Source organism: Pelecanus crispus, chromosome 4 (genome assembly GCF_030463565.1).
Source record: "Pelecanus crispus isolate bPelCri1 chromosome 4, bPelCri1.pri, whole genome shotgun sequence".
Classification (NCBI taxonomy): Eukaryota; Metazoa; Chordata; class Aves; order Pelecaniformes; family Pelecanidae; genus Pelecanus; species Pelecanus crispus.
In genome coordinates this window covers 80,449,971-80,521,155 of record NC_134646.1, presented here as the reverse complement: position 1 = coordinate 80,521,155, position 71,185 = coordinate 80,449,971, and the positions used below count along the sequence as shown (strand labels likewise).

Here is a 71,185-nt window from a genome sequence, read left to right as displayed (position 1 = left end):
GTCTGCTCCATGGCAGTAATTTTGGGTATGACCACGCATTTCAGCAGAGAGGCCCAGCAGCTGGTTGGCCATGGAAGCCACATCCTCCTCCCTGCTCTTGAGGGATTTCCCACAGGCCAGTGTTGGCAGATGTCAGGTTCAACATGTTATGGAGGTGTTTGTGTAGGAGGTCTATTCATTTTGGTGGTAAACTGGAGGTTTCAGCTAAGGTTCACCCACTAACTCAGGTCCTTAACTTCGAACTTCCCTCTGAAGTCAACAGAGAGAGATGATTTGCCCTAGACCTAGAGTTTGAATCGCCTTCACAGGCTGTAAAGAAAACACAGGGCAGTGAGACATGTTATTAAAAATACAGCTGGATAGGATGAATTCAGGTTCCAGTGTTCGAGCACTCTGGGTTGAGATGTGAAATGTTTTGACTCTTGGAAAGCCCCATATCCACCGGCTTTTACCTATTTATCTTCCAAGATTGTCCCATTAATATTACTCAGCCCTGAAGACCTTGGTGTGGCCCAGAATCCCATTTCACAAGGTGTTACACCAACACAGCTTGCTGCCATCCTGCTCCTGAGCGATGATCGTAAGTGCCCTGTGAACCTTGTAAAAGTTTGATTTTGCTGTTATAAATCGCTGATTTCAGCAATGATAAACTGAGTGAAGCTCCAACTCTATGAGCTCTGATGTAGTCCCGATGAGGGTATCTTGTGTTGGACCCAGCTCTCACATCCACCTCCTTCCTCCAATACCCTAGTCTCAGGCTCTAGCTGACTGCAGAAGATCTAACAAATGTAGGAGTGGTTTTTAAAGCAGTTTCCTAACAAGAAGCACGTATCTGCTGCATGGGATGCTGCATGACCGGCGAACTGTGACCCCGCACTGCAGGACCACGATGCACCACCTCAGCTCTGCCCTGGGAGCACCTCCTTCAATTCAAAGCCATTGTAGCCTGCCAGGGAGCTCCCAGGAGAGCCTCGGGAGAGGGTTTTCAAGCGTGGGTGTTGCGGGGATCTTCCCATCAGCAGGTGTGGGGCAAACGGCCAGATGACAACTCAGAGCATAGCAGGGAATGGGGCAAGCCCTTACAAGGGAATGTACAGTATGCTGGGCACACGCAGGCAGCGTCCATCAGCAAGTACAGTAGCAGCCTGGAATAGTTTGGCTGGGTAGCCCTGCATGAGGGAACAGTCCTGAAATAGGTTGATAGTTTTGATGTTATTTTTGTTGCGCTGGAAACCGCAGCCCTGGCATCCTGCGTGGCTGCTGGCTCCCAGGTGGCTGAGCTGGGGTGGGTGCCCCTCTGCATCCCAACAAGGGAGGCAAAGAAGCCGCCTTTCAGCGGGCAGAGGAGGGGTTTTAGAGGGAAATGGTGAAAGATTTGTAAAAATTAGCTTACAGTGCTCCGGAATGGAGCAATATGAGTGTGGCATGGAAAGCCGGTAGCCTATGATGCTGAGGACCAGAGACCAAGGAGAGGGGCCTGTGGAGAGATCACTCCTCCCTTCTTGCACTGCCTCGTCGTGTGGGTGGTGGTCAGAGCTCTGTTGCTGCAACAACCTTTGTCTCAATGGTCCGTGCAATACAATAGATGCTTCTGTCAGAGCCACCTTCTTGAAATCAATCTCAAATTGTAAAATATCTCCCAAAGTGACAGTCCCCAGTCTGGGAACTGAACGATGGTCAACAAAATTCCCGGTTCAGTCAAAGGCTAGTCCAAAAGAAACCCTAGGGTTGTAGCCTTAAATCACTTAGGGCTATGGAGTTTATGAGGTCTGTGGAAACTTTCTGACCTCAGGGATTCATTTTTAGCCAAAATCTGTGCTTTTCATATCTCAGCATGAGGCAAACTTTAGCAAGAAAGTAGTTGAATGCTCAAAAGCAAATTTTGCAGAAAGAAAGGTGTTAAGCCTAAAATTTCGTATAGGAAAGTTGGGAGGAAAGCTGTGCCAAGCTTCACTTATGAAGCTAACTCTGACTTATTGGGTCCTCAAAATAAGTGGCCACTTTTACAATGCGATGATGATTTCCAGATTGTATGTTCCTGCCTGCTTTGAGTGGAGGTAAAACAGGCTAACTTGCTGTCATTGAGTTTCAGGGTGGATCCCTTTTTTCTTACTGCATCTGAAAAAGATGCAAAGCAAGGAAATTGAGGTTGAAATTTAGGGACTTGTGAGTCTTCACATAGCTCCCAAGAGTTATGCTTGAAGACACGGCAGATGTATCTACTGAGGTCCCTGCACCATGACAGAAGAGTGACGCGTGATCATAAAGAGGAGAAATATCTCCAGAAATAGAAGCACATTTAGCTGCATCATGTGCCCCTCCTATGTTTCTTTACTTCTAGGGTACAAAAAGCATGAAGGGATCACCAGCTTTCCTCCTTCTTGAGGCTGCTACTGAGGCAGAGCTGGGGCTCGTTATCCTCTGTGGGAGGATATGGAGGGAGGGATGTTCTTCGGGTACATAGGACATATTCCCATGCAAGAATATTTAAGTGTGTCATGTTCTTGTGGCTCCCTGGTGAGTAAGGGGAGGCTGTTCCTGTGTTGTAACAGGGAGCTGAAAAATGAGTCTTTCAGATGAATACAGAGAGAGGAGGGGGCTGCAGGGAATTCAGAGGTTTCACAAATTCCCATCTGTGAATTCCCCATCCACTGCTCTTAGAGTGAAATGTCATGGCTCATTTATTCTTGTCACTATTGTGTAAGCTGCTGTGAATGCTTTTGAATTAAGCTATACCTTGTTAAAACACCATCACAAGAAGAAAAATTATTCATGGGTTGTCCTGCTCCTCAAAGAGTTGAGTTCCTACCTTCGCAACCAGCATCCAGGTTTCTCTTGCAACTTCTCATCCTCCTTAGGAAGGACAAAACCCCTCCCATGGCCCTTCCAGTGAACTTTCCGCCTGGAAACCCTGAAGCTGTGACTTCATTTAGAGCGTGAAGGGGCCAGCTCTGGATTGTGTCAGGCAGGATGTCCTGGGACTTGAGGTCTTGAGGAGAAGTGATGGATAGAGAAAAAAAAGAAATAAAATGCCATTTTTGTTTCATTTCCCAAAGGCCTCCTTAACACCGTTTCATTTTGAAACAAAAATGTGCGAGAGCCATGTGCTGGAATGGGAAGACGGTCTCAATTCACAAGTGTGGGGTTAGCTCCTGGGCTTGTGCTATGCTCCTTCAGGGCATGCGGTGAGGGGGCAAATGTCTTTGGGCAATGCAGAATAGGGAGGACTTTCAAATGTCCCCTGCCTTCATCTCCCTTGGGAGGAGTGGGAGCACATTCCCGAAGTCTGCAAACCAAGTGCATCTGAGGTGAAAATGTTTTGGAGTAAATATTAAGCTTATAATACATGGGCTATTGCATAGTTGGTTATTGCATGGCTGCAAGACTGCATTTCTCTCCGTTGTTAAAGTGAATTAAATTCACTTGTTTTCCTCTAGATGCACTTGTAGATGTGGTGGAGCCTTTTGTGGTTCTCTGGGAATCAGGAGAGTTACATGAAACAGTTCCTCTCCTGACAGTCCCCCATCCAACATCTCTTAAACCTGATATAATTGCTCACATTTTCAGAGTCTCCAATGGCCAGAAAGATCCTAAAAATACTTGAAGACAGTGGGCCAGAAGAAGAGCTTGTGGGGTTTTGTGTAAGCTGATTCTGTGCCTGTGAGAACAGCCATTGATTTTTATTGGAAAAACACATGCAATGAGTGCTATGCTCACTAACACTGTTCCCAGGATTGAATCTAAATGTAGAGAAGAATTGAGAGCTATATATGAATTGTAAGTTTGGTAGTTAGGCCTTTCACCTACCCATGTGCCCTGGATTGGCTTTCTAGATGTATTTTTTTAAAATGATCAGATTAAAACACCCCTAGTGAACTTTGTTAAATATGAAGTATATAGGGAACATATGATATGGGGTGTGGTAGGAAAGGTTTATTGGCTTTCATTTGGGATGACTGGGATAATATAGCTTGAGTAAAATAGATGTGAAAGATAATGTAGCCTAGAAGTGTTTACAGAATGAATCTGAATCACAGTACCCGAGTTATCTAAACTATACTCAGTTTATCTCAGGGATGTCAGGGAACCTGTCACCATATACATTTATGCATCATACATATTTAGGCACAAGCCTACTTCTGCAATCTTTTAAAAAGTGTTATCTTATAATGGGGGCTGGCTTTTGGCAAAACTCCAGCTGCTAAACCAGAGCTTTCTTACAGTATGAGGAGGAGAAAATTTATATAATGAATATGTTTTTTGGAGCACCTACAATTTCCTTCTAGTAGATGTTATTACTGAGTCTCACGTTGGTATTGAGGCTGGTGGGAAGTGTTCAGAGCTCCTTGGGAAAGCTGGGCTCTCCTCTTTCAGCTACCATAAATCCCCAATTTGTATGCGTGAACAAGGCAGTGAACTGCAGCTGTCTCTGCCCACCTCCTCGCCCACCCTTGGCTTTGCAGCGCATGGGGTGAAAAGGCTCCCTGGGGAGCCCTGCAGCAGGCATGGCATCTAGGGAGACTCCGTCTGTGCAGGCTGGACCTCATAAACCTGTTTAAAGCCCTGAGGATACCCATGTGCTCCTCCTGCCAAGGGGGAAAATCAGACCCCAGGGTGGGGCAGTGATGTTTCAGGGGGTTGCATCCCTTTGGCTGGCACTGTCCAGCCTGCAAGGCTGCATGGGCTGCCAGCACCATGGCCGTGCCCAGGGCTGCTTTCTGTCGGGGCTGCTCTGTGGCTTGTCTTCCTCTCTCAGCGCAAAGGGAAGCAGCTCTCTGTTCCATGTTAGGGCTTTGTTTCACTTCCACCTTTGACTGTGGAGTGCTGATGGCAATCACTGATGGCAGGATATGTTATCTTAGTGGCTTTTGACAGCAGGAAAGGTAAGTCTTACTGTTTTTCTCCATCGGGTCTTCTGGATGGATCAGGCCATTTCCTTACCCCTTTCCATAGGATGAGCAGTCTAGTCCTGCCCCTTCCGTGTCAAAGGGGTGGATTTCAATTTCACCTGCACTTTGAAGCAGACCTGCACTAGCTCTGTGGAGCAGGGACCATGGTTCCTTGTCAGCACGTTTTGCAGTAGAGCCCTGGTGGGCACCAACACAAAACAGGTAACAAAAATGGCCAAACTCATGGAAAAAAGTTATAGGGGGCTTTTTTGTCTTAGCTACATTTCCAAACATGGACTCTTTGATGGGAGATTGGCACAGCTTAGGTCAAATCTAGCATTTATAGCTATATGTCTGTATTTGCCTACATGTCTAGCATAGTGATACCTACACATTCATAAGAACATGGGATGTAGGACTAGGATGGATCACCTGGACACATGCTGAGACCCTTTGTGTTTCAGGCAGCAGTGACATACAGCCACCCCATGTCCACCCCACATCTTCATTAATTTAGTCAGATCCATCTGACAGAAAAGCGCTTTGTGTCTTGTAGTCCTTATTGGAAGGCTGTTCCAGGCGAGAGCTTCTCAGAGGGTTGTCTTCTCTCTAATTTCTCGCCTAATTTATTCCTGGCCTCTTCATGCCCATTTGTTCCTATGCCAACATTGTCTTTTAGCTTCAATAGTTCAACTGCCTCCCTGGTGCTTGCCCTGATGTATTTATAGACAGCAACCGTGTCTCCTCTCAACTTTCATTCTGTGGCCTAAATGAGCTTTTTTAGGAGATGACTACCTAGGGAGCAGAGATGTGTAGACACATCTCAGCTGGCCTGACAGTGGCTGGTGCTCATGGCAGCCCCTGGGTGTCGGGGCAGAGTGGGCTGTGCAGTCCCAATGAAGAGCAGCAGGGCAACCTGGGCAGCCAGTGTCCCTGCTGGCATGTCCTAGGTGGCAGCACACGAGCGCGATGATGCCCGAGATTGAGTCCGTGTGACATTGTGTGGTGCAATCACGCTGCCTTTGTATTACATCCACAAAAGAATGCTGAGAAATTCCTAACAACTGAGGAAGGAGCTGTGCCGATGCTTCAGGAACCACGTACAACCCATTGGTGAGAGAACTCAAAGTCAATTGTTTTACTTTTTCCCTAAGAAGTTTAAGAAGTGATGCAAGCATGAGACCAAACCATGACATTTCCATTCAGAGATGCCTCTTGCTACAATAAGTCACTCAGCTGGAGAGGTGATGCACTCTCTACCTCTGGATGGCTTTTAAAAAAATGTACCGAAGCCTGTTGCACTCTATCCAGCTATCATGGAGCATGTGAATGGAAGAGGCACGAACTGTGGGAGCAAGAGGTTGCTGCCCATCTTTGACTTATTCTGGTGTCTACACACAGGTTTCCTGACAGGGTGTGAAGGGATGGAGAGCACGGCTTTGCCATGGATGTGTTAGGTGACCCTGCAGCAGCTATTTCACCTCTTTTTGCTTTCTTATAATTTCTTTGGCCTGTAACTCCCCCCCGGGACCACACAAACTCAGCGCACAGCCCGTAGCACTGCAGGGGACCCCGCTCTTGGGGTTTTCAGGAGCTTCTCTAGCAATGCCAGCAATCGCTTCCTGCATTGTTTATTGTTCCCCTCCGCCTCTGACCCAACTGCTCACATTGCAGAATTTACAAGGGTTTATGCTATTTCACGGGAAGGAAGTATAGCTGCATTCTAGCTTATATATATGTGATTCTCCTACTCCACCTATGCTTAGGGCTTCTGTGAGATCTGTCATCACTCAGCAGAAAGGAAGGAAACAATGAGTCCTTGCCTGAAAATGATTTTTCTTTTGCAGAAACTTTTGATGAAAACAAAAGTCTTTTTGGGTCTGTCAAAACGGAACTGAAAATGTAATTTGCTTTTCCTGTCCTGATTTGTTTCTGCCACCTGGTTGCCCATCCTGATATCTCCGTTTTGGCTGAAAGCCATTCTCATGGTGTGTTTGTGGAGATGGTTTGGCTGTGCCTCCTGACCCTGGAAACCCCAAGAGAAAACTAGAGGTCCCATAAAGCACTGCGATGCACATTTTAGGTCTGATAGGTTGCTTGTGGTCAAAAAATTTCTGTGACAAAAATGATGTTTTCTGAGGAAAGGTTAAAACAATACTGATGGACATGTGGCCATACATGGACAAGATAATCCACCCTAGTTATGTGCACCCAGACCTTATTGTCCTGTTGTAAGAGTATTGGATGCAACCACTTTGTGTGTGATGTGCTGCTTTGAGCCTTGTTTGTACCCTGACACAAAGGCAATAACTGTACATGCTTTATTTCAGGAGATACTGGAAAGTTAAGGTGAGGTCCTCAGACACAACTCTAAGAAATATCGCAGTGAGGACCAGCTATAGAAAGAGCTTGAATCCAGTGCAGGGTTTTTACTAAGTACTTGCAGAAGATAATTTCCCCTTTTCATCTGTCTCTTTTGTCTCTTCCTTTGATAGCCAGTCCTGATTTCACCACACATTTCTTGACCGAATGAGAAGTCTTCAGTTCTGCCTTTCATGCCCTGACCAGGTTAGCAAACATCTTTCTCATTGACAAATTCTGAGGGATTCCTATTTTTCTCCCCTTTGGCAGCAAACTCCAGAATTATTTCAGTGTGTGGAGGAAGGGCAGGGACTGATGGAGACCAGCACAGCAGAGCCAGACCCCAGTGGTATGGACACTGGTGTAAGGTGAGAGAGATGAGCTCTGCTGCTCGTCATGGTGGCATCAACCTGGGTCTGAGCCACAGCACTTTAACCCATTAGCACCAGCCAGTTAAGGGACACAGACTGAAATAAAATGATCCCATTTTCCAGATGGGGCTCAGCAGGGTCAGGGGCTTGTCACAGGGATGGGGGACAAGATGGTTTGGTCCACTCCAGCAGCCAACAAGGATCTGGGGACGCACATCGGTGTGCGTGACCCTGCGGATGTGAGCTACAAACAGCTACGGTGCTGGGCCCTGCTGCGACGTGCCCACTGCGGTGCTGTGACCCACAGGGTTGTGCGGTGTCACTGCTGGAGCAAAAGCATGTGGCATTGGCTAGAGAAGGGCTGAGCGCCGCATCCTGCTGGAGCTGCATGAGGGTTTCCAGGCAGAAAGCAATTTGTCAAATTGCTGTGCTTACTTTCTCCTGACCTATGCGATTGAGAGCAAATTGCCCAGGCCAAAACAAAAAAAAAACCACCAAAAAAGGAAGGGGGACTGAGGTTGTAGCCTTCTTACTTGCAAGATGGGCTGTAAAACTGCATTTGAGGAGTGACTTGGTCCTTCCCATTGCGGGGCTGCCTGTGCTCACTCAGATTTTCAGTGTCTGCCAGTATGTTCTAGAGGGAGTTGACCATCGCATTTTTGTCAGCTCCCTCCTCAAAGGCAGAACTTGATGTCCTGCTTCTCTTTTTCTCTTACTTGTCTCCCCCCGCCTTCCCTTTCCCCCTGTCTGCATGACAGTCATAAAAATATAATGGAAACAATATGGGAATAGTCCTGGTTAGAGCAGCTTCCTTCTGGATGAGAACTGTGCGCAGAAGCCAGGGAGGCTGCAAGATCCCTTTGGAAAGCCACCGAGGGTAGGTCATGGCATCCATGTTTCCAAAACTGGTGCTGTGCTAGGACCGTACTGGCGGAGTGGGGCCAGTTGGGTACCAGGCACTGGGCATTGCGCTGGCGGGGTAGGAAACCCCGAGATGAGGTTATTATATTTTATTTTTTTGTGTACTGAAAGGCTCTTTGGGGCAAGGCTGTGCAACCATCAGAGGGTGCTAAAAGCATCCTGAATCCTCTCCTCCTTCCATCCCGGCCGTGGGGTTTGCCGGTCCCTGCAGGGCAGGAGCTGCTGTGGATGTGCTTGTTGACTGTAGCCTACCGGCGGCTGTTTGCGGCCAGGAAGGACAATATGCTGATTGCAGAATCCGGTTTAATTACTCACAGCACATGCCATTAAAAGAAATTGGCTTGGCTTTCTCAGGAGCAACACGTCTGAACTGACTCACCTTCATAAAACTTGGCTCACATGCTAATTAGATGGCTTGGCTTAAAAAGATTGAGCCCCTATTCTACTACCAGCTAGCAGGACCCAGTGTTATTTAAAGATCCTAGGTTTCCTTATATAAGAGTTCAATTGTTTCTTCAAGAGAAAAAAAAAAAAAGACCCAAAAAAGAAAAGAAAAAAAGAAAAAACCCAACCCACCCTTTAAACAGAATATAAATTTATACATCATTGAGTTCTTAATTTTCATGGAATTTCTCTCCCCCTCACAGACAGAAGTTGTATATACAGGATTTTAGTATTTCCTCTCCGGCTCCAGCCCCAATTTGAAGGACTGTAAAAGTTTGAACCGATTCCAATAGCGCGTGGTTTGCCTGGTCTCTGCTACGCTGCAGAGTCAAAACAGCCCACACAGTAACAGACATGCAGTAAATCTTGGGAGAAGTGTTTCCTTTCTTCACACACACACACACACACACACAGAGGATTGAAATTCAATTATAGTTTTAAAATAATACTGAAGTTTGGAGGCAGAAGATAAAAAAGCAAGCAATGCTCCTCGCAGCGAGGAACCCGGCATGTTTTGAAGCACTATCAGGTTTCACCGAGCTCGGAGCTGATGATAACGTGTTTAGCATATTCTGCGGTCAGGCTAGTTTGCAAACACGAACTCATTATTAGTGAATAATCATAACAGTTAATTGCTTTTGGAGAGAGATTTAGAGTCCCCTCACACCGCGTTTTTTTGCCTATCCCATGTACTTTTTCACAAATCTCAAGAAGAACAGAATGTAAAACTGCAGATCGCCAAATTAGCCTTTAATAATACTGCAGGACCTGCGTGCAATGCAAATACACAAAATCCTTCATTCTCCTCTGCTTTTTCTCTCTCCTACGTATTATAAACAAAGGAAGAGAGCAGCAGGCTGTGTGCCAAATCTACCCATGTTTTCTTTTTATCTTTCCTTCCATCGTGCTTTTGCCTAATTATATCCCAGTGGCCGTAGGAGAGGGGCTGTATCATCAGATATTTGCAAAACGCTCAGCAGCGGCAGCAACGACTGTCACACCCAAAGCAGTCCGCAGGGCTTTGCTGGCTGAGTGCGAGGCACATTTTAATAATGGAGCGGCATTGGGTCCAGGTTTTGCCAGTGATGCTCGTACTGACCCTGCAGCATGTGTCTGGGCTGAATGCCGTGAGCTGGCATGGATCTGTCCTCCTCTGTGAAGGAGGTTGAGTTATGATTTTGGAGAGGAGAGCAGCCTGTTCTGTGGGAAACGCTGCTGTTTGCCATGCAGGAATGAGCCCAGAGACTGGGTATAAAGCCTTTCACTTCTCTCCAGGGCAAAGAAAAGCTGTGAAAAGGACCCAGCTGAGAGGTAAATGTGCTGGGGAAGAGAGATTGAACTGGGGAAGGGGAGACCAAGGAGAGGTAGCAAGAACAAGGAGGGCAGCAAGAAGGTAAAGCCAAGGAAAGGCAAACACAGCCCGGGAGCCCAAGAGACCCGAGCGGCTGAGACATTTTCCACTCTGAGCTTTGATAGTTAAACTTTGCCTTGGAATTGATTTCATGATTGGGTGGAAAATCCGTGGGGATCACACCCTCACTTGCTCCCCCCGGGCATCAGCGCTTGTATTTCAAGGGGTAGCTCAAGTCCTGCTTTCCCCATGGTAGCACGGAGTGGTTTCTTGATTAGAGGTGTTCAACTGCCCAGCAAACCCCAAAAGCCAGAGGAGCTGGGCTGTGGAGGTCGGAGATTCACCCTCTGCCACAGAGTATTATAAGTGCCTTTGGCTGATGCATTTCTGGAGCATGTGGAGAATTAGCCAGGGGAAGGGAGTGGGTGAGGCATAGAAAGCATTCTCTACCTCGCATGGGAGGTTTGCACCTCTGCTTGAAGTTGCCCAAGTGTCTATGTTATCCACGATTTCAAAGCCTGGTCCTGATTCCCAGAGCCTTTACTACCAGAGTTTGAGTTTGGGCTTGTAGCTTAGCACAGTTCAAGTCTACGTCCCTGTAAATCCAGACAAAGCAGGCTAGAGAGCTGGTGCAAGTCAATGAGATATTAGTGAAATGTGTCCCTGACCAGGGATTTCAACAGTGTACACACTCCGAAGCAGTCCATTGCACACGTCTGTCTCGAGTCACATTGCCTGTGGTTTTTAACTGGTAACCAGCTCAAAGCCCAGGGATCTTTCCAAGTATCCTGGATATGTTTTGTATCATCTTTGGCCCTTTACCTTTCCTCAGCAGCCTCTCTGCTATCCAGTTATGACCTTCACCTGAATCACTTGGTCAACCAAATTTGACGAAGGCAAGGTGATCTCATAGATTGGTTGGTTTTTAATGGATTTGTGCAAACTGATGGGAGGGAGAGGAAGGACCTGGGTTATACCACTGGAAAGATGCTGTGCTGGCAGTGCCAGCAGTGCCACAACCCCTTTGCTGCTGGGCAGCGCGTAGGGCAGCACTGGCTGTGGCACGGGCCTCAGCTTTCCCATCCTGGGATAGTGTGGGCGTGTTGTAGGGGAAAAAATCTTCAGAAAAAAGGGCTTCACTGTGTCTGCCACCCCAATTTATTAATCTGTAAAGTTCAAAATCCATTGTTTCAGTACATCTTAAAATATATCTGTTTGGGGGTGGTTGTTTTGCTTTTTTATGTCCTCTTTTGAATAGTCCTTTGACAGTGCTAGAGAAAGACTCCAAAAGGTGATTTTCTCAAATTGCTGATGCACAACACTAGATGTGGCTCCACTCCAAGACCAGGTTACCTGAATATACTGCTACAGCTGGCTACACTGACACATGACAGTATAAAGCAGCCTGTATTTAATAACCCCTTATTTTGGGTGTTTGGAGCAACATCTTCTCTAACCCCACTGGAGCTGATGCATGGGAGGGATGAGTCTACATCAACACACCTGAACTCTTACTGTTGCACCCAGCTTGCTGTCAGTAGCTTACCCAAAAATTTAGACTGCAAATGCCATAATCATTGGAAAAACACTGACCTGATTTTTTTTCCCCCAGTTCATTTACCTATTCATTAGTGAAAATGCTTTCACAGCTGATGGCTCAATATAGACTGGTTTCCATGCACCCAGCAGATCTGAGAGTCCCAATGGATATGTAATTGTCTGAGCCATTTTGGGTCACCAAACAGACAGGTTATTTCAGTCATTGCACATTAAACTTCTGGGAGCCTCTAAACTGAGGGTTTGCTGTCAAATAAAACTGGTGTGGGATAGGCTTGGGAGCCAGGATTTGGTAGTACTTCATCAGAGCACTTGCAAGTAAGGGCACCAGAGCCATTAGGGGCTTCAGAACAGCCAGGAAGCTGAACAGTGGGGAAAATAAGTCCCTTTGCTAATGAGACAACTGTATTTTTGTTTCCTATTCAGAATGATGTCCATAAGACATTGCCTGGGGCCAGAAGCTCTCAACTACCCAGTGGACAATACCAGTGAGGAGGGCTCTGTTATTCAATGTCCATTTAAAAATACTTTGATGGCTCACGGGGAAGGACAAATTAGCTTAATCTTGCCAGTTTTTAGTGGTTTTGTGGGGTTTTTTTTTTTGTTTGTTTGTTTGGTTTGGTTTTGGTTTGGGGGTTTTTTGGTTTATTTTTTTTGTCCCAGGAGGCTTCAGTGCTCGTCCAAGGGTGGGAGCTGGGCACCCTGGGGAGTGGTTTGGGCAAGTCTCTTACTCCTCAGAGGGACCATGCTGGGTGGCAGCTGGGGGCTTACCTTCTAGAGAGAGTCTTTTGCCTCTTAGACCCCCTCTAAGTGACCTACCCTAACTCAAGTGCAGCATCGCAGACTCTCATTTCGCCTCCTCTTGAGTTAAACTGAAATACAGGCCAGCTGCTGGTGCAATGAGTTTCACTATTACCGATCTTGTCATAAACCACCACCTGAAGGTACAAAATGGCTTTTTTGCCAGAACCATGGGCTGCTGGTCACTAGGCGGGATTTCTTCTAGTTGCTTTCACACAGAGGTCTTCTAGCCTCCAAATAAGCAAACCACCAAAGGTGGCATCTCATACCCACTGAAAACTAGTGGTTTGGAGAAAGACCTTTTTTGGGATGAGAAGCTGGGCTGTGAGAAACAGATTTTTGTTTGTTTGTTTGTGTGCCTTAGTTACAGAACCAAACATTTGTAAAAAATTTAGGTTTTGCTCCAGCCAAGCTTAAAATTTTTAGCTTTCTTTTGATAACCCAAGAAGTTAACATTCTTGTGTCGAGCCAAATGTTCTTTTGGTTTAAAGCAAAATATTTTATTTTCAGGCCTTTGTACAAAAAGCAAAGAATGAAATAGCTGCATGGAAGTGGTAGCTGCCTTATATCCAAAGGCCCATCTCTTTGGGCGTTTACCCACAGTGAAGGAAACTTAGATGCAATTTCCTCCCCCTGGAGGGTCCAGCATCAAAACCCAAACTCTAAGGCAAACAGTCCCACCACAAAGCTATATGATATTCAACAGAGAATGTTCATCAAATCTTCATATGATGAAACCCTAAAAATCCCTTCTGCCACAGAAGGAGAGACTATGGCTTTCTCTGTCTAGCCTGTAGATTAGGTTTCCCAATATTCATGTTTATGTATGAAAAGTTTAATAGTGTCAGTAAGAGAAAATGAAAAATCCCGCCAGAGGTCTATAACAGGGTGACTCAGATGGCACATTGCAGCCTGTATCTAGACTGGGAGTATATTTTGCACAGAGCTCAGCAAACCATGATGCTTCCCACAATTTTGCAGGTGGTTTTGTGTCTCCTACAGGTCACCTTCTCTTGGGAGGCATCTGAAACTGGGTGCTGCCATCCCCAGCAGTAGGAGGTGGTGCATGGTCCCTGGCTGGCCCACAGGACAACATGTTTCTCCTGTGGAGCTGACCTCAATAAGACAACTCACTGGGCTTTGGTAATGCTTAATTTTGTAGCTGTGTCCTGTGGTCTGGTGGTTTGGGGCAGGAAGATGGGAGACGTTCAGATCACCCCAGGAAAAGGAGGAAATTGAAGGGGGGGTCCCTTGTAGTCTAAGTGAATGTACTAACCATGAAGCTATTAGGTAAAAGAAAGGGGTGTTGATGTGTGTAAGGGAGAAACAATCATAACTGCATTTTTGGGTAAATTTACTCTCCACTGAAAATAAATAGTCTGGCCTTCTCTGCTAAGAAGTCACAGTCTCCCATTCAAATCTTTGGGTTCTCTGTTGACAAAATGACCTTTAATTGTATTAAAGACTCTGCAAATCTCTGTTTCGGGGAGAGTGGTAGCCAGAATGGAATGGCTCCTTACGTAAAGCCGAGAGACATGAATAGTTCAAGGCAGCTGCAGGGATTAATGCTTTGCAGGGCGGCTCTTTGTCTTGGGCCATGGAAAGGACTGGTATTTGGCACTCTGTTTTGTTGCATATTTTATGGTCTGGAAGAGGTCTTAACATCTTTTATAATGCAGTCACTCCACAATGGCTCTCTTCAGTGGGGCTGAGAGCTCATTGGTAGGGCTGAATGAAAACCTGTGCTATTTTTCTTTTTGTATGGGTGTATGAGATGGGATGCTCTCCACCAAGGAATTCTTTCCAGGTAGAGGTAAAAGACTTGCTTCCAGGATCTGAGATTTCAAAGGTCATGAGATTTGGGGTGGGGTTGTGAGTTTTGGCAAGATGACACGTTTTCGGTTTGGTTTCTGCTTTCAGAATGGGAACATGCCGATGTAGTGAGCCATTGGCACAGGGCACTGGGGTCTGAGACCATGACCAGTGCTCTGCAGCGCCAGATGTGGGGATACAATGACTATCCTCAGTAGACTGAGGATATGCTTGAGACTATGCTCAAGATATTCAGCAGTAGGATCTCTCACTTGTGGTAAAGCAGATGATCTTGAGCCTTGTAGGACAGTTTGACCTCTGAGGCAAACTGCTATTGTGTGCACTAAACCAGTGTGCTAATTGCTGCATTTTAGGCAAGCAGAGGACATCTTGGTCATACGTCCTACCTGCAGAAACTTGCTACTGTGCCAGTTATTATTCCAAATTTCCTTCACGCTGCTTCTTTCTAGCAGTTTATTCCTTCTTTCTAGCAGTTTATTCCTTCTTTCTAGCATATATTTGCTTTCTACTTCTCTCTTCTGTCTCAACCTTTGCTTCCTAAAAACTTGTAGCATGTCTTGCCACTGCTCTTGTTGAGCTGGAGGGACAAACCAGATGCACAGATTTACAGGCTGTAGGAAATCTGTGGGGATGTGGTCCCATTTTGAAACTTGTGCGGAGGGGAAATGCACATTCTGTGAGATCATCTACCATGGTGTCTGTTGGGAGGAACTAGAGATGCCATGAGCCATGCTCAGCTCACCCCAACGCCGTCTGACAGGAAAAGGAATTCCTGTGTAATAAAAATTAAGATAATTGCCTATGAAGAAATGTTTCATTGTGGAGAGTATTTTCATACACATTAGTGGACACGAGGTCAAATTCAGAGAACATAAGATCAAGACCTGGGAGAAGCGACCTTGTTTTTCTTTAAATTGCCATTTTGTTTTTTTTTTCATAGATGCTGTTGGGTTCTGGGGTAAGTCCCCACTTACTTTTCTGGGGAAAGTTTAAAAGCCCTAAAAACTGTGGGAGCTCTGAGCAAAGGGAATGTCCCTGTTGTCTCCACCTCTTCCACATCTACTGAGGAAGCTATTCCACATATACTGAGGAAGAAAACAGTTTCTTTCTTCTGGCATCTCAAAGTGCAATGCTGAGTAGCTCACCTTGCCCCATCTGAATCCCCAATCAGCAGAACAGCACCTGGGCAGGGCCAGACCTGCTCTTCTCTGGATGTGAAGATACCAAAAAGATGGAGTTTAAAGGAGTCGCAGCATGTTGTGGAGAAGTATCTGGTCTTCACCCTTTATGTGTTCTGATCCTACCTGAACAAACTTCAGGTCAAGTACGATTTTCTTGTTAAAGAGAGGGAAAATTAAGAAAGAGAAAAAGGCAGGACAAATGAGAACTAGTATAGGTGCAGGATTTTGGGGTTTTGTGGCTGGAGTAAGGGCAGTTGGGTGGAGGATGAGGACAGATCTGTGCAGAAGACCCTGTTTTGCTCTTAGTCTTCCACTTCTCTACAAATACATGTAAGCTCAGGACTATTGGGGTTAGATTCATAGTAAAGTTTGCTAGGAGAGGTAGTGGGGGATGGACTAAGGGAGACAAGAAAGTATGAGAAGACACCTTCAAAATATTCAGAATGAGAGATGCTAATGCTGGTGTTGGCCATGGACTTGGAAGACCTTGGCTCTGTCCTGGGGTCAACCTTAAGGCACATATTGACAACTGCAAGGTGCACAGGTTTCAGCTCATACATTTACTTGGCAGTTGTAACAGGCTAGGAGCATGTACACTCAGCTGTCAGCTCAAACGCTAAGCCCATCACTGTGTTCATTTGTGAGTGCCTGCACATCTCCATAGACTCCCAGTGTGGTCTGGCCACATCATTTCTTCACAGTGATTCAGGGAAGCTAAAAGTCTGTATGAGATAAGAGAGCCCTTTGACTGAATCCTTTGAGTGTTAGGGAGCCTGCTCTATCAGTTTGAGATACCACATGAAATACATTAGGTCTCCACCTGGTAAATAATTCCTGTCTTTCCACCAAAGGGATCTAAGAAGGAGATAAACAGGGCACCTTCTGACCATCTCCTCACCTACTTTGGGTCTGCTAAAGGCCAGCAGTGGCATATTAAGAGCAAAGGTTTGCAAGCAAAGATTCCCTGTTTCAGTCTTCAGGAGAAGGGCAGAGATTGTGCGGTCAAACAGCACCTCACGGTTGGGATCCATGTAGGATTAGCAGAATCGCAGGTCTGAGCTTCCAGGTAACATAATGCTGACAAACGGGATTCCCAAACACTTGGACTCATTCAGATTTTGGTCTCTGCTTATTTTATGCAGCAGTCCAAGGGGCCCTCAAAAGAATATGTTTCACCACTCTGTCCTTCCAGAGAGACCTCATGTCAGTTTGATATGGAGGGACCTTGGACCAAAGTGCCATCTGAGCAGCAGTGATTGTCTGTCTGCTCATCTCCTTCAGTTGCACTGTTCAGAGAATGTATTTTTCTCTTTGTCTCCTACTTATTATTATCTCTTCCTGTTTGTCCTTGATTTTATCAGTTGAGAATGTGCCTATGTGTTGTCTACAACACATATTTGAATGATTCCCTTTTGGCCAGCTGGTGCTGCTGGCATTTTGGTGCTGACTGGTGAGAAGAAAGGAGGAGGAATTGAATTCAGGACTCCAAAAACTGAAACCACCTCATTTTTCATCCCCTTTGATTAACTCACTGGTTTATTTGCCTGTAACAATGACAAATGACGCCACCAGCTGATGCTATCACATTTGGCAGAGTCAGTCTACTTTTGAACTCAGCAATTAAAACTCTGCATGGGACAGATTTATGGTAATGTTTCACAAACTCTTGGGGAAAAAATGTCTTTGACAGATACAAGCTAAGTGGGAATCCGAAAGGTTCTTAACAGCAAGAACAAATAATTCCTTTACATCCTATCTATTTATTCTGAGCTACTAATATCCACTAATGCTACTCACTCTCATGATTGTAGGATGTCTGTGTTTTATTCTCATTGGTTTTTTTGTCTGTTTTACTGTCAGTCTAATCCTGTTCTTATTCACACCAGTGTAAATTGCAAGCACTTCCATGGAAATTAACTACGTCAGCTTCACAGTAGTACAGGCTCCAGAGAGGCTTAAAATGCCTCATCCAAGCAGCTGGGGGCAGGTGGTTGCTTGGTGAAGGAGAAATCTCACCTTTCACTTAAAATCTGCTTTTCGCCTTCATGGCTCTTAGGAGAGGCTCTCTGAATGCAGAAGGCTCAAACCAAGAAAGCAAATTAAAACTCCAAATATATTCTTCCGCTCTTCTTATTGTTATCTGGGAGGTGGCTGGGAAGGTGTCTTATAGTTGCTGAGCTTTCAGGTCAGATACTACTGAATGTCAGGGCTTTGCAAGGAAGTGACCTCATGCCACGTTTGTTGTATCCATTAATGCCAACAACAGTTTTGTGCGCAGAGATGCTCTGCATGTGGGATGGACCCAAACCTATTCCTTTCCTGAATCACACATCCGACGTGTTTTACAGCCAGTGGAGAGGAACAGATGCCTCCGACCCCCCTGAAGTACTTGAAATGACACATCAGGGGGCCACGAGTCCCACCTAGTGTCCTGAAGTCCAGTTCGATCCTCATCATGGCTGTTGCAAGTGTGGTCAAACTTTGACCCTGCAAGTCTGTACCTAAATCCTCATGTTCCTGCAAGCCATGGCACATAACCCACGTCCGGGAAGATGGGAGAGGAGGAAATCTCCAGGAGAAGCTCCAGGTGTGGCTCACAGAGGGGGTAGACGGTTCCCATGAGGCACTGCCAGACAGGAGCAAGAAGACCATTGGGACATTTTCTTGCCTACCCAGGCACAGAGGAGTGGGGGGTTGCTGTGTTCAGATCCACTTTGCTGGGAAACAGCTCTAGTAAAAGTAGGAATGTGATCACCTGTGCCAGCGGGTGTGTGGCATGCTGCACATGCAGGAGGATGAGTCAGTAACAACACACCTGGTCCTCCAGAGGACATCCAGGTAGACCTAAAGGGCCTTGCCTTTACCATGAAGTCTAAACTCGTGGGTTACAGGCAAAGCCACCAAAGTGGGTGGCCGTGTGGTAAGTCTGACCTGTACAATGTAATGCACTCGTCCACCCCTCCCCTCCTGCAACGCTGTTAGTAATACATTCTGCACATCTGCTAATGCTCCTTGTCTCTCTCTGCTGCCCATGGTTTTTATTTAAATGTTAATACTGCATGTGCTACCTTTTATCTGGAGATGAAGATAGATTGCTGTGTCAGGCTGGATTTAAATTCATTTTGCTGTTAAAAATTTGTAATTATATTGAAAGGTTGTATGAAGTCCAAGAGCTCTCTGGGCTACTGTGGTTAATTAGCTGCTACAGATATTGTGCATTCAATCAAATCATTCTCACTGCATTAAATTAAGTTATTAAACATTTGAAATAGTTGAGATATTAGCAATGCTTGATCGCTGGAAGGTCACATACTTCATTACTCATCTAGGCCAAGTGCTGTGTGTCGGGCAATTTAAGTGCAAATGGATTTGCAGGTTGAAGAGCACTCTGAGAAGGCATTTGCTAATGGTTGGCAGATTTGCACAGACACTGAGAATGTAGTTAGAGGCTGAGGCTGGGACCTTCATGAAAGCAATGAGTTCCTCATGCAGCAGATCAAGTGAGGTCTGTCCCTGTTTACAGGCTCTACCAAGCAAACAGTGGTCATTAGGCACCTTTTGAAAAGGTCCTGTCTGGCTGTTTGAAGGAAGGGAGAGGATTGCTCCAAATAAATTCAGATGGGAGCAAAGAGATAGCTTTGGACAATGATATGAAGCTGGAATTGGGTAGGCAACTACTACATATAAAAGGAAATAGATGCCTTTGTGCTGCTACTCTGGAAAATGTTGGCTTTTGTCCTTGTCCTTCTTTTCCAAAGGCCTTGTCTCTTACACCATCCTTCATGCCAGGAGGTCCCGGTGGGCCCCATGTACAGTCCTGGCTATTGCCATGTGCTGGATGTGCAATTCATGTTATGCTCCTCACAGCCAGGTCTGCACCATTCTGTGATGTGCTGGGACACCTACATACCAGAAACAACCAGGGGAAGACTCTCTGCCTACACGGGTCAGCTGGACCTGGGGGGTAGCTTGTGGGGTGGGGATGACACTGTGCTGGTGGTGGTGGTGGTGATATATTCCCCAGTTGCAACCTCTCCTTGTTCTCTTAAGCTGCTTTTGTCCTTCTATACCACTAAACGCATCCATGGCAAGGAGCTGCATATGGTCTTCCAAATAACTCCAGTTCCTCTCCCACACGCACTGGCAGTCCGGTTTGTCTCTCCTGTGTTTGGCTCTCTGCTCCCTCCTGTGCATCAGCTGTCCCTGCTGGCAGGCAGCTCATCGCTGGGAGGGAAGAACAGCTTTGGAGATGCTAATGGCCACTTCGCATGCAGTCAAAAACCTTGTGGCCATAGACGAGGAAGACATCTCTTGAAGGTGCATCTGGTGGCACAGACAGGCAGAAGAAAGCCCCCGAGCTGTGGGCCAAGCTCTGTCCAGTTTGTCTGAAAGCATCATGCGATGTGGCTGAGACAACCGGTGAGGTAGCTAACAAACACAGATGCCATCATTTTAGAGATGGGGAAACTGAGGCAGAAGGTTACACAAGGTCACAGACAACAGAAATCTTACCTTTTCCGGAAACAAACCCAAAGCTTTTCCATCACTCAAAGTCCACTTCAGCGCTTTACTGGGGGTATTAAAGACAGCCCTCTGCTCCTCTCTGCAGGGATGATGCTGCAGCACGGGGTCCATATTTCAAAGCAGTGCGACAATCCTCCCTCCTAGCAGCTCCCACCTGCTGCTTCCATGTCCCTGCGTGAGGGAGGCAGCAGTGAACATTCAGTTCTCCAGGAAAACTGCAATGAGCTGAATTGTACCCCTGATTCTTATTCTAGGTGCTCTCCTGAAATCGATATTGCTATCTGCTCCTCTGCAGGAACATGGCATGCTTGTCTTCATTGATCTTTCTTTTGGAAAAATACAGAGCAGAAGAAGTTAGTGTTTCTCTCTCTGCTGGACATGTGCTATCTCCCAGACCCGCAGCCTGCAGCTGGTTTTCTTTGTCAAATTATTTTGGCTTAGCTGCCGTGATAATTACACAGCTGGGCAGTGGGAAATCCCGCCTAGTAGCTGACGCCTGTCTAATCGCTGCTGGTTGTGTTCAGAGACTCTAGGACCTGCTGTAATAACACCACCACTTAATTAGTCTTTTCCTGAGTAACGGCTTTGGAAAGCAAAGGAATTGTAGCTTCCTAGCTCCTTTTAACTATGTGAGTACATGATGGGTGAAAACAGTCTTGATAAAGAACCACGGAGGGAGCTTATGCAGCTGGATGTCAAACCTTGTCCCTGCCTCAGTTTCCCCTTCTTGGGTTTCTCACTGTCTGGTGTTGAAACAATCCAAGTAACACCCACTCCTGGGGCATAAGGACACTACAGTTCAAATTCAGAGTAAATCTATATATTTCCTTCTCTGCCAGGGCTGCCTGGCATGTCAACCACCTCTCTGTCTGTGGAGCTTTCATCACAAGCAGCCCCAGCTTGCCTTCCATGCTAACCGCTCCGCTTAAGGGCCTCTACAACCAGCCTGTGCTGGTATTTTAGCTTGTTTCTAGGTTTTTATTAACGACAGAGTGTCTCTTCTGTATTTGGAGGGTTCAGATGCATGACTTAACAGTGAGCTGAATCACAGTAATTTACTGTGCCTGTGCTTTCACCCTGTTGCAACTGAGAAACCTTTTGCAGAGATTTAAACTTTAAACTTAATTTATTCCCCTCGCCTTGCTTGTCTTGGGCTTAGGGGACAGCACTGTTAACCACGGCTCAGCTGACAGGCAGCAATGCACTATGTCAAGGCTTAAATAAACTTTGCTGAAAATCAGATTAAAAATAGTATGAGGGCCATTATTATCCAAATGCAGAAAAAAACCCAGAAGCAAAACCTCATCTGTTCCTCTTCCTCACCATCGACCCAACCCTCTTAATCCTTCATTAACCCCTTCTCCTCACCTGCCCTGTGAGAACCTACCAGACCCTCCTTCTTATCCCCTACCTGTCCCAAACTCCTGACAGATACCTTCATCCTCATAACCAGCCCCCAACCTGCCTCCTCCTCACCCACCCATTTCTTATTCCTTCCCTTCTCCAACCCACCCCAAATCCATCTCTTCCTGTCATCAGTTCTTGTCTTGGCTGATTCCTTCAAACATCCTGCTCAAAGTCCTCCAAATTGGCATTTTTGTTGCATGGAAATCTCATTTTTACCTAAATTTGAGACTCTTCACCTCTCCTCTCCACCCCAGCATACTCTTCCACTTGTGACTGGCATTGCCCTTCCCATGTTCACCTTCCTCACAGAAGTTCTAGCTCTGGCAGGGTCATCAAATACCTAGTTCAGTGTCTCAACCAAAGAAAACCTCCAAACAGACCTTGAAAGCAGGAAAAGAGGATATTTTCAGGAAAAAAAGCAGCCATAAGATGGCTCTACTTTATTCTAAAGATTCCAAGATCTCTTAGTTTTAACTGGGCAAAGAATGGCTCTTTCAATGGCCATTTAATGGGAGATTGGTTGGAAGACTGAAATTCAAAACCGGGTCCAAATTCACATTCTCAGAACTTCAGGAAGTTGAGATTTGTTATTGTAATTTGGATCCATGTTGTAAAAGTGCAGTCTAAACTCTGGCATTCAGACTCCAGTTCAAATTTCCCTCACTTCTGTGCAGTTTCTGGTTTCAGCATTGGGTCAGATCAAAGTTATCCCTGGAGACAGGGTGCAAACACCTTCTCAGTTCTCAGTTGGGTTCGCTCTTCAGCTCCATCTCTGAGTTCAGTGCTTGGGGTAGAGAAGTATTAAAGTTCTTAATTTTCTTTTTAGTCACTAGTACTGTATTCGTGTTAGAAGTCTGCAATACTTATTTTTTCCTGTATGTTTTTGATGTCCCCTTTTCCTGTGCCAAACCTGGAATATTAATGCAGACTGTATCAGCCATGTACTTTGTGGAACTTATGGTGGACCCAGGGCCAGCAGCTCTAACGAACCTGTGGGTAAATGCTGTTTGGATGCTTTGGAGGACAGGTACCAGCACCTTCATCTCCCAGAACCATGGGCACTAATGTGGTCCATGTGGTCCTAGCACAAGAGCTACTCAATTTAGATTCCAGATACTTGTTTTCCTTTCCTACATTTCTTAATTTCCGCAGAGATAGTTGGTATTTCAGAGAAAAAGCTCAAGCTATTCCCCACTTAGAGTTGTATGTCCCCAGGTGGGTCAGCACGGCTGCTCCACAGCTGTAAACCTTGGTGGCCAAAATGAGACCATGGTCACAGTCCTGAGTCCCGTGGGCAAGAAAAGTGAGGTGGGAAGAGGAGATAAAAGTGAGGGTTTGATAGTCCCGCCAAAAGATTTGCTTACAGAGCTGGATGAAATTGTTCATTCAAAACATTCTTTTTGCCGAAAATGCCTTTTAAAAAAAATTCTGTGGGAAATGTCCAATTTCAACAACAATTTTTGGGTTTTCATTGAGAAAGAAAAAGCTTGAAAAATGTGCAGTTTTTTGGCAAAGGAAATCTAAGGCATTTGGCGAAAACCCAAAACAAAACCAAAACCCAGAAACCCCAAATTGTTTTGGTTTGTGGCCAAAATGTTTCCAGTTTTTGATTGCCAAGAACCAAACATTTTTCAGTTTTTGCTTTTTCAATGAAAACCCCCAAACTTCTGCAGAAAAATGTGAAGATAAGCTTTTGTTTTCACCAATTGTCTTTCATAGGAATAGAAACAATTTCTGGCTTTACCTTTTTCCTCCATGGATGGATGCATGTGTGACCATGGGACTGTGATGGCTCATTTGTGAGCTCCCTTTGTGTGCCAACATGAGCTGCAGTGTTTTCTCTTCCTGGCTTAGCTCCTCCAGCCCTGGCTGCCTGCCCATCTCTGGCTGTCCATGGGCAGGTTTGAGCATCCCCTACAAAATACTTTGGACCTTCAGCTTCCAGAGGTGTCAGTAGCATCTGAGGATGGCAAACACATTGCGGGAGTAGGTGGGCATCACGCAGGATCTGGCCCTCAATAAAGTTACTTTTGTCTTCGTGGGGAAGTCAGGGTTATGCAACACCTCTTGGCTTCCTAATTGTTATTTTCCAGCCTTGTTTCCCACCCACCGTGACTGGGATTACACCTGTCTTAGTGTGCATGTTCTGCATTGCTGTGTTCCAGCTTGGATACACTCCCTTAAAAACAATTATTTCATGTGGCGGGTCTAGTTAACACCCCTCCACAGCTCTCAAGCTGCCTCTGACCCTGCAGATGCTAAGTGTTAGCACTTGTGTTGCTGTAATTCTCATTACCTCAGTGTAGACAAGACCTGTTTGCACCCTGAAAGCTTTAAAATTTTTTAGGGCGATCAGCTGTGGAGGGTTTGATGGTGGTGGTAGTTGGTTTTTTTCTTGCCAATGATGCTGAGTGCCAGTATCTGCCACTTACTTCACTGGAGCTATGTGAGATGGGCACCCGTGGAAGCTCAGCCAACTTTTTGCCCTTTACCACCCCACTGAAGTCATCGCCAAATATAAAGCCAGGCCTTTCTGGATTTTCTTCTCGGTTTCAGATGTGAAGGTGACCAGCTGTTTGAGTGTTGCAGAGATCTCTGGAGAACAGTACGTGTTCGGCTTGGAGATGAAGGGCTAAATTCAGACCATTTGTGTTCTTGGCATGATGCTTGTCCTCATCGGCTCTGTGTTTGCTTTAGAAGTCAGACTAGCTGGCATGTCCCACCCGCCTGCTAACGTGGATTAATTCTGACTCTCTTCAGGCTTCAAGGAAACAGATTGTGGAGGGGTTTTCATCACAAGAGGCATTAAAGAAGCCGGCAAGGTATCTTAACCTGAACCATGTCACTGATGGCTTTCAATCAGGAAGGAGGACAGATGAGATTAACCTCAAAAACCCCTTGACTTCCTTGCGGAGACGGTAAACCACAGTGCCAAGTGAGAGAGGAATGCAGGAAGAGGATCATTTTTATGTGGACATGTAAGGAACTGGACTTAGACCACCAAGCCCATTCCACATTGGCCACTGAACAGTCATCAGAGGGTGTTGACTTTTGACCACTACTGTTTTTGTTAACGGGGAAAATAAAACCATATGTTGCCTAAGTAGATGCACAAAACTTTTCTCCAAATCCCTACAGACAAACTGTCAGCAGCAGAAGTATTTACTTTGGTAATGCAGCTGGGCTTAATCCCAGCCCCATTGTGTTTGTGCATGCCTTTTCACCACTGAGCTCAATAACATGCTGTTTGCGAAGAGGGTGAATGAATGCATGCAGTATGATTTCGGTTATTAGGCCTATCGGTTACAGCCCGAGACAAAAGGCTGGAGACAACAATGGTAGCACTACATAGGCACTGCTCATGCTTCGAGTTAGGCTAAATGGAAATCTTAGTCATCAGTCACGTCAACTAGCCATCAGCTTGAGGTAGGCCAGTGGACTTGGCCCGGTGGTGCGGATCCTCAGCTGTCTTAAATCAGCGTAAATCCAGTGTAGTCCAAGGAGCCACTGCTGAGGATTCTGGCGCCTACTGTCTATTTGTGAGTTTAGTGGTTGCTGAATACTTAATGCACTGGGCTGCAGGCTCCCGCAGATGAGCAATGGATGTGCTCGCAGCCTGCTCCTTCCTGGCTCGGGGGGGCAGCAAACCCTGGGGGGGGTCCCTTGGCTGGGACATCTGCAGGTACCAGCCTTCATCTGAGGGTTGGGGGTCCTGTGTGACTGCTCCTCCTGTCCCTCCTGCTGACCTGGGGAAAGTGGTGTCTCCATGTTGAACAAGCTGGTTGAGACATTGCAAGGACTGAGGGCAAGAGCAGTAGTTGGGTAGAAAGGCTAGTGCATAGGGGTTGGGTGCTCGTGTTAAGTCGGTTTATAATTTGAGGGGTTTCAGGCAGTGAATTGGTGACGGTGACGGTAATGGGGAACGCACAGCTCTGACCTCAGATTAGGTACTCTACGATGCACTCTCCATGGAGGACACATCCAGGAATGAGCTGCCTCCTTGTGTGATAAGCTGACATGCAAGGCGTATGTTGCATTTGTTTCTGCAGGGCTTTGGCTTGTGCATGCTTTTAAAATGGTGGCATTACTGAATTTTTGAAGCTGTCTGTGGCTTGGGTGCAGCTGATATCATAGAATCACAGAATCATAGAATGGTTTGGGTTCGAAGGGACCTTTAAAGATCATCTAGTCCAACCCCCCTGCAGTAAGCAGGGACATCTTCAACTAGATCAGGTTGCTCAGAGCCCCGTCCAACCTGACCTTGAACATTTCCAGGGATGGGGCATCTACCACCTCTCTGGCCAACCTGTGCCAGTGTTTCACCACCCTCATTGTAAAACATTTCTTCCTTATATCTAGCCTAAATCTACCCTCTTTTAGTTTAAAACCATTACCCCTTGTCCTATTGCAACAGGCCCTGCTAAAAAGTCTGTCCCCATCTTTCTTATAAGCTCCCTTTAAGTATTGAAAGGCTGCAATAAGGTCTTCCCACAGCCTTCTCTTCTCCAGGCTGAACAACCCCAACTCTCTCAGCCTGTCCTCGTAGGAGAGGTGCTCCAGCCCTTGGACCATTTTTGTGGCCTCCTCTGGACCCGCTCCAACAGGTCCATGTCCTTCTTGTGCTGAGGGCCCCAGAGCTGGATGCAGTACTGCAGCTGGGGTCTCACCAGAGTAGAGTAGAGGGGCAGAATCCCCTCCCTCGACCTGCTGGCCACGCTTCTTTTGATGCAGCCCAGGATACGGTTGGCTTTCTGGGCTGAGTGCACATTGCTGGCTCATGTCCAGCTTTTTGTCCGCTAACACCCCGAAGTCCTTTTCCACAGGGCTGCTTTCATAGAATCATAGAATCATAGAATCATTTAGGTTGGAAAAGACCTTTAAGATCATCCAGTCCAACCATTAACCTACACTACCAAGTCCACACTAAACCAATCAAGGTTTCACCCCCCAATCTGTATTGACACTGGGGGTTGCCCTGACCCAGGTGTAGGACCTGAATATGGGTCTGAATGCAGTGCCATAGCAAGATCCCCAAATTAAACAAACTTGTCTACGCACTAGTATGGTATGAACCCAGTCCAGAGCAGCAATATGTCTTTGCTTCAGGCTTTGCTGGAATAACAGGCTTCTTTTCTTGGATATATCAATTCTGACATTCCCCCCCTTGAGCAGGAGACAAGGAAGAGAGACCCATCACCCATGGGTGATGATGGGATGGGCACAGAAAAGAAAGGGTGAAAGTTATGTGGAAGGCAAGGAAGAACTGAAAGGTTTGGGGTGAATGGAGGCACAGAGCTGAGCATGTGTGGTGTTGGAAGCTATGTGTAATTTGAGGGAAAGGGGCAGGGAACAGTAAGATAGGTGACCATCTGTGGTCAGCATTTGTGTGAGACACCTGAGATGGGAAAGCTGACAAGAGAACAGATTTGGTGCCTATCTGGTTGGTTTGCATCTCCCCCAGGGCCTGTTTCAAACCCTCAGCATTCATAATCCTCAAACATGGAGTTACTCTGCATCTGAGTTTTGACGTGGCCGAGTCCAGAGCAGAAAGGCAAAGGCAGGCATCCTGGTTGCTGTCACAGCAAACATCTGCAGGCGAGGGTGAGCCCTGCAGCAGTAGGTCCACGCCTGGTCCTGTATTGGGTTTGTGTGGCAAGGTTTTGGTAGTGGGTGGGCTACAGTGGTGGCTTCTGTGAGAAGCTGCTAGAAGCTTCCCCTATGTCTGTCAGAACCAATGCCAGCTGGCTCCAAGTTGGACCTGCTGTTGGCCAAGGCTGAGCCTATCAGCAACAGTGGTAGCACCTTTGGGATAACAGAGTTAAGAAGGGGGGGAAAAAAAACCTGCGCAATTGCAGCCGAAAAGAGGTGTGAGAATATGTGAGAGGAACAGCCCTGCAGCCCCCAGGTCAGTGCAGGAGGGCAGGAGGGGCTCCAGGCACGGAGCAGAGATTCCCCTGCAGCCCTGGTGCAGCCCATGGCGAGGCAGCTGTGCCCTGCACCCATGGGGGCCCCCGGGGAGCAGAGATCCCCCTGCACCCGGGGAGGAGCCCAACCGGAGCAGGGGATGTGCCCCAAGGAGGCTGTGACCCCGCGGGAAGCCCGCGCTGGAGCAGGCTCCTGGCAGGAGCTGTGGCCCCGTGGGGAGAGGAGCCCAGGCTGGAGCGGGTTTGGTGGCAGGGCTGGGGACCCCGCGGGGGACCCACGCTGGAGCAGGCTGCTCCTGAGGGGCTGCACCCGTGGGAGGGACCCACGCTGGAGCAGTTGGTGAAGAGCTGCAGCCCCTGGGAAGGACCCACGCTGGAGAAGTCCATGGAGGACTGTCTGCCGTGGGAGGGACCCCAGGCTGGAGCAGGGGAGGAGTGTGAGGAGTCCTCCCCTGGGGAGGAAGGAGCGGCAGAGACAGCGTGTGATGGACTGACCGCAGCCCCCATTCCCTGTCCCCCTGTGCCGGGGGTGCAGGAAAAATCGGGAGTGAAGTTGAGCCTGGGAAGAAGGGAGGGGTGGGGGGAAGGTGTTTTAAGATTTAGTTTGTATTTCTCATTATTGTACACTGATTTTGATTGGTAATAAAATTAAACTAATTTCCCCAAGTTGTGTCTGTTTTGCCCATGCCGGTAATTGCTGTGTGATCTCTCCCTGTCCTTATCTCAACCCATGAGCTTTTTCATTATATTTCCTCCCCCCTGTCCAGTTGAGAAGGGCAGCGATAGAGCGGCTTTGGTGGGCCCCTGGGGTCCAGCCAGGACCAACCCAGCACAGGTGCTGCCTGTTTCGGTGGCAGCGTGCAGGGCGCAGGTCCTCTCCCAGAGGCAGTGTTGCTGTCAGCGCGCCCCGGTCCCCGTTGCGCTAAGCTGGTGGCAGGGCACGGTGCACGCCCTCATTACAAACTTACTAAAGGGCTGCTTTACAAAGTGAAAAGCTGCTGCAATTTCAGCGTGGGAATTGGGGAAAGGCCACCTGTCCTCACCATCACCAGAAGGGCCACAATATTTCGGTATGGTTAAAACGGAGAGTCCTTTCTCACACAGCTGCAGCTGGAGCTGTGGAAGCAGTTCAGATCCCGTAACAAGCTATTTTGATGCACTCTCCTTGTGCTGGAAGTACCACGTGGAGATGAATTTCTAGCAGAGTTGTGCTTTGGGTCTGAGGAACCCCGACTGCGGTTTGGCTCAATGCAAATTAACACATTCCCAAACTTTGGAAATAAGTAAGGAAAGGTAATTCCGGCCCCCCCCCCCCCACCCCCCCGCCCAAGAGGGCCAAATTTCTCATTGTAAAGCAAATATAAAAAACTTCTTTCTCTCAGGGTAAAGGCTGATAGAGAAAACAGATCTTCCTAGCTAAAAGAAGATCTGGTTCTGCTGAGACTTCCATGAGGATGCAACTTTTTTTTCTAATATACTGTGATAAACTTGAAATGATTGCTGGTAGACGTATGCAACAGAAATTGTTTAGCCCAACATACAAACCCATGCCAATATGGGTGATTTAAAATATCCTTTGTAGAGCTATGTAACAGAGGAAAATACCTGATAAAATTTAGGGATGCTCCCCAAAATGCCCATGTAAAACATGGGACACTTGTTTTAGGGCTGTTTGACACCATTTGCCTCATGATGCTGAAAAGTATTACAGTGCCACCAATTATTTCTGTAACATCAAACCTTTGGGATAAGAAGTAGATGTATTTTGGGGCAGTAGCAGAACAAGACAAGAAGCACAAGGTGGTGCAGAGAAATTCAACCAGAGAGAAAGCCCAGCACCTTTGACATGCTCTGGTATCACACACATTCAACATCGCAAAGCTATGGCTGTGTCAGAGTATTGCCATCAGTAATGTAATCTGATTAAAACGCCAACACTGGGTGTGCCGTGAGCTGCATGCAAGAGAAACCCCTTCTGTCCTGGAGAGGCTGTACGTCAGCTGATGGGAGCAGTGAGGCGAAGGCAGGGCTGGGAGGCTCTGCAAGAAGGAACATTGACGTTGAAGACAATGAGGCAACCATTAAAAATCACCCATGGAAAAACGCTGGTATTTTTTCTGGTTTTCTGGGGAGTGGCAAAATGACTTTTTTGTGGAAGAATGGCAGCTTTCAGCAGAGAAAATGATCCTTTTGATATTTTTCCCCAAAACAATTTTTCCTCTTTTTATTTTTTATTTAGGCTGGAGATTGCTGTTGCCTCTGAATCTTAAGTTTTTATTAGAAATTTCCTATGGGGCAGGAGACTGGGAATTATTCTAAACAACTCTTTTGGTATAAAAATCCTAAACCTCTCAACATTGCTCTCATGCTGCTCCTTCTAGTCATCCAGGAGAGAGTGCCCTGTTCAAGCTTCTCCTCGAGCAAAGCTGCTGCAAGGGAATCCCAATGCTCCTTATCCCCAAATGTTTTCCTGCTGTTGCTCGGCAGTTTGCTGTCCCGCTGCTGTGCCAAAAGAATTGCCTGCAGGTCGTGCTGCAAATGGGGTCTGTGCACTTTTTTTTAATCTCAATTAATTTACTTCCCCCCTTGGCCCCAAGTGTTTTCTTTCACTGACTTGGTTTATAGAAGGTTGCATGGGTCCAAAGGAGGAGGACATTCAGGGACCTCTTTAGCTGGCTTTGCCTCTGGAAAAAATGTCACGTGGAAGATGTTAGGGGAGCATTTTCTGGCCAGCACCATGTGTTATTGAAGCGATCATCTCTTTGAGATCAGTCCCTGGTTGGAACAAGGTCTCCTCTGCTGACCTCAGCTCTGCGTCTTCATGTGCCAATTACCTCCAGGTAATTAAGATCTGAGCAGCACACTACAGGGTAGGTATTGTGTGGCGTGCAGTATTGCTCAGGAAAGGACATGAACACAAGCACTCCCTGAACAGTCATGGGTTAGCTAATGCCATTTTAAAGGCTTCCCACGTCTTCGCTTGGCCCTGGTGCCCTGAGAAGACTGCTGCAGGAGAGAGGGTTGAACCGCAGGAAAATTATAAGTGAGTTTAAATGTTCATGGCCTCCTCAAGCCAGCTACGATGCTATTTAAAGGAATGTATTATTCCCTGCTGTATCTTCTGGCCTGCACAGGGAGCTTTCGTTAGAGCAGCTGGCAGAGAGAGAGAGATAGTGCCTTTGAGAGCTCACGCGGCTTTCCACAACATCTCGGCTTGAAAGAGCCTTTGACTGTGCATCTTGCAGAATGTTTTCTCTGAGATGTCAAAATACTCAACAGTCAAACCAAAGGGGTCTGGAATGTATTACATGCACGTTGGTGCACTGTTACCAACAGAGCTGTAGCCGTGCAGGAGGGGGTGACAGCAGGCGCTCCCCGAAGCTCTGCAAAGGCACGGTGGTCCTCAGGGGATTTCTGAGGTCCTGGGGAGTGCCTCAATCTCTGCTGTGGTGGGGACAAACCTCAAACCCAGGGGGGGTTCTCCCCAAGGGGGGACAAACTTTCAAACCCCATTGGATTTGAAAGCAACCAAGCAACTTTTTGCCACCCCATCTCTCAAAGAAAGGCAGGTCCCTTGGCTTTCTTCTCTTCCAAAGTGTGAGGTCACATACATTAAGCCTCCAAGCAGGGGATGGGAGGGTGCACAGGCAGGGGCAGAGGGTCATGTGTCACAGCACACGGTTACAGCCTCCATGGGGACTGTCTGAGCTGGGAGCCCTGGGAGGTGATGTAGCTTCCAGACCAGATGCGGTCCTGTCTTGCCCCAGAAAATGTGGTTTGTGGATCAGAGGCCAGCTTGCCCTGCTGTGTCTGACCCATGAAGTTGAGGAGCGGGAGGCTGACCATTGTGCAGCCTTGCAAAGGTGTGAGGCAGTGTCATGATTTGGGAGGCAACTGGCAGGAGTTTTGTGTCTCCCATTTTGTGTGTCTCACGCCCAGCCTTGAGGACTCGAAGACTGTTGGAGGGGGATGTGGAACAACAACATCCAAATTTTCCTAAGGAAAATACACCACAAAGCAAACTCTGAGAACACAGGGATGGACAGGCAGGGAAGCAGCTTTTAGTAAAACTCCTGGGCATGTTTCTGGAGCCTGTTGAGAGCTGCTTGAAGGCGCTTTATTTCAAGAAGAGATTTTGGTGTCCATGTTGTCAGAAAACATCTGAGTGTGGCCTTGAGCATGGCCAGAGGGTGTCCTTCAGAGCATGTGGGATCCCATGCTCTTGGCCAGGCTTGGTGGCTTGCTGTGCTGCTGGAGCCCTCCTGGTGCCAGGCTGACAGCTTGGCCGGTGCCAACCATGTCCCCTGGGCAGCCCGGGGAGCAGGTTCCTCCCGAGACGCTCGCTAATGGGAATGCAGGCATAGTGTTTCCATGACTAAGCCTCGCTTGCAGGGGTGCATGTTTGCAGGATGAGGCCATGGAGCGAATTAGTGAGCTCCCAGCCCGTTGTGGATCTGGCGAGGTACACGTGGTGTGGAGCCGGGCAAAAGCACGCTCGAGAGCTTTTAATTTCACGCTTCCTGAGCAAGCACACTTTTCTCCATAAAAGCTGCAAGACTCTTGGTGGTTTTATTTCTGTATTAAATTTAGCATTTCTTTAAAAGTAGAAAAGGCTAAAAATGGGGGAGGGGGTTGTACAGAACTAGGGTAGATTTGCTTGCGGGCTGAGGCAAGGGCTGTCTTTCTAGTTTGCAATTTTGATGTGCACAATATCGTGTGGTCCTGTGCTGTACACCTGAGACTGTTCATGTCGCTGATGATTCAGAAATACACATTGCAAATGTCTTGCTCAGGTTTGGCTGTGGCCCTTTCCTTCTAAGCACGGCGGATAACAGATGAGGTGTGAGGCAGGGGTGTGTTAGGGGTCCCCAAGCAAGGTCAGCGAGGGTTAGCACATCCAAATGGCAGGTCCCCATTCAGGTCTTGATGGCAGTCTCATATCATGTTTACATGGCAGCACTGGAGCTGATATGCTCCCGCAAGGACTAATTAGTCTTGATTTTGGGTGATTCTGATGTGGTCAGACCATTTCCAGGTCTGAGGCCACCTCTGGAATCTGTGCACCATGCTCCATGTGCTGTGCTCCCAGATGCGCAAAGAAAGGCACTTCTCACCCCCTTAGTTAAGTGCAAGGAAAGAAAGATTGCAGTGAATGTAGCAAAACTGTTGGGTTTGCTTCACATAAATGTGAATTTTTTTTCATTTTCCTTTCTTCTAACTCACTCCCTGCTCTATAACTGTAAACACCACCCCAGATCTGCAAATCCTTACCAGATTTCCAGTCCTTACCTGGTTTCTAATCCTCTAAAACCATTTTTCCTCATCTAGTAGATAGCACATGGAAAACTTCGGATTCACGATCACTCTCTCCGCACGGATGTGAGCGCAGTCCAAGCAAATAAATCCTGAGTGCAAGCATTCATACATGAAGAACTTCACACTCAGAAACATGACCACACTAAATTGCTGCCAGAGTTCTAAAGGCAGCTTTTGAAAATATTGGCCCTGCATCTTGTATTTCTGGAGCAAATGGTTTGATTCATTAGGGAAACATCAGCTAACTGCACATAGGACTGCATCCTGGGGATGCAGGTAGGAGAGAGGCTGGGATGAAGACAGCTCTCTGCTTACACATAAACACACCCTGGGCTGATTAGCTACTAGAGGAAAAGGAAATCTTTATGATTTCTGCCTTTATTTTCCATGTCTCTGCAATTACAAAGACTTGACATAGAAGAGTATCTTTCAAGTATATAAAGCATATGCTGCCCAGAAACATTCAGCAACAATGTTTTCGTCTCCTGTAACTAATGCTAGACAAAGGTTCAATTTCCTGACCGTCAGCACCAGGTTTTATTAAGAATGAACATTTTCCCTTTATTTTTCCCCCAATTCCCAAAGTATTATTGATAGATGATTATTACTATTTTATGTGAGGTCATCACAATTAGGTTTGAACTGTAGGCATGCAAACATGCAGTCTGTAACATTCAGGTCAGTGTTGAAGTGCATAGGCAGTATACACCTATAACCTGCACTGAGGTTATGAACTCCATCATGGAGAAGTTAGGAGATTCCAGAATGAAGGTTTTATCTCCCATCTTCACTGAGCTTTCACAAGCCTGTGTCTCATGAAGGTCTCATGACCATTACACAGTATTTTTGTGCAGGATCCTCTCCATTCAGCTTATCGAAGAGGCACCACTCTCGCAAGGAGCACCCACTCAATATTTCATGTCAGCCCCATGGTTGCTCCAACATGTATGCTACCAGTGAGGTGGGGATCATGGCTCTCCCTACATCAGCCTCGGCTGTTCAGGGCCCTGGTCACCCCGCAGTCCTGCTGTCCTCTGTTGGCATCTCAATCAGGGGCTCAAACCTGTCCATGCTTCTTGCCAACTTGTCTCACTTCCAGTCCTTTCAGGCTTCTTCCAAAAAACTTCCCTTGCTTTCCTCCAGACAGCAACCCCAGGAGTGATTTATGGTGTAATTCATGAGTTATATACTATCATAATGCGTATCATGGAAAGGGATAGAGCAATGAGATCTGCTTTGCTGCAAAGATCCCTATACTTAAGCCCACGTTTTACACATGCTTGCGTCGAGGGGATGGGGGCCAGTCTTAGTCATCTCTTTTAGTGCAAGGTGCCAAATGAGAGGGAACATGCTTATGGGGACAGGAACCTAATTTTAGTATCTACCAGTATTTGAAGCTATGTGATCTTTTGCTGCACAAAGCCCATCCCTGACACTAGGTCATGGAGGCACCAAATCGGTTGCTTCTGCTTAATGCTGCAAGAAGTCCCATGAACCTCAGGAAGATCAAGCACATGCATGGATGCCCCCATACCAGACTTGTAATTTCAACACTGATATGAAAGGCCACAGATTTTATAAGTTATTGGTATGTGGTGGGTTAAAACTTTTAAAAGTGTCTTGCGCAAGCTTATTCTATGTGTAACTTAGGGTTAAATTTTATCCTCCCCCCAGCCCTTACCTTTTACTACACATTTTGTTTCAATCAGGATTTGCTTGAATTCACCCAGTTATATCTGAGGGCAGGGTTTGTCCTTCTCTCTGTTGCTAAGTTTAGTTACGCTTAAAGTGAAGAGATGTTGGGATCCTTGAAGGAAAAGGTACAACTAATAACAGTAAAATTAAATTACCAAACATCTATCAGTGACAAAGTGTTGCGGAAAACATTTTGATCTGAACAAAACACTTAGCTCTACACAAAACGAAATATTGTCTGATACCTAGGGCTTTTCATAAGCAAGTGGAAACAAATGTAATTATGATAGGCAGAAAGGAAAAATCAATGTTTTGCTTTGAAAATTAGCCATTTCTGGATTGTTTTTTCTGGCTGAGACAGTCTGACAACATTTTATGAAATATCTTGATCTGCTTGGAATTGTCTGTCTTTCTCTCTCTCTCTCTCTCTCTTTTTTTTTTTAACCAAAAAGATGTATTTCTGGCTAAAAATTTGTACTGTATCCAGAAAGGGAAATTGTTCTGTCAAGGGTATTGTAAAAAGCCCTGTGTTTCATTGGCTTTTAATGGAACCTTAATAGAAGTTGGCAGCATAGATGATGAAGCTGGAAGGCTACAGTGAAATTAAAATAATCAGAAGTTGTTCTGAGGTTCATGACCATGAGAAAGCCCTCAAAGCCCTTAACTATTCACTCAGTCATAAAAATGGCTGATCTCATTTCTTCCCATCACATCCCATCCTTGGGAGAAACGCTTATGACTGCAAGAAGCCCACGGGGGACCGTCCTATTGCTATTGATTTTAGACAGAAGATGTGCAGATACTGCAGTGAGGAGGGTAAGGATCAGCTTCACCAAAAAAAGTGTGTTGAAATCTGGAAAAGTTCTTGAATTTGGGAAGAAGAGAATAAATTTTAATCAATGTCAATGTTTCCAGCCGATTTAGTAAAGCCTGACTACGCATTAAGCTGTAATGGCCTCTGGCAGACTTTTAATCTAGATTCAAGCGTTATAACTTTCTTTTTTAATGGTGAGTATGGCTTCTAAACCCTTTGAAACAGTTGCATTTGAATGAGTTTGTGCTACTTGGAGCTTACATTGCGCCACTAGAGATTCCTCGGATTTTTGCCAGAGTATTGCCAAAACCAGATTTGGAAGAAATGTTCCCCAAGGATAACACTACCTGGACTGGTACTTCTATTGCTCCCCTGCACTGGTTATTTCTCCCCCTAACATACCCACACACTCTTTCTTTTTCCCCATCATTACTGCTATGTGTTCAGACAGCTTTTGGCTTTCAGTCTATTGGTTTGTCTACTGCAGAGCCTTTTAATAATGGCTATTTCCTGGTAGTGAATGCTCAACTTGGTCTAGGGGGACCTGTTTGTAGCATAGTTTTCTGTGATTACCCAAAATTTACACAGCAATTCCAGGCCTATTATATGAGGCATAGTATGTAATTACAGGCATAACATATTAGGTCCTAATAACAGCAAATATATCATTACACAAATCATTCATGTTACTGTGCTGATATTTTTATATGGCGTAAGTGAATACAATTACTGATAATTACAATACACATCTTACAGCTGCAGTATAACTGGTGCCACTGTGACATATAGCCAGGGCAGGGGCAGGAATAAGGAAACTCCCAGTGAAATATGGTAGACTCCATGAAATATTCCATCCAAAAACCAAGGTGGAAACCCACTCTGTATAGTTTTGTGTGCATATGCGTATGGGTATATACATGACAACTGTATTCATCAAAGCAGCCATCTAGGAAGAGGGATCCACACTGTCTTGCTTAGATGGTGGACCTCCTAGTTAGTTATAGGGGAGAGATGGTTTTCCAGGCCCCAGGGCTGCAGAGGGAGGGAATAAGTCCTATAAAAGCAGCAGCAAGCAGAGTTGGGCCAGCGGGTCACCAGGTGAGCTCTGCAAGTGGGTGCGTCTCACCTTCCAGTTTGGAAGAGCTGGGCTTGGCTCAAGATTTGTAATAAAAGTACTTTAAGGCACTTTGAACCTTCCCTGAAAGGTGACCACTGATCCCTGCCAAATGTAGGTAGCTTGTAGGGGAAAATATGTTAGGACTGGCATCCGTCAGGCAGCACTGGGTGTGGTGTGGATTAATGACACAGAAGGGATACAAGGCCAGTCCTGACCTTTGCATGCAGCTTTGTGAGTGATTTGGGACGATGCATATGGATTTATGAGTGATTTGGGTTGATGCACGTTGGTTAATGGGTTGATTTAAGCACTGCTATCCTGGCACTCCAAGGTGCATCATCTCAGCCCGTGGCATGGAGGACAGGTAGGTAGAGGGCAGATGCAACAAGGACTTTTTTTTCCTATACCACTATATCAAAAAGTTCAAGTGGTGACTTCTGTTTCAACATCTACCTATTTATATCTGCTGCATGGTTCAGGCTGAAATTTGTTTCCTTTGCCAACAGGTTAACCTGCTTTCTGGGCTCTGTCTGCAGCACACCAGCAGCACTTTTGACAGCACTAACTTGCAATGTCAAGCCTCCTTCTTTCTCCACAGCAACAGGATAAGGGTCAACCACCCTCACCCATGTTAACAGGAATTTTGTTTACCTCTCCAGAGCACCTCAAACTGACGACATAAGGAGAAAAACATGTAGGCTGGGGTATGCCCTGAGGCATGTCCTCAGGGGCATGTGGTTGGGAGTTATCGACAGGACTTGGCTTGCACTTGGCCTCCTTGGTTTGGGCAGCGGTCTTCGCTTTGCCTGTGCCGTCCCATTTCAGTATGGAAATACCCCAGCTAGAGCAGGGACAATGAACGGGAACCATGAGGGCCAGCACCAGCCTGCCAAAACCATTTTACCTGGCCATGGAAATACTGACGGGCCAGCCCAAGCGGGAATATTTCTGTTCATGTGGGGCAGAGGGAGATGGAGGTGCTCACCTGAGCCTGGCGAGAGCTGTGGTGCAAATGTGGTTGCATTGGTCTATGAAGAGCTACTTCCAATAAAAAGGGCCAGCATGAGTTTTCATCAGGATAAAGCCAAAATAATACCACTGCCCTCAACGGAGACACACAGCAGAGCACAAGCCACTTCACAGTAGAAAATACACAAGTGTGGTGGCCAGGGGTCCCCATCCCAGGTTGACACAGCCTTTGGGGTCCATCCCGCCTTGCTTTTTGCCTGGGCTTGGTTTGGTCATGGCTGGATTCAAGCAGGGGCAGCACCACCATGGGGGTCTCTGCCTGGAGGAGGCTGGTCCTTCGTGCGGGGGCTCTGCACTGACCACCCGCCCTGTACTTTATCTCCTTGAAGCTTAACGAGCCTGAGAGGCTCGTTGATTTACGTGAAGTGGGCAGGATGTTTTCAGAGGGCCAGGCACCTAGTGAGCTGTGTCCTTTTGCAGTGTGACTGTTCTCGTGGTGTTTTCATGCTCAGTGTTCAGGGGTAGAAATGGTAGGAAAGGTCCTAACTGCTCCCCTGCGGCTCTGCTGATCCCACCGCCTGTGAGCAACAGAAAACCCTCGAAAGAAAGAAGCAGCTGGCTTTACGGGTCAGATTAGTGTACATGGTATTTGTGAGGCTCTGTAGGGAGCCTTTCAGCCCCTGGCAACTTAAGCTGGTATAAAACCTGGCTTGAAGAGGTTTGGATGTAGAGGTGTCTGTGCAGGGCAGGGCTCCTCATGCGAGAAGGACTTGACAGCTCCGAGGACATTTATTTAACAAGCAGGTAGATGGTGACTGCTGCTGTAAATCCTGTGCAGTATTTTGAACAAGTCTGGTGGTGTTGCCACATTCATAAGATGATCCTCACCTTGGTCCTCACTTTTGGTAGCTCCTTGCCTGCCTAAATTCCCTCAGCAATTGTTAGATCAGAAATAGGGAGAAATGCTAATGCTCTTCACCCACCGCAGCTGGCATCCGAGCAGCAGATGTGGTATGAGCATTAATGGGGTGCAGTGCTTTATGCCCAGATGATGTTATTGGTTTGGGGTGTGATTTCTGGTTTAATATGGCATTTGGCATCTGGGAAAAAGACAAATAAACCCCACTGGCCTCTCAGCATCCCCTTCGGCTAATGAACATCATCCCCACTCTGTCCCATGGCGGGTCATGGTCAGCTGAGTTCCTGCAAATCGTCCTAGGCGGGGGCTGCGTTACAAGGGCTCCCGTGCCCTCCCATCCAAGGCTTGGAGCTGGGGGCTGGCGCCAACTGGGAGCAAACGTTTTGGCTCTGCTGAGTCTGGGGAGGTGACAGCACGAGGGCTCTTTTGCTTTTCCAGCATGATACAAACATCATTACCTTGTTATCGGCAGAGGAGAGCGATCACTCGGCATGTTTGCTGGGGAGGAGTGAGGCAAGGTCGGCTCTGTACCTCGGCTGACCCCTGCTGCGTGCCTGGCCAGGAAAGCAGAGTGTCACCTCCACTACAGTGTTGACACTCACGTTTGCTACCTTTTGGTAAAAATTTACCCTTGTTGTTGTCAGAGTTGGTTGGTGGAGCTGGGCTGGGCAGCACGGGGCAGTGGTAGGGATGGCCATTGCTGCTCCTCTCGCCTCGCCTGACCTCCTTCTGGGATGCAAAAGCATCCACGCAGCCTCTTGCAGAGGCTTGTTCACTTAAACCAAGCAAAACTTTTTTTTAATTAAAACTTTTAAGCGCTATCTTTCTGCTTGCATTTACTGGAGGGCAGCGGTAGGGTGGGAATAGCAGGGAATGTTTAAGGAAAGTGAATTTGGAAATTTGTAAATGGAGTGACTTGATCCCAAGGGTTAATGTTTCCCTAATCAGGGGGACAAACAATATTGCGTAACCTGAAGTCCCAGTCACAACCAGATTATGCCGCCCAGCTCGTGACTTAGTATTTGCAGCAAATTCCTTATCTATCACAGGAATTGAAAGAAAAAAAAAGGTAAATAAAGAATATCAGCAGTATTGTATGGCTGACTCTCCCTGCAGACCTTGCCTTACTGATAATTATTAACTCTCAAACGGAGAGCCACTGCAGAACTTGTGACTAAAATACGATAGTATTTCTCAAATTAAAAATGCTTGGTGAATTTTGGATGCTGCTCAAAGGCAGAAATGCCCACAGGGTTTCCTTAGCCCCCAGCTACACGGTGTAGCCTGTGTGTGCTGGGGTGGGGACAACCCCAAGTTGTCCTCATTGCTCTTGCTCAAAACCCAGATGGGAGAACTGCAGCACAGCCTTGTACAAGAACTGCCGTTCCCCCTGTAGGTCACCTTGCAATGCTTTTTTTTTTTTTTTTTTTTAAACTGTCTTTCAGTTCCCTTTCTCCCACTGCTTTCTGTGGCTGGGCCACATCCGTGAGGTCCAGCTGCTTGCCAGTTCTCGAAAGCAAATGCACTTTAAACTCAACCCTTTGACATGGGTGCAAACACCCCTGGAGTGTTTCCTGTGGTCCATGAGCTCAGCCCCTTTCCCTGTTATAAGCTAAAAAGCTGGCCTTAACGTATGTAACGAAAGACAGGGTTAAAAACTGTGCTTTAATAAAGAAATACAAATGACAATCTAAAAATGTATTTTATTGGGCTGCTAATAATGACCGGCGGTGAGGGCGGAGGGGTGAGCAGTATAACGAATTCCTGGGAGGCACCTTGGACACAGCCATCCCCCGTGTGTCCCAGAAATCAGGTAGAAGACATCTCGAGCATCCTCACCGGGAGCTTGCCCGTCCTCGCCTGGGCCAGGGGACTCGGCAGCATGCAGACCCTCACCGCACAGCCTGGCTCCCCCCAGACCCAGACCCTGCTCCGCTGAGCTCAGGTTTGGCACACCGGCTCCCCAGCTCGGCATTCATCTGCCAGTTGCTCAGCTTGGAAGTTTTGGATTTACGTCAGTGAAACGGGGCCAATTCCCCTCCCCTGCCCGCTGATGCTCGCCCGCCCCAGCCCCTCGCCCTCCCCAGCGCCCGGCGATGCCCGGCCGGATTCACACTGGAGTAAGTCAGACACCCGGGAACCTGATTTACGCTGATGTAGCCAGGATGCGAATCTGGCCTCGCAAATAACCTTTACCTTGAGTGGGAAACAAAATATGTTAATCTCCTTGGATTTGAAACCCGTATTTTTTTTTTACTTCAACACAGAGCTCTGTCCCCCCATCATTAGCAGATGTCTTGCATACGAATTGCATTATCTATAAAGTCTGCTTACTCCAAGCAAATGTTTCTCAATCTTTTCTTTGTTTTACTTCAATTTGAAGTGAAAGGTACAGTATAGGATTCAAATGCTTTTGCATTACATGGGTTTCTGACCACTTGAAAAACCCCACGGAAAAGAACGACTTCACAAACCTAAAACGCCCACTTAATCATTTTGCTGCATTTCATTCTGCCTAGCTGAACTTTCTTTAGATTTCCTTTTTTTTTTTTTCTTTACATGGAACTTAGCTTTTGCTTATTTAATTTTATTTACTTAAAAAAAAAAAATCATAGCTCCTCTTTCAGCTCTCACTTTGTGTCAGCATTTCTACCCTGTGGATGTATTGCACAGGCAGGAACCTCAGGAAATTGCCCAAAAAGGCAGAACTACAGAGTAGCTCAAAGAAAGAAGCAAATCTGAATGCCGAAGCACGATTTGGTGTTGTCCCAGCTCTTGCCCACACTGAACGCTGGCTCCAGGGCTGCAGGCAGAGAAATGCGGGCAGGAGAAATAAGAAGCGACTCACAGAAGGATTCAGAAATTCGGATTTGTCACCGACAGCTGGCTGGCCTGCTCGCCACCATCTGAATGGCATCTCTGACTTCTCTTTGGCTCAAAGATTTAACGTTAAGGCAAAAATAAGACACAGTGTAGAAGCTCCATCAAATCTTTGGCACAACAGCAACAATAACAACAAAAAATTACTGTACACATGAGCTGAGAGGGTAACATTTCCCAGTTAAGCAAAGGGAAAAGTGCTAAATAAATTGCACATACTAAAAGGTGGCTGGCTTAACAACAATAAGAAGCATCCCTGTCCTTTTTTTTTCCTTTTCCTTTTTTCCTTTCTGTTCCAGAGATTAAGAAAGTTCCTTGGCCAATTGTCATCTCGAAAAGGGGTTTCTGCAAGAAAGCTGCTTGCAGTCTTCATCTGGATCATGCAACCTTTGCCAAGAACAGATGTAACTCTGGGTGGAAGCTCTTCTGAATCCTCCCTTCCTGGTTATTACTCCTGGAAAGAGAAAGATGCACCATCAGAACAGTGAACACATGGTGTCCTGGTGGCTGCTTGCTTGCTTTAGTCTAGTCTACCCTTGATTGGCTTAGAGTAGACTTGGTAGTGTAGGTTAATGGTTGGACTGGATGATCTTAAAGGTCTTTTCCAACCTAAACGATTCTATGATTCTATGATTCTATGAACGACCGTCATTGACACATGCTGGGGTCTCCTCGGGGACCGCTGGCCATGGGACCGGCTAAGAGTTGGGCTTGCAGAGCAACCACCTCTAAGTGCCACAACAGTGGCCAGAGCCCACACTGAGCAGAGGGACTGGCAGAGAGGGGATGAGGAAGGTTTGGGGAAGAAGTGCAACCAGGTAATTAGGTGCTGGCTCCAGCTCCTGTTGCAAAAAAATTAGAAATGATGGCAAATACCTGTTTTTGACAAGACCTGCAGCTTTTTGGTTCTACTTTCAGCTTCGGAAGCCGATCTCAGAATTACAGAGGGAAAGCAAAGGAGTTGTGACAAGCAGGATTTGTGCAGGATATGGGGTTTATTTCTGTATTTCAGGGATTGCATTTACTTTTCTGCATGCAGGCCTGCAACCTGTCCCTTGTGCCGGCACATCCCCCTGCAAGTCATGACCATGGGAGATGTACTTGGGTAACTGCACTTGGCTACAGAGTGTTAGGGCCAAGTCCATTGGAAAATGCACAACTCCAAAGCACAGCAGCTTCAGACAGGGAAAACCTCATCTAAACCCCCTTTAATGTTAAAATAAGCCCCGCAAATATCCCACAAACAGTCGTTAGCATAGTTCAAAACAGAGTGAAATCCTCAGGGCCTGATCTTTCATGAGATCTCATCTCCATTGTCCAAACTGCCTTCATCACGTGGGCTCCTAAATCCTCCTTTAAGTAACTTAGGAATTAGAAACTTGGAAATGAGATCCCATTTACCGAGTCCAACCACTGTTTCTTGCTTTTTGCCAGTGGATTTAAGAGCCCTTCAGGGCGCAGTACGGCCTTTGGAGGTCCTTTGGACACGGTCATCAATTCCCTGGACAGATCAGCCGTGTTTCTGACAGTCTTAAAAAGGTCAAACTCCTTAAAGCTTGGCCTGAAAAACATTTTTTCCTCAATCTGTTTTGTTTCTGTACTGCCTCTCCTTTTCCCTTACTGGATATTGTAACATTAAGGTATAAAATATTACTAAGATAGTGATGTTTTATTCTGTTTATTTATTTATTTTATTTTATTTTATTTTATTTTATTTTATTTTATTTTATTTTATTACTATCATTAGGGCAGCTGCTTGTGAGATTAATCATCATGGCTGAGCCTCCATGCCAGACTAAGGGGCAGGAGGACCCAAAATCCACCTTGCCACCCCCTCCTACAAAGCGCAGACCCTGGGAAGCACAGGATTGCCCCAGGACCATCAGGATTTCCCTCCATAAGAGTATTTCACTGGAAGGGCCCAGGTCATCTTCCATGCAAGAAATGCTGGTCTCTGCTGGACCCCAGACTCCTGGAGCTGGGGTCAGCACGCCTGGATACGGTGGAGGAGGCGTTTGGCCATGCAGCTCTGCTGGAGGACAGGACGGAGCTGTGGGCTGGCTGCATCCCAGCGCATCCCAGTAACCAAGTCCCCGGATAAACATCACTCCATCGGTCCCAGCCTGCATCAGTTGCTCTCTACGTAAGCAATAATGAACTCTTCACATCTGGCACACACCAAATCTGAAAACAGAGTTCGTTATTGCAATTACTGTCAATAAGCAGGTGTCTCTGCTGACTATAAGACACTACCTAGTGTGGCTGGGAGCAGGAGAACGTAGAAACTATGGCCTTAATTGGGATTTGGGATTCTGAATAAATGAGGTTTAGGTGGGTGAATGACAAACAGCCTTGTGTATCACAAATGTTGTTAGGACAACCCCTAAAATTATTTTCCAATGATAAACATTATCTATTAATAACCTGTAATAGAAAAACTTGTTGTTTAATTTATCCCACATGGAAAGAAAATGTAAAAGAAGAAAAAGAAGGGAAGCAATGACTGCTCTTATTAATGTTAAAAGACAGTAGAGAGACAAATCCCCCCTGTTCCCGTCTGGAACAGCAGTCTTAGCAAGCAAAACCTTTTCCACTGCAGGAACAAATTACCCAGCAATAGCAGCCTCGTGCCCTAAGCCAAAGCCACCGGAGTCACAGGGCCCCCAGTCCCCTCTCTTGTGCCTCCAGTGCTCTTTAAAGTGCTGAACAAACAGGATCTGAGATTGCAGTTAGAAAGTACCATGAGCTGTAACATCTCCTGTGTTCGTTCAGAGAGACCCTCGCCTTCAGCTCAGGGATAAAAAGCATTGGTGGGTTTTGGGAAGCAGGATGGTTTTAGGAAGAGGAGTCTCAGCAGCAGGTCTCTGCTCTGAAGTCTTTGCAATTGGGGAAGATCAGCCATGGGGGGGCACGAGGGAATATGCACAAACCAGCCAAGGGCAGGTAAGGGCTGTACCTTCAAGGCAAAGAAAATGGAAAGAGGAATGGAGAGATCCCTCTGCAACGTGGTGGGGGATCTCAGCAGACCTTGTCAGCACCACTTGGTTGGTCCCCAGGTGCTGCCCCATGCTGGCCATGGGTTATGTTAGGTGGGACCAGGCTCCTTTCTCTCCCCACTCCACCTTTTTCCACTCCAGCCAGGAGCTCTGAATACAGATTTACTAACCAGGGTCTGCTTTAAACTATTAATATCAGAACTCCCATGGCTCTTGAATTTGACAACTGGCCCAATGACCTTGGTGAGTTTGCAGCATCCCGGAGCATTTCAATCTCTATAAATCAAAGCGCTTCTGGAATTGAGTCAACCTTTGTTCCAGGGCTTCTCCTGTCTCTTCTATTCACGTTTTCCTTTTGCTGTAGTTACCCGGTATCTGTGGGGTGGATCTGACCCTATTCTTGGTAATACCCTCGCTACAAAGGGAATGGAGCCTACGCTGGGAGCCCGCTCCCACCGTGGAAGCGAATCCCTGGCCCCAGCCTTTGCGTGCTGCGATGCGGCTGCTCCAACACCCCTTAAAGCAAAGGGAGTTTTGGGGTGCTGTGATGCAACAGTGGGGTCCCACATCACATCCCTTTTGCAAGGAAAAGCTTTCAGCCCTGCTCTTTGGGGTATTGGTGCTCAACCTCTCGACGGGCCAACGCAGGGCGTGCAGTGCCCTCGGGGATGCACATGGCTGCTGCCGCCTCCCTGCCCAGAGTTGGTGAACTTGCTCACGAACCTGTCATGAGCCCTTACCCTCACACCCGTGCCCCACTTGCAATTGCTGTTTCGGGTTGCAGGGACATACCAAACACAAACGATAGGCACAGGAATCCGCTACGGTGCTTACGCAGCCTCGCTACCGCCTCGTCGCCTTGTTTTTTAGGCAGGTCTGTTCCCCAGGTGGGTAATCCTTCGGCTAGCAGGGGGCAGGGGTAACTCGTGGCCAGGCAGATCCAGGCCCCCCTTCCCCGGGGATGCTGCCGTCCCGCTGTCCCGCGGGCAGACGGACGGCTCGGAGCGGGTCGCTGCTCTCCTGTGGTCCAGCTCCTCCCCGGGGCCCGCGGAGCCAGCGGCCGTGGGGAAGCAGACTGGCTGGCTGCCCGCTCGCGCCTGCAAGTCCTAGCAGGGAAATGAAGCTATTTTTAAAGAGGAACCTCTGCTAAGTCAAACTGCAGAGAAAGGGAGGTCGAACCTCATTATCAGACGCTCCCCCCGCCCGAAACCCGCACAGGACGGGAAGCGGCGAGGAAGAAATGCTGTGCAGATCATCAAGATTTTTACTGTGCTGGCTCCGAATGTGTTATAATAATCAATATCAGATGATCAATGACAGCACGCCCTGGCAGCCAGGATCATCCGCGCAAACCAGGGGGTGGGAGCTGTGGCTTTATCTCAGGGCTCTGTCTAAATAAATCACAAGTCATCATACAATGTTATAGAAAAAATATGCTCCAAGCGAATGGTTTCAGTGCCGTGCAAATCAAGCCTGCCACTACCATTTCTCTTTTATAACATAAAACCTTAACTTGTTCACTTCTGCAAGTAAATACGCCTGCAGAATGCCCTCCTTTGAGTTTTCCAATGGGTATAAGTGTTACCTACAGTGGGAGCTCTGCTTTTAGCAAAGTAGCAATGAGGCAGCATCAAGGCATGGCAGAACACCACAATAACTATTTTATACAATGCAGTAATTACATACACAATGTGAGCCATTTTAGTGCAGCAGACTGCAACAAACAGAGAGGCTTTTCATTCTATATATGCTTCTATATCATTTAATTATCAGAGAATATATATATACACATATAGAGAGCACATTTTTAATTTTTAATTCCTTGCGTCTGTGTGCATCCACACACACAGGCACAAAAACAAGAAACTAAATTCCAGCCGAAAACTTTTATTGAGCTCCAACTGCTCGCCTGTTATTCATAACCCAGTTTCCTCTCTCACAAAGAGACCTTTCGCATGGTTTGGGTTTTTTTTTTTTTTTTAAAATGTGTGTGTGGGTTTTTTTTTTTTTTCTTCCCCCCCCTCTGCCTCGCTAACAGCTGCTCGCAGTGTTGTATCCTGAGTGATGATGAGGTTCTGAAAGTGTTTTTTTGGAACAGATGGCCAGGAGAGAGCCGGGGAATGTGCCAGCAGCGAGCTGGGGAATGCGCCAAGTCCTGCAGTGACTGAGTACTCCGGGTTCCAGCTCGCGTGCCTTTCCCCTGCCCTCTGCCCCAAGTGGCGCCAGCAGGACTTCCCAGCTCGCGCTCCGAACATCTGGAGTCTGCGACTGCCAGAAGAGCTGGGACGGGGGGAGGATGAAGCAAAAAAAAAAAAAAAATCCCTCACCCATCCCTCCCTGCTCCGGCTTAGCTCCCATGGCTGCGGCGATGTTGCTGCCTAGCACGAGGGCTAATCAAAAGGAAAGAGGGGATGGGAAGGAAAAGAAAATGAACCTTGCGATGGGAGGTTTTTTTTTTTTTTAGTTTTTTAAGGGCTCGGGTTTTCTGGTCAGTGCTGGGTGCCGGGTGTGTTGTGTAGCTGTATATTATTTGTTAGTGGTCGGATCCTGCTCTGTGTACACCCAAGGGCTGTGGTTGTGCTGCCTGGTGGGGAGGTACGGTCTGCCTCGTAGCCCCGGATCCTGTGGGGCTGGGGGATGTGGGGGGCTGCGGTGCACAGCTCTGCACCCACAAAAACACCAATCTCCAGCGAGAGCACCTGGCCATGCACCCTAAAGCCCTAACCCTACTCTGAGCCATACTGCCACCCTCCTGCAAGACATCAGAATTGGGCCCTGGGGGGAAAAGGCTGTAAAAAGAGACTGTGCCAACAGCAGGCTGGACCCAAAACCCTACAAAATCCATGCGAGGCTTTCAGACAACCTCTGGCCACTTGCGATCATGTCCCGTGTAGAAACCGGGTACACCAGGGATGAGGAATCTTGGACTCCCCTTTCTGATCCGCCTCCCTTTGCTGTCGCGTCCGCAGCGCTGCTGGAGGATGCTCTTGGCTGGAGCCAAGGGCAGATCCCCCCCACTTTTCCCAGGACATCAGTGCGGCCCCAGCAGGACTCAGGGCTCTGCTGGGGGTGTCGCAACCCAAATCTCCGACATGGTGCGACTCTTGTGTGCATGGTGAAGGGCAATGCTTAGTCCAGATCGCTTGTACAACCAAGCAAAAGGCAGCTTTAAAAAATGAAGACTATCACCAGAATTCAGCCCCCCCCAGCTTTGTTTTTTTAAAGGAAAAGGCATTTGAAGCCCTTCAATTGCCCCCTATGCTGCTTAAAAATGAGATCTCCTATCACCAAACACCCTCGGTCAAGTCTCAATTGCAACAACTAAAATCACCATATAACTGTAGTTAGGACTGGAAAGGGGATTTTTTTTTTTCCCTAGTCAAGTTTGAAAGGCGAAAGCCAACTTTTCTAATTAACAGCATGGAGTAGAAAGGGGGGGGAAAAACAACCCTTAAATTTTCTATTGCAACAGCAAAGTCTGAACAACAACCTAATGTTAGGGACAGCAGATAATTCGCCCTCAAAAACAAAGAAAAAGGCAATGCACAATCCAGCAAACACAACATCTGGAGCCCCTGCCTGCCAAAACAAACTCCAACCAGCTACTTTTTTGTGTGAAAAGCTCACGGTGCCACAGCACATTGCAGTCGGAGAGCTGAGAGAGTGAGCAATAGAGGCAGAGACACAATAAAATGGAGATGACAGGAGATAAGGCTGCTGTGGACCCAAACGTAGAGCTCAAAGGAGCAGAGGTCTGTGCTCAGGCTTGCTGTGACTTTTTTTTTTTTTTTAAAAAGAGAGAATAAAAAAGGAAACCCGAAAAACAACAACAACAAAAATATAACAACCACCCCAAAGTCAATAATCTAGAGGAACTGCTCAGCGAGCAGTGGTTTCAGAGACCTGATTAAAAACACACACAGCTTAGAAAAACGTGCCGATTTCAAAATTAATGAGGGCGCGGTGATTTTGGGCCAAGCCATTGTATCCTCATCCAGCCGCCCGCGCAAGACCCCCCAGGAGAGACATCCCCTCACACCACCTGACATCCAGAGCTTGGATCTTCCCTGCACAGCTGTCCCAGATCCATAATTTCCACAACACGGCATTTCCCTCCCTTGTGCTCATGATGCCATCGATTTGCTTGCCTCAAGAAGAAAGGGCGATACCAAGATGAGTCCTCCCAACCCAGGCTTTGCATCCCCATTCCTATCTACTGGAAATTACTGCTGTTACTTAGTGGTACCTACTGGTTTTGGCTTCATCATCAGCTGAATGTGCTCTTGCCATCACCTGAGCAAATACTGCTGGAAATAAAATGATAACTATCAGCCAGGGGAATCCACATGCTCTTGGGCTGCCCTAAACTTGGACTTTCCCAAATAGCAGAAATGCATTTGCAAGACACTTTCCAGAAAGAAAAGCAAGGTAGAGCGGGTGCCAAGACCCTGCCTCAGGTACAAAGCCTGGCTTTCTTTTTGTAAAGGGCCTTTGAAGAAGGGTTAGGGTGGGTGTCCTTCAAGAACGTGGAGAAAATGCAGATTTTATCCCAGTGACGCTGTTTCTGCGGATTGGCGGTGGCCTGTTGGGAGGCGGGATGTGCCAATGCCCCGTGAGAGTTTCATTGTTCACGTGCTCTCAGTGGGTTCGGGGCTTTTCTCCACGCGTCTGCTCCGGAGCAAACTTTAGAGAACAAATGCCATAAATGGTAGGTTTTTAATTCTTAATTTATTTTTTTAATTAAGGATGGGCCCAGACCTAACCCTCAGATGTGAACACCCTGAGATTTGGAGCTGCCTGAAATCTGGCTCCTCGTTTTCTGTCTTTAAGCTCGCATTGGTTTACATAAGCCAAGACAATGGGTCTCAACCCATCGGGCACCCAAAGCCTGAACACCAGCCCAGAAATCTGCTGAAGCCCCAGAAAGGATGATCATCCTCTTCTTCCCCCCATCTCGACTAGGAGAGGGGACCCAAGACCCAACTAGCAATTTGCTGAAGCCCCAGAAAGGATGCTCATCCTTTTCTTCTCCCCCATCTTGACTTGGGGAGGGGACCCAAGACCCAACTAGCAATTTGCTGAAGCCCCAGAAAGGATGCTCATCCTTTTCTTCTCCCCCATCTTGACTTGGGGAGGGGACCCAAGACCCAACTAGCAATTTGCTGAAGCCCCAGAAAGGATGCTCATCCTTTTCTTCTCCCCCATCTTGACTTGGGGAGGGGACCCAAGACCCAACTAGCAATTTGCTGAAGCCCCAGAAAGGATGCTCATCCTTTTCTTCTCCCCCATCTTGACTTGGGGAGGGGACCCAAGACCCAACTCTCACTTTGCCCTAGGGTTGGTGGCATCACATCAATGGAGACACCACCACCTGTGGCACTACGGACCCCACAATGAACCCCCAATTTCGGGCCGTGCCCAAGAGCTCCACCCCGCACCTCCCAGTTTCAGCTGGTGCTGTTGGCCGTGGGTGAGCGGTGCCGCGTCTCCGCCTGGCACTGCTGCTCCCGGGGCATAAATACAGCCCATGACAGCAAGAGGAAGCGACAGGGAGTGTGCTATTGTGTTTATTTATAAACTGAATTGCTGCAGGATGATTTGTTGGGCTAAAGAGGAGGAAAAGTGAGGAAACCTGCCCGGATCAGAGGCAGATCTTAACGACACTGGGGAAGGAGCCTGCTCCCCGGCTTAGCTGCCCATTCATCCATTAAAATCCCGCTGATTTATTATCCCGCCTGACAAGCGAGCCCAGAAAGCAGGGGGAAGTTCAATTCAAGTTTACAAAACTCTTTTTGTCATAAAAGCCTGAACAAAGACATCAATCACTCCTTTAATTCACCCATGTCACTCTCCGAGAGGAAAACTGGCAGAACGCTCCGCTTCCTCCTCCCACCACTTGACGATGATTTCACCTAATTGGTTCAGTGTTAAGTAACCTAAAGGAATGCAAGGCGTAATTAGATTTAACGTTGTTTCCTCAAGATACCCACATGTCCTTCAGGTCATACATCTTACTAATGTGTTTATACATACAACGTCTCCATTAGCTACTTTTTTTTTGTTGTCGGGTGATTTTTCTCGGAGATAAGTGTTAGATTAAACAAAACACAAAACACAGGCGGGCGACCGTGTTTTATGGGCTCCAAAAGGCGACTTGAGGTTGGTTTGGTTTAACAAATAACAGCCCCAAGATGACTCTAACAGGATCATGCTCCTGTTAAAACACACGATGGGCAACTAACGAGAGGAAGAGCCCGGCGCGGAGGACGGGGAGGAGAGAAAAGCTTTTGATTAGAGAGGAATGCAGTTATTACAAGATCAGACGGATGGAGGAGAAAAAGCGAGAGAGAAAGGCAAGGGATAAAAAAATCATGAAAATTTCAAGAGGTTGAGAAAGGAAGGAAACCGCTTTGGATTTTTTCTTTTTTTTTCCTTTTTTTTTTTCCTTTTTTGTAACTTTTACCGTTATTTAGGGGGCGAGGGGGCAGGAGGCTGTAACATACCTTCCTTTTTTTAGATCTTCCTTCTGCTTGTAAGGTCCTAGTGCACTGCTCCACGCATTCAGAGAAGCTCATGTTACTGTGGTCAGCGCTGTAATCCAGGTCTGCTAGTCTGGCCAGGGAAAGGATATAGTTACAGGCTATTCTCAAGATGGCCAGTTTGGACAACTTTTGACCATAAGAATAGCAGGGAACCTAGAAGGGGTAACAGGGAAAAAAAAAAAAATTAGGCCAGGTAAACAAAATATCTTGCTTGAAGCATGACAAAACAACTGTAGGTTATTTTCTTAGCAGTTTTTAACATAAATAGGAACTCTAGTGATAAAACACCATATGGTCCCAACAGGTTTTTAAGAAGAACTCCCCCACTGATCTCCACGGGGATGAAAGCAGCACGAAGCCTCTTGATTTCAGCGGGGCAGTTCTGCTTAAAACACGATGGCAGGATATGGCCTGGGATGTCTGCCTGCCATTCAGCGCGCTTCTCGGAGGCCCTGTTTTTCTCAGAAACCTGCAACCCCTATGCCACCCAGTTACTCGTCTTGAGTAACTTATTCCCCGCAAGTAGTTCCAATGCCATGACAGGTCTTGCAGAATAAGGCAATAAGGGGGGTATCAGAAAATACATCGCAGCCTGGTGGTTTTGCACTCAAACAGCATTGACCATGACTTCCAGCCCATGCAAAAACACAATGCTGTTGTAGGAGCAGGACCCAGAGGTAGCAATTCCTACCTGCTGAAACACCCCATCATGGTATCTCAACCTCCCAGAAGAGACCAAACCAGAGCCTGGTTCAGGGCCCTGGCCGTATCTTATGTGATTTATTTCTTTACCCTTGAAGATTTCTAGTGTAATGTGAAACATTCAAACAATTCAAACTAAACAGCATGTGTCTAAATAACTGAACAGTATACGTTTCCTGCTGCAGAAGGTTTGATTGCTTTTTGATCATGATCCACCAAAACACTACGTACATGCTCAATTTTAGGCGCACAACTTTGACATGTCTAGCTTAAAGAGAGATCTTCTTCTGAGTTCAATAGGCTTGGGGCCCCGTTCACTGGTTTGCAAAATTGCTAAAGGTCATTCATCCTTTAATGCACAGGAGTCTATTGCCTATGGGAAACTGGAGCCAGGCATTTATCTGAAATCCATCCTAGCCACTCAGGCCGACTGACCGCCCGTCAATCTAAGTTTTCATACTACATCAATCACTGGGATGCCTCAGTGTCCCTCTACCATCTGCCACTGTACCAGTCTCCATCCTCCTCATCTCTCTAGGGTGTCACACTCTGCTTATGGCTGGAGATTTATTTTAATGCTTCTTGTCGTGCTCATGCCTCAGTTTCTCCTTTCTCCGCAGAGACACAAAGCCACGCTGACCCCTGGATTGATGTCCCTGACTTTACATAAGGTAAGACGGGTTCATCCCCTCCATAAACCTCACAGTGGCCATACGCAGATGCCAAGGGAGGAGCAGAGCAGCTCAGGCATATATAGTATTTCCCCAAGTATTCTGCCAGGCTCCAACTAATGTCAGCTCCATGACCTCAGCTAGATGTGCCTCCTCTGTATTTAGCAACCCATGATAGACCTTTTTGTCCATGAATTTGGTCTGTAAGCTGAACCCCTTTCAACTTTTAGCACCCACAACATGCTTTTGCAAAGTTTTCTCCCTGTGCTATGTAACACAGCCCTCCTTTTGATTGTTTTGAACTTAGCTCCTACTGTCTTCGCTTGAGATTCCCCAGTTCTTGTACTAGAAGAGAGGACAATGGATCTTTATTCATTTCCTCCATGACACAAATTTTTAGCCCTCCATCATCTCTTCTGCCTCTTTTCCAGAAGGGGAAGACTGAACCTTCTTAGCTGATAGTTGTGTGGAAGCCATCCCATAACTTTGATCACCCTTGATGCTCTTCCCTGAACTTTCCTAGTCCTACATGTCCTTTTGGAGCTGGAAGGACTAGAACAACATGCAGTATTCATGTTGTGGGTGCTCTGTGTATTTATCTAACAGATGTTGATGTTCTGTTTTGTTTAATATTCCTTTTCTGGTCACTCCTGATCTGATTTGTGACCACTACCAGGCACTGACCTGAGATTTCCATTGAATGATCTACAGAAACCCTGAGGTCTCTCTTGTCTGAGATAACGGTCAGCTCAGGGTCTGTCATCTTGTATGTGGAATCTGGTGTGTTTTTTCCCATATGCATCACTTCATTTTATCTACATTGTGTTTCATCTGCCATATTATTACCTAGTCAGTCAGAGTCATAAAGTCCCTCAGTAGTTCTTATCCTTGACACCTTTAGCAAATATCTGTACCTTTTGCTGGAGTATTGTCAGAAAACTTTCCATCTCACTGCTCACCCACCTTTCCAGGTCATTTATGAACACACTCAGCAGCACAGCTCACACAGTCACAATTTCAGGCAGTGGGGTCTCCAACCCAAGTCCCTGCTCAAAGCAGAGCTAAGCTCGGCGTCAGACCCTGGTTTGTCCACCCGTGACATCCCTCCCTGCAGGAACCGGCCCTTGTTCCCTACCCACTGTTCCCTGCCTGTCCACCGATCACTAATCCACACTCCTGTCCAAGCTGCTCAGTTTCTTCAAACGCTCCTAGGGAGGAGCTCTGCCATAATACTTATGGAAATCCAAACCGACTACAATCGGTTGGATCACCCTTATCCATGAGCACGTGGATTCTAATGCTGTTGGCCCTATGGGCCATTTGGCTTGTATAATACAGCTGAGGTGCCCAGCAGTGTCTGACCTCTCCAGGAGCAAGCCAACAAGCTCCAAAGGGCCTTTTTCTAAACCCATCATCTGCTACTGATATCCCTGAGGAGGCAGGGAATCTATTTATTCTCTGGGAATACCCAGTGTCACTGCTGCGTTGACCTCTGGTGGCAATTGCACAGAGCAGAAACTTCTCTGCTGGTAACACCAACCCAAAAGGGACAGAGCCACTTCCAGGCCCCTCCTGCCAGCAACTGCACTAGGTGTCCCATCCCCTACTAGGGATTCGAGATATGCCCCATAAAACCCTCTTTGCAAAGCTGGCAGTCAAGGAAAAGGCAAGGCTAAGTGTTGTCCCCACTGCTCCAAAGTAAATCAGAGGGGTAGCTGGAAATGGCTGGAGTCTGGTGGCACAAATGGCCTCTTTTTGTCTAACAAAATCCAAAATCTCTCTCCAAATCCTTGCCTTCAGTTCTTTGCCAGCATTATGCACCCACCAACAGCCCTTGCCCTCAGACTATAATACCTGGTCCCCAGATGCAATAAGCTGAGAGTTATTCTGAAAGCAAGAGCTTCAGGCAGCAGAAACACCCAAGTCTCTTTCGACATCAATGTAACAACAACAGTGGACATCCCAGATCAAACAGCAGCGTGAAAGACCAAAGCAAGATGAAAACTAAAATGGAAGGATTCAGTGAAACGTGGGAATAATTTCAGGCTGAGAGCAAGAAGGAAGTTAAATCGAGTGGAAGGAAAATAGACCACAAAATCCTTGAGGCTGATGCACAGACGCTGTCCAGTTACAACACAAGAAGGCAGGCTAATGTCTTTTTTCCTCATCTGTTTTGCTCTCTTTCTTTTGTGTTTTGTTTTTATTGAAAAAAAAAAAAAAGAAAAGAAGAAACAGAATAAAACCCTAACTGGTTTGTAGGACATGTTTGCTACAAATTCCAAGAAAGACCTCAGTGCTAACACAGTTGACAAAACCCTCGACTGGGATTACACAACACTTTTCCCACATGCTGCAGCAAAGTCCAAACTGGAGCTGCCCCATACGTCCATGGGAAGAGGTTCACCTTGAGCAGCTCAGACACCACCGTGATGGGTGCGGGGCACCAACATTAGGAGATAAGAGCTTTTGCCATGGTAACAGTGTTAGAATAACTATTTCGTAGGAACCCTCCCTGTCTTGGCTCAGCTCCTGCCGTTTTAATGTTTCCTTTTGAATTAAACATGGAAAATTGAGAGGAATGAGCCACTTAGTTCAGATCCAGATCCAAACCTTCCCCAAGCTGGGGGAGGGGGGAGAAGTGAACTCTGGCTTTATTCCTTTAACTTAAAGCCAGCAGGGAGGAGGGGACAGATTTGCACAAGCTGGAGTGAAGGGTGCCAATGACACACCTGGATGCCAAGAAATCTTCAAAATCCAACCCAAACCAGAGCGAGCGTCTTAGAAATGGGAAAAATGCCTGATGCCGGTGTGGCCACACAGGTGTAACACTCCCAGCTCCCATGGGGTCTGCGCTACACAGATTTTTTGGCAGAAGGTAATGCGAGCAGGCATCTGTCATGCTCCTGATGAGCACCAAGCCCTTTCCTTCTGTCACCTTCTTGCTCATCATGCTTGAGCCGAACAGACATCAGTGCTTTGGTGGGAGAGCTGCGAAGACGGGAGCTGAGCAAGTCTGTTCAGCGCCGGGGGAACCAGGGGAGAGCTCAAGTTCCTGTGCAATTGATGAAAATATTTCTCTTATCTGACCTCACCGATTTCTGCTGAGTGGCAGCACAGCTCACCATCTTGCCTGCAATATTTGCAATGATTAAAAGGAATTAGGAAGGAACTGCAACTGAAATTTCACACCAATCTGAAGGAATGCAGCTGTCTGCTAGAAAGGAAAGGATACTGGCACCATCCGCAGCTTCGGGAGATCGGCACAGCAGAGCTTCAGCCAAAGGACGTTTGCTGGTTGTGTCTGCGAAGGGCTCTGCAGAGTCTCATGGGTCTTATCAGTGATCCCCAGGCTGGCAGGGGCTGAAGCAACACAAGATGAACACTCTTGAGACATATTCCTGTGCAGAAGAGCCCTTCTTTGGCAGGAAGATAGGACGGGATGTGACCTAACAGGTCTTTTCCATCCTTGACGTCTGCGATTCAGAGGCAGCGCCCTTGGAAGACCAAAGATGCTCCCTTTGAAGCCCATGGGAAGTCTGCTGCACACTTGACCAGAACAGTGCTTGGCCTGCAGCCAGCCCTCTCGAGCAAGGCAGGGCTCCGCTGCAGCTCCCTGGGGGGTCACTGTCATCTGCCACAGACAAGGTCTTGGAGTTGACTCACTCTCCTCTCAGAGGAGACTGCAGGATGAGGTTCGGGAACAACTAGAGAAAAAGATGGGTGAGAGGGTACAATAACCACCCCTGCCATATGAGGGTGCAGGGTATGTTCACCATGACGGATCTGTGGGGAACAACCAGGAGCATCCCACGGACTTTAGGAGCATCAAGCCAGTTCACACCATTGAGCTTCCGGCCAGGTAGCTCTGTCCTTATCAATAAGATACAATTTCTATAAACACCCTCTGGACCTGTACAGATATCATCTGTAAAGTCAAGTCCACTCTTCTTTTATGCTGCATGAAAAGGCTGGAAGAAAGAAGGGCTTCAGGTGCTGGCGGTCCAGACCTCTCTGTTACCGTGTTAGAAATGGGACTTAGCAGCACAGATCCCCTCCACATGAAGGTCACGCAGGGCAGAATTGGGCCCCTGGGTACAGCAGGGAAGACGGGATGGCTCCAAGGCAGAGAAACGTCTGTGTTTGCGATGCAGTGCAAGCTAAGCCTTCCTGACAGCTAGCTCCTCCACAACATGCCATAATAAGCTGCTGAATTTACCTGTCTGCTAATTCAGCTGGTTTATTTTTATGCTGGGAGTTAAAACACATCAGACCCCCCACCCCAGGAGAGCATTTGGCTGCCTCTTCCCTGCGTCCGAACACACAGCGCAACTGCACTGTCTCATTGTTTGTGCTGCTCCTCCTGCCAAAAATATTTCCAGAAGGTTCATATAAATGTCCAGTGCTTAATAGTTCTGGCTCTCATACATCACTCCTTCCACCCCGGGGTGAGTCAGACGTTTTCCGGGGTTAAGGCACCTCAGGGAAAAGGTGGCAGGTTGGGGGAGCAGGACTGATGGTGTTCCTTGCTTGTAGGTCCTGAGCACAGGGGACACATCTCTCTCTCCCCCCCCGCCCCCATCCTGAAGTATCCCCAGTCTGCAGAGCTCCTGGGAGGAGGAGAGAAGTTGTGGATGCCCCATCATTGGAAGTGTTCAAGGTCAGGTTGGATGGGACTTTGAGCAACCTGGTCTAGTGAAAGATGTCCCTGCCCACAGCAGGGGGCTGGGACTACATGATCTTTGGAAGGGTCCCTTCCAACCCAAACCATTCTGTTATTCTATGAATAACAGCCTTAACAAGCTGAAAGCCTTGTCCAGAAGATCATCACCTGTTTTCAAGATGTGTTATATTGTGGAGCATGTTTGGGAAGGGTTTGGAGCCAGCCTTTTTCTTTCCACCCAGTTCAGGGGGAGGAGGTGAACACATATGGGTCCTCCTACTTCTTGGGGGACCCGCTGGTTGATGGGCTAGTTGGTGTGTTCAGATTCGCCAGCAAGGGACTTGGCTTCCCTACCTTGCTCTTGACAGCTACATGCCCTGAGTCCTCCTAATGTCCCAGGTGGGAGGATGATGATTTATACAGCTGTATGATGGAAAAGCCTGCAAGCATTGCTGGGACATCCTTTCACAGTCCTGCCAGAGCCCTTCAGTGCAGTTGGTCATCAGTGGGCGGATATGGTGATTGCAGTAACGGCACCACGGAAGTAGACAGCTTCCATGGAGTGCCTGAACTTAGGATCCAGGAGAACCATGGTGTGTGGTTCAGAGCCACCAAGCAACTTGCAGCTATCAGACAGGCAGCTTTGCTGCCTGCAAGACTACTCCCACGTGCAGCAGCAGAGCCTGCTGCGTGGCCCTGCTCCCCAAATACCCTTCCTCCTGCCCACAGCACAGCAGCAGCCAGTTTCCACTGATGGCTCCTCCATGCCACTGGTGCTCACTGTACTGAACTGGACCTTTGGGGCAGCATGGCATGGGTTTGAACCCAGCAAGGCCAGATCCTGCTCTGTGGATAAATGGCATCGTTCTCAGGGGAGTGCTTTTGGAGAAGGGCCCCATAAAATCATAGAATAGTTTGGGTTGGAAGGGACCTTTAAAGGCCATCTAGTCCAACCCCTCTGCAATGAGCAGGGACATCTTCAACTTGCTCAGGTTGCTCACAGCCCTGTCCAACCTGACCTTGAAGGTTTCCAGGGATGGGGCATCTACCACCTCTCTGGCCAACCTGTGCCAGTGTTTCACCACCCTCATCGTAAAACATTTCTTCCTTATATCTAGCCTAAATCTACCCTCTTTTAGTTTAAAACCCTTGTCCTATTGCTACAGGCCCTGCTAAAAAGTTTGTCCCCATCTTTCTTATAAGTCCCCTTTAAGTACTGAAAGGCTGCAATAAGGTCTCCCTGCAGCCTTCTCTTCTCCAGGCTGAACAACCCCAACTCTCTCAGCCTTTCTTCATAGGAGAGGTGTTCCATCCCTCTGATGATCTTCATGGCCCTCTGGACCCGCTCCAACAGTTCCATGTCCTTCTTGTGCTGAGGGCCCCAGAGCTGGACGCAGCACTGCAGCTGGGGTTTCACCAGAGCAGAGGAGAGGGGCAGAATCACCTCCCTCGACCATCCATGGGCGTCATGGTGTCAGATGCTCTGCAGAGCTCTAGTCCGGTCAGTGATGGGCAGCTATTTCATACCATGGGGGTGGGAGGCTTTTGTTTCTCTGCCACCAGACTGCAGCGATGGGGAACAGGCAGCCCCATGCTAGCAAAGCAATCACAACAGCTTGAAAGAAAGCCTCATCCCAGCCTCGCCACAGGCAACGAAGCATCCAGCCAGGGACCAGACCTAGCTTAATAATGCCAACAAGAACAAAAGCAGCATCGCTCAGGCAGGAGCACTAGTTCCGACTGAGGCGCCTTTGCCTCTCGGGTGGGTCCACGCTGTCAAATAACCCAGCTCCCGGTTCCCTCCCAGCTCCTGGCTCCCCCATCGCTCACATTGCAGAAACATGAGTTCACTCCTTGGAGCGAATGAATTGGCTTCCTCCAAACAAAACCTAGGTGTGGTGCTGGGTGAGTTCACCCCAGGGATCTCTTCCAAACGGCAGGCTGCCCCAGGCCTGGCTCCGCTCCATTTTGGACAGTCCTCCTGCACTATCCCTGGACATTTTGCACCCTCAAAGCCTCGTGCACATCCTCAGGGCACGCAACACATACTCTCAGTATCATGCATGAAAAATACCACATTGCTGGGTTGCAGCAAAGCTCTTACCTGACTGCAGGCTCTTTGAAGCACCTCCCAGAATAATAACTACATAGAGGACTACTGGGGTATCACAGGAGAAATCCCAGGGCCATTGGGCACAGAAAATCTCCTCTTAGAACAGCCCACCCTCAAGCACTGTAGTGGGGAACACATTTCAGGTGACATTTTAGTAGTGGTCATCTCCCATCTCTGAGGTCCAATGGGTCCAATTCGCCTGGGGAATAGGAGAGCAAGCTCCACGGGAGCTAATGGCATTACACCAGCCCCAGCTTGGCCTCGGTGATTCTTTAGTCACCAGCCACTGCTGGAGACCATGGGGTTTTCCACTCCCTTGCTATCGCTGCTTAGACTCAGGAGCTGCCCCGAGCCCATGGCCAGCTGCAAGGAGCACAACCCTCCCGCAGCACACGCGTGGCTCTGCTCGCATCCCTGCCTGGCACAGGAGACAGCGCAAACTAGGACCGGGGTGGGGTATATCACTTTGGGAACATACGTGGCATGGACCGAAGGAGATGCAGGTCGGGAACAAAGAGCCTGGGGGCTCTGCTACAAGGTACCATAAAGTGTCCCACCTCCCCACCACGGGGACGGCACCCCAGAGAGGAATTTGAGAGCGGATTAAGGCAGGGAGCGGAGGCTGGATTCAAAGCTCGCTGGAGAAAAGCGGACTCTTTCCTCCGATTTCAGCGGGAGCCATAAGAAAACACAGAGGTTAACTCGGGGTGGCTGCAGCAGGCAGAACAAATACCTCCCGACAGGAGCGGGATTTGTAGCAGAGGATAAAATCAGTTAGCAGCGAAGGGAGCAAACAAGCCCCGTTCTTGGTGACACACAGTCATTGTTTTCAGGATTTTTGTCTGGTTTCTCCCTTATTTTCTCTCCCCTTGCGTTGCTTCAGGCCAGTATTTTGTCATCTTCTTTAGCTGTTAAACCACAGTGCCGCCCTGTTCTGCCCCGACCGGGCTCTAAATAACCGTAAGCGTCACTCCGGACTGGCTGAAACCACCGCGATGCTCCGGTTAATGCTGTGCTGCTTGATGACAACGCGCGGCGGTGGCACCACACGTTGCGAGCAACGTGTGGAGGAGGCTCCAGCTCTCCCGAAGCGCGGCGGCACCTCTCCAACTGCGACCGTGGAGCAGGGCCAAAACCCCCTGCCCGGCTGCCTCCCCCAGCGAGCTCGACGAGCGGTTTCTCTTCAGGAGCTGGGTTTTAAGGCATCTTAGGGTTTCCTGCTGGTGGGATCACGGGGGCATGAATCACTGGGAATAGGGCTGGGAGATGTCAGCAGGTGATGGAGGAAAGCTCTCAGCCTCCCCGCCACGCGGTAAGGGCACGCCAGCGACACTGGTCGCATACGGTGTCCCGTCTGCAGAGGTGACAAACCACAGCTGCCTTTGGGATGACACACAAATAGGGTGAGCACGTAACGATGCATCCCCAGAATAGCCTCAGTCTCCACCGGCTTGTGGCTAAGGCACTGCTCAAGCCACAGGTCCTGCCTGCATTTAGTGCCTGGCTTGTTCCCTCAAACCCCTGCAGACAGCTCGCCCCCACGCCACCCCACAGCAATGCAACCTCCTCCCGTGGCCTTGAGGCTGCTGCTCCTGACGTCCCACCACGCTCCCAGCGGGAGCGAGCGGGGTCTTTTCTGCACTGATTTAACAACAAGCCACAGCAGCCACGTGCATGCCGGCAGCAAAAAGTGAAAGGATGCTAGTGGGGGGAAAAAAACCTCCACTCCAGCAGCTAAAAAGCCCTATAAAACCCTAAAATATCTCCAGAACCCACATGAGTGCAGAGAGCGAGGCTGTCAGCTGCTAAGGCAGAGAGCGCCCTGGTAATGCAGTGGTGAAAAGATTTAGAAAAACGCCAGTGTACTTCAAGGGAAAATAAACATCTGTGGACACATTTGCTCCCAGTGCAGACTCTAGCTCGCTGTGGCTCGATGCGTTGCTTTCTTGAGGAGGAGCTGGACAGCAGTGCTCCAGAGAGAAACCAGATGTGCAAGCCTAGGCAGGCTCCAGATCAGGAAGGCTGCTGTGGTTGTCTCCGTCCATCGAGGGAGAGTTTGCTGCCACCTTAGGGTCTGTCAGCACAGCTGAGAAGCTCGATCGCAACTCCTGCGAGTGCAATATAGTGGTGGGAGTTGGCTTGCTTGGGTGCCTGCTGCAGTCTAACAGTGGAGAGCACTATCTCCTCCTGGCCAAGGCCTCCAGGAGCAAACCTGGTGGCTAAGTCCATGCTGTAATAAACATTAAGATGGTTCAGTTTCGCACTTTGGAAGTGCTGGAGTAAGAGACTCTTGCTGCCAAAAGGAATTTGCAGACAAAAAAGGAAGCCAGCGTTGCTGGCAACCACGGCCTGGCCTGGATAGCTGTTGCTCTGAAGATGTGCAGTGGTGTTGTCACATCTTGTCTCCTCCGCGCTGTGTCATGAACTGGAACGTCCACCAGCACAAGGGCACTTTGGATGGAGGAGGAGATGACCTTGGGTTCTTGTGAACTCAGTGCTGCGTCTCTGTCTGCATCAGAGATGTTTGGCTTCACTGACCACCCACAACGGCAGGGAGAGGGAGAGAAAAAGGATGGAAGTCACAACCCGTCATGCCACTTATGGGGGGTCCTGGAGCAGCTGGGGCAGGACAAGAACCCCCTGACCAGCACCTGCCAGGGCATCCGAGCGCAGGAGACCAGTGCTCCGGGTAGGAGCTGCCCAGCCACGGGGACAGGAGCTGCACCCAGGAGGGACGCCAGAAAGGCAGCAGGAGGGAGAGCAAAGTCTAGCAGCTGTATCTCCACTGTCTCAAAGTGTTTTAGAGCAGGTGAGTGTCCTCCACGGGGAACTACACTGTCAGCCTCAGGAGTCCACTGTCAGTGGAAGGATTGCTTGGACAAATGATGCTTGGGGGACTGAGGGGGGGAAATCTCTTCCAGACTGAGTAGCTGAAGATCACAAGTGCCAAGACTAGGGGAAGGAGCTATATCTCAGGAGCATCTACTCTTCAGTCCCACTTCAGTGTTAAGGCCCTACAGTGAAGGCAGCGGCTCGATACAGAGAGAGGGAGAGAGATCCTCGTTCCTGGTGGCCACGACACCAGGAGGCGAGCACAAAGGCAATGGCACATCTCTCCCAACAGCAGGCAGCTTCCCAGAGCCTGCAGCTGCCTGTCTACCTCCCACCTCTGAGGGGGCCCTGGCTTCGGAGGCGAGCCGGGGACAGCTAAGTGCTCAGGGACACGGCTGGATTAGCCTCTCTTGTGTGAAACGACTGTGGTCGGCTCTTCCTCTACCAAGAACTGGGGAAAAAAACAACCCACCCCTTCCTGCCATCTGGAGAGCTAGCCGACAAGCCGAAACATGTGTGCCATATGTACACAGCTGCGGAACACGGGGACGCCGCTGTCAGCCCATCTGCCCGGCATGCTGCGTGCCAGTCGCTCGTCCTCGGGTGGGCTGCTGAGGCAGGGAGGGTGTCCTGCAGGGAGGCATAGCTTCCTCCTCCTCCTCCTCAGAGGGCATGGACGGGTTCCCCACGGCGTGGCCGTGGTGGGCCTGATCCTGCAAGCATTGGGGTTTTATCTCACGCCTGCCAGCGAGGATGGGTATCTCCAGCCCCACGCATCCAAACAGGCTGGGGGAAGGGACGACACCTGCGTGGGTGCTGAGTACCAGTGGCTGAGCGGGGCTCCCACTTCCAGCGGCTCCACATCCAGCATCCCACCCCTTCCCAAAGGAGCACGGGGCCGGGGCCGGCTGCGTGCAAGCACAGCACTCTCCCGTGCTCCTCGCCGGCCCGTCTGCGGGGAGGTATCGGTTTCAGTGCCTCAGGAAAAGCCTCCCAGCTGCTTAAGAGTCTGATACGTGATGACAAGGAGGGGACGGAGGACTGACGGAGGAACAAGAAGTAAACCGAGGTCTGCAGCTGAGGGCACACAGGGATTGCCTCCTGCACGGGGCCGAAGACCTTTTGTATGCTCGGGGATGTGAGAAGACGGCGCTTACCCGAGGCAAGAGAAAGCCTCCCTACTGCGTTTACCCCTACAAACGCATCTCTCCGTACTCCTGCTTCCCGGCCCCGCTGACCAAGACGTGATGGAAAGCAATGTCCTCCCTTCTGATCCGAACTGCTCCTCAAAAGCCTCGCTGCCGGCACCGGTGTGAATGATTTGAGTGACAAGCCAGCGCCGCGCGTATGTGCAATGAAGCCGACTGTCACCTGATGTCACGTATGGCACCAAGCACGCCGTTGGCAGCCCGACAAGAAATGAATCCAAATGTCATCCAATGATGGTCAGGACAGCCAGCCCACCCCTCAGCAAATTGCTAGGAAAACCTCGCAGCAAACATTTCCCGGAGAATGATTTCTTTCTCTCTGCAGCGCGAATACAGCTCTGCCAGTATGTTCCCATGCTGACCCTAGAGACCGGCTTTCATGGGAAGAGAGGACAGCAACTTGTTCTCCAGGCTCTTTGGGCTCCCAGCTGAGTCCAGGGCTGAAATGATTTATGGAGACAGGGCCAAGGCCAGGAATCTGAGGCTTTTCAAGAGTTGCCCATTTCCCAAAAGAGTGCAGCTTTAATTTGTTGCTTGCCTGACTTCTGCTTGAGGCTCAGCCTAGAACAAGATTGCCAGTGATTTGGGAAATCAGTGCTACTTCCCCTTGCGGTTTTGGTGGTGTAGATGTCTGTCCATGGAGAATTAGACTGACACTTCCAAGCGTGTTACACACAGTCGCCAAACAACCGAGATACGGAAGCAGCTTATGGAAACAAAATATATCCAGTCTGGAGTTTGCATCTACAAGGGGCGGCCTCTCAGCACCGGAGGGACAGCATCCAGCCCACACCGGATTACCCCGATTGTAACAGAAGCCCTCAGACCCCACCACTGCACGGTAATTAAAAATGCTCCAGTTTAGATGCTCATCAGCAATTCTGTCCTGATATACAGCCCCAGTCTCAGCCTGCGCATCCTACCGAGGTCGGGGCTGGAAGTCTGTTTGCAGAAGCAGATGACGGGGAAGGATTAACTCTTGGGGTGCAGCTACCCAACACACAGCTGTGGTTGAGAAGGGCTGCAGGCATCATGCAGGAGATGGGAACAAGCAGAGCTCCTCTAAGCAGGAAACAGGACTGAGTCCTAAAGGAAGCACGCTTGGGGAATGGCTCGGATAAGTAATGTCTGGAAGATGGTAGGCAAAAGCCTGGGTGTGTGAGCCCGCCCTGCAAGCGGAGTGTGCTGCTCCCACCAGGCTGGAGGGACCATCCTGGGAGAGGCGATGCTCGGCATCTCTCACGATCAGACTCATCTGCAGCTCACAGCCCTCCAAGCCCTGTGCATCTCCTCCTTCCTACACACCTGGAATAGTCCCATCAGCATTTACTGGAAAGGCAGAAAAGCCGGGACAGCGGCGCTTGCCCCGCGTGACAGCACATCTTTGTCTACCGATGAGCCGTTACCGGGTGCCTCCCCACAGAGGGAAGCACAGGGCCGAGCGTAGGGGCCAGGGCACTGATTTATCCTTGTGGGGAACATACAAAAACCTTGCGTCTTCTCTGGATCTCTCCTCACCTCCCACATGTTGGGGAGGTGATGGAGGGATTTTGTCCAAAACTTCATTTACCTTTCAGAAGCTCCACCCTGCCATCTCTGTTATCCTTCACAGGCGACCATGAGGATTTTTGAGACCTCTCAACAAGAAAGCCCAGCACGGTACACACTTCAAGCACACGCCACAGTAAAAATGACGGGAAATGAACGGGCAGGGAACCACAACTTAACTCGGCTGTCCCTGGCAGACACAGGGCACACAGCAAGTTTCAGAGGTGGCTGCAGGAACCCCAAGGGCCCTGCGGGGTCAGGCACCCTGCACAAAAGTCAACGGGAGCACGTTGCTGCCCGAATTCCCAGTGATCCCTTCGGGCCAGCCCACCCCAGCAGGAGAGCTCGCAAGTACACGTGCTCTCGGCACAGGAGCATCACCCCGGCTCGCAGCTTGGCCAAGCGCCTCTCTCCACCCTCTGGTTTCACTCCGAGGGCTTTCTCGGGTTTGTTTCATTTCCCCCCCCCCCATGCCATTCTTTCTCCGGGGGGCGGGGGGGGGGGAAAGTCCGAAAGTTTCTAACTGCAAGCAAATTAAAAGCCCTTATTTATTTATCTTGAGCGTTAGCTCGGTTCTAGGGTTGGTACTTCCAGGCATTTTGAACCGACTTCCCCTTCTGTCAGGCGTCCACTCCAGGCTCCCGTCCCTCACCCCCCCGGCCTCGGCGGAGCGGCCGCTTGCCCCGTGCCCTGCGACCCCCCGGGCGCCCCCGAAAGGCAGCGCAGTGGCGGGGCGGCGGGGGTGGGAATTGGCCAAGCGACGCCCGGCGCCACCACCCCCTACCCCCTACCCCCCCCACCCCCCCCGCCGGCGGCCGAGCCCCGCTGTCCCGCAGGGCCCGGGGCGGGCGGAGCAGCGCAGGTACCTGCTTCCGCAGCGCCTCGAAGGCGGCGCTGATGGTGTGGACGCGGGTCCTCTCCCGGGCGTTGGCCAGCAGCCGCCGCGTCTGCTGCAGGGCTTTGATCTCCGGCGAGACGCCGGACGCCTCGCCCGGCCGCGGGCGCGGGGAGGCGGCGGGCGGCGGCGGCGGCGGGCGGGCGGCGGGGGGCGGCGGCGGCGGCGCGGCGGGGAAGGCGCTGGCGGCGGCGGGGAAGGCGCTGCGCGGCTCCCAGGCGGGCGGCGGGGCGGCGGGGGGCGGCGGCGGCGGGGGGGGAGCGCGGAGCCCCGTCCGCCTCCCGCTCAGCACTTTCAGCTCCACGCGGAAACTTTTGCAGCCGGGCTTGCGCCGCAGCCGCCGCAGCCCCCCGAGCTCGGCGGCGCAGAGCCGCGGCCAGTGCTCGCCCTCGGCCAGCGGCGTGCTCCGCATGGCGCGGGGCGCTCAGCAGCGGCTGCTCCGCCGCTCCGCTGCCGCCGCCGCTGCCGCCGCCGCTGCTGCCGCCGCCCCGCTGCCGCCGCCGCCCATCTGCGCCCGCTCGGCCGCGGCGGGCAGCGGAGCCCCGGCGGGCCGGCTCCCTGCGTCCGTGCGTCCGTCCGCCCGTCCGTCCGCGGCTCCCCGCAGCCTGCCTCCCGCCGTCGGCAGCCGGCCCGCCGCGCAGATGAGCGGCTTTAAAGAAACAGGAAGGCTGGCCTTTTTTTTTTTTTTTTTTTTTTTTTTCTTCCCAAAACAGCTGTGCTGCCAATCTCCTTTGTTCATCCCCCCCCCCCCCCCCTTCCCTTCCCTCCCACCCCACTCCCACTTTCTTCTTTAATCTCGCTCTTCCATGCGATGGAAGAGAAATCCTGCCCCCCGGAGACTCGCCGCGACCCACCGTGTGCGCTTCCCCCCCCGCCCCCCGCCTCCCCAGGGAAATCCGTGATTTGCTTTGGCTGCCAACCCCCCTTCACCCCGCTTCTCCCCTCCTATCACTCCTTTCCCTCATCAAGATCCTCATCTGCGAGGCGGGGGGGTGCCTGACTTCACGTTCCCTTCCGAAATGTGCCCGGGAGCGGTGAGGGCACCCCGGCGGGATGAGGAGCGGGGCAGCCGGGGGAGCTCTAGCACCTCGCAGATCCCGTCATCGCTTCGACTTTCACGGCTCCCTGAAGCCTTCGGTTGCTGCTCTGCTACCGTCTTCGGATTACTCCACAGTGAAGGGCTGCCCTGTTTTCCGCAGGGATAACAAGGGAGCCTGGATGCATGGGTTAATTGCTACCAGCCGTGGGCTGCCTTTTGCTGGCACCCCGAAACCCCTCACCTCCCCTTACCCCAGCCACGCAGAGGGGAGCAGCCCCAGCGCAGCAGGGCCCGGGGTCTCCACAGAGTGGGCAGGCGGGGTGGGAGGGAGGGATGGAGAGGTGCAGGGACTTGCCTAAGGTCGCAGTCAGAGCTGTGGCACGCAGCTGGGAATAAACTGCATTTCACAGGATTGTAGGAGAATTCAGGGCAGAAGGGACCTCAGGAGGTCCTCTGTCATTTTTAAAAGTATTTCTGTTATTTAGGCACATGGCTTCTGTTTTCAAGTCACCTAAGACCCTTAGACGCTAAGTCATATTGAGAATCAAGGGGATGTAAGCTGTGAGATGCTCGAATTCACTGCAGAGAAAGGGATGCTTGTTCCTAACCCTCCTCCTCCTCCCATAGCATGTCAACCTAGCAGCCGCCGGCACCACATGGGGAGAGCAGAGGGAGCTTCTGTTGACCTCGTTGAGGTCCACGAAGCAAGACAAGCTCTGCCTGGTGGCTAATGTCCTCTGCTTCATGCTGCTGTGGCCAGGCTGCCCCAGGGCAGACATAGCAATGGTTTCTTCAGGTGGAGAAACTCAAGGTACTGGAGGCAGTACTAGAGAAGATATGCTGAGTCCTGGTTCAGCACCGTATCTGTAACAGTCATGCTGCCTCCTCCATTAAATCCTCTGCCCCAGGTGTCACTGCAGTTTGATTTTCTTTTGCAGAAGGGCTTTAGGTGAGCCAGTTGAACTCAGAAGTGCCTGGCTCCCCAGTGTGGCTAGCATCACCCCCTTGCCTCGTGGTGGTGCTGGCAAACTGCTCCAATATCCTCAGCTAGAGCCTGTGCATTGTTGATACTAATGCCAGGGCATGCCCTAATGACCATTTTCTCCATCTTTCGTCTCTGAGTTTCTCTAACTCTCAAAGATGAGAGCCAACAAAGGGATTTTTGGTTGACCTGGTTTCTCCCAAATGTCCCAGTGAGCGGCAGTAGCACCAGCCCCTCCAGCAGGGTCTGTCTTCCTGTGGAGGCCTACATTAAACATTTGGTGGCTCTTCTCACAAGAGAAGGAGGATTAAACCCAAGATCTTGGCCAAATTTCAGTCTCAGCCATTAAATTCTGCCTACCTAACATCCCCCTGCTGTTCCAGCTTGACTCTGTGGACCAAATCCATTCGGGGGTAAATCGTAGAATCATAGAATTGTTTAGGTTGGAAAACACCTTAAGATCATCCAGTCCAACCATTAACCTAACACTACTGAGTCCACCAGTAAACCAGTTAAGGTTAGAGTAATAATTTCATGTTTCCTGGCTTGGTGGCTGGATTATTTTTTAAAGAAAGTAAAAACTAGGAATCATTAAGGTTGGAAAGGACCTCCAAGATCATTAGTCCAACCATCAACCCAAGATAAAACCCGTTAAAAAAAAAGGAATTTGCAGCCATTTACGGCATTTGTTTTTCACATCTTACCCTTAAGACGCATGTATTTTCTGGGTGCTGGTTATATAGCTGCTCCCTTGGCGGTAGCTGCATTACGGAGTGCTTCCAAGAAGAAACCTAAACCTGAGCGTCCCTAGTCACATAACTGCCTGTCAGACCTTCCCCTTCTCTCATTTTAGTATCCTTGTGGTTATGGGTATCACAAGAGAGCTGGGGGGGCCCAGATCAGGGCTGGGTCACGATGGTCCTTGTCCCTCAGGGTGACACACTGTGTGGTGCATACAGCCCGTCCCCGTCTGTGCCCCGTTCGCAGAGGATACAGCAGCGACAGCTGCCAACCGCGGAGCGCGGACGCCATGTACGTACAACCCTGCAGCGAGTACATTAACCTGCTTTCGCTTCATTAGGTAAGGGAGCAAACTGCGTGCGGACTCTCTTGTTATCATCCGATTGGGTTGCTCCTGTTTACCTTAAAGGTGCTTGAAACTAAAGCTGGCTTTAGACTAAACCGAAGGGAGAGAGATTTAAACTGCAATGAAAGGGTCCATACAACCTCTTCTATCGGCTTAAGCTATTTAGCAGAAAGTTACTCTTCAAATTAAGCAAGGAAGAGTTTTCTGCAGAGTAAACCCTGCCCTGCAGCACAAGCCATGGTAGCCCCAGAGTCCTTGGCATGCTTTCTACGTGCAATGGAGATGGGCAGCGATGCCTGAGCTCACAGAGACCACCGTGCCTCTGGATACCAAAGCAGCGGGGCCGTGCTGGCATTGGTATTCGGGCTAGGAGCAGCGCGGCCTCGTGCCATGCCACTGGAGCAACACGGTTTTTGGGACCGAATGCAAGAAAATCTCTGGGCGGTGCTGGCTGCTCTGTGCCATATGGATGCAGCAGCTCATTCTGCTGTGTGGTACCTACGTGCCAAAATGATGGCATGAGATGAAAAACAGATGGAGGGAATTGCCTGCCTGTGGGGGAGAAGCACAGAGTAACAGGACCGTGGTTATGAGTTGTAGCGAAACTCCTGACCTTTCCTTTCTGCAGACCACTTAATGTCAGCCCTGTCTGCCCTCAGAGTTGCATCGTTTTAGCAGTCCTGCGGTGTCCTGCAGGGCAGGTATTCACAGGTATGGGTAAGGCAGGTACTTGCAGGGCATAGGCACACACAGCGGAGGGTCTCATCTATGCCAGAGCCAGCCTGGTGGTCCGGTGCCACTGTCCGATCCCATTGCCCTGCCTCCTTCTCGCCGTACTCCCATTACCTCCCTTTGCCAGCGCTGGGGTCCTCTTTGCTTGGGGTGAGCAAAGCTAACCCAGCCCAGTCCTGTTTAATACGCCTGGCATTTTGTGACGTGGTGGTGTGGCTGTGGCTGCGCACTGGTGAGGTGGGAAAGGGGCTGCTCCTCTGCTCTGAGACCCACCGAGAAAACCACTTCAGTATAAGCACCAACTGAGAAGCTTGCCACGCAACCCTGCTACCTCTGCCTTCAAGGGTAAATAAATAAGGAAATAAACCCTTTGCCAGTCCCTTGTGAAGGACATAAGAGTCCTGGGTAAAAATCGGAGCAGAGAGCATCACTGGAGAAGTGTCAACCTCTTATCCCAGTATCCTCTGGCACTGCGTTACTCAAAGACATGGATTGACTCCGTCCAGTACGGGGTCGAGCTCTCCCTGACGCTGTGGCACCATGACCTAAACTGGTCTCTGCTTTCTGCCAGTGGGTGAAACACCTCGCTGGGTGGCTCTCTGCTCTGCTAAAAATTGATATGGTTGAAGTAAATGACTGTGAAACCCCAGAGTGTGTCTTCAGATGATATATTTTTTAAAAGGATAAGTAAGTAGAAAGGGAAAGGAAATGGGAACAATCTACTGTATGGCAAGATTTAGCGGTAGGTGCAGTTTGGGCTGTTTGAAAGGCTTGTCTGCAGTGCCCAGGATAGGCGATGAGGGAAAGACACGCTGCAGGTGGGTGCCAGGGAGATGTCTCCAAAGCAGAGCCCGAAGGACAGGACATCTTCCCCAGGAAAGCATCCCGAGCATTTGTGAAAGGTGATTCAGCTGGTGACAGCTTTGTACTTTCTGAAAACCAGAACACACTTCCAAATCCTGTGAAAAACCAGAGCTCTGCACTTGTTAAAAAGGAACGTCTACTCTCATGTACATTTTCCAACATCCTCCTTAGGCAAGAGGAATTATTTTAAAATGCTGTTGAAGAGCAAAAACAGAAGTCTGATCGCAAGTGGCATGCTGAGTGTATCAGTGTAAAGTTGAGTCATCAAAGCAAGATTGAGATGCAGCCTTAATCCTTCTTCTTTTAACGTTTAAATATGTGTCATGTACTCTGATGTTATCATTAATAGTTTGACAGCATTTAAGCAGCTGTCTTTCTTGGGAGATTACAGAATTTCAGTATGTGTTTTGAAGTGTGTAAGATATAAGAAATGAGAAGGGGAGAACTTTTCTTTTTTGCAATAAAAATTCCATCAGGAGCACATTCTTTTATTGTGAAGTATTTAAACAACAAAAAAAATGAAACAAAAAAACCCACCTTGGCAGGCTAAAAGTTTGTCCAGTGCCTAATCTGGAAAAAAAAAAAAAAAGAAGAAAAAGGAAAAAGAAAAAGCACTGTTTTTATAGTTCTATGAAAAATACATCTTAAAAACCAGCAACTTGAGAATATAGGCAAGAGAGGAGAGAAAAAGTGAGAAAAGGCTGCTGAAACACATGTCTGTTATTAGTGAAGAGAAGAGAAATTTCTCCAGCATTAGGGAAACCCTGTAGCATTGCTAAATACTCATAAAATGTACAGTGGGAGTTGCAAGAACCCGTAAAGTTGGTGGTCTCTCATCAGTGGGGTTTTTTAAAGCTATTTGGAGACTTGGCAAATGCATATGGGCAGGATTATAGGATAGTCCTCTTGGATAATATGAAACTGAGGAAGGATAGTGAAATGAAGCAAGAAATGAGAATTATTCGCACCCAATGTATATTGGAGTCATATCTGTCATTGACTTAAAATTGTATTTCTTTTTAAATGCTTATTTTTCACTT

At 48.6% G+C, this 71,185-nt stretch overlaps 1 protein-coding gene across 1 annotated transcript; it reads right to left on the bottom strand.

Moving 5' to 3' along the window:
* Positions 1-45,136: 45,136 nt before the first annotated feature.
* On the bottom strand, positions 45,137-65,853 carry ATOH8 (atonal bHLH transcription factor 8). Its single transcript, XM_075709874.1, has 3 exons — positions 65,413-65,853; positions 50,774-50,965; positions 45,137-45,376 (listed from the first exon to the last, which is right to left on the bottom strand). Exons 1-3 carry the CDS (start codon positions 65,851-65,853, stop codon positions 45,137-45,139), a joined length of 873 nt encoding a protein of 290 aa, XP_075565989.1.
* Between the last annotated feature and the right edge of the window lie 5,332 nt (positions 65,854-71,185).

Coding starts and splice junctions, on each gene's coding strand:
- ATOH8 (XM_075709874.1), bottom strand. CDS start 65,853: ATGCGGAGCACGCCGCTGGCCGAGGGCGAGCACTGGCCGCGGCTCTGC. Junction 50,966..65,412: donor TCGAGGCGCTGCGGAAGCAG/GTACCTGCGCTG, acceptor TACCCCTTCTAG/GTTCCCTGCTATTCTTATGG. Junction 45,377..50,773: donor GAAGATCTAAAAAAAGGAAG/GTATGTTACAGC, acceptor TTTCCCTGCTAG/GACTTGCAGGCGCGAGCGGG.